This window comes from Camelina sativa, chromosome 9 (genome assembly GCF_030686135.1).
Source record: "Camelina sativa cultivar CO46 ecotype springtype chromosome 9, ASM3068613v1".
Lineage (NCBI taxonomy): Eukaryota > Viridiplantae > Streptophyta > Magnoliopsida > Brassicales > Brassicaceae > Camelina > Camelina sativa.
In genome coordinates, this window is record NC_141888.1 from 8,758,329 (window position 1) to 8,819,276 (window position 60,948).

At 37.7% G+C, this 60,948-nt stretch overlaps 3 protein-coding genes across 3 annotated transcripts; 1 reads left to right on the forward strand and 2 right to left on the reverse strand.

Moving 5' to 3' along the window:
* Positions 1–20,811: 20,811 nt before the first annotated feature.
* Positions 20,812–22,759, reverse strand: LOC104710749 (cytochrome P450 705A12). The gene is made up of 2 exons (XM_010427399.3): positions 21,701–22,759; positions 20,812–21,622 (listed from the first exon to the last, which is right to left on the reverse strand). The coding sequence occupies exons 1-2, from the start codon at positions 22,598–22,600 to the stop codon at positions 20,978–20,980; spliced, it is 1,545 nt and encodes a 514-aa protein (XP_010425701.2). The 5' UTR covers positions 22,601–22,759; the 3' UTR covers positions 20,812–20,977.
* A 10,246-nt stretch (positions 22,760–33,005) lies between these two features.
* Positions 33,006–34,439, forward strand: LOC147937934 (uncharacterized). Its single transcript, XM_087465364.1, has 4 exons — positions 33,006–33,144; positions 33,295–33,455; positions 33,621–33,752; positions 33,924–34,439. Exons 1-4 carry the CDS (start codon positions 33,006–33,008, stop codon positions 34,437–34,439), a joined length of 948 nt encoding a protein of 315 aa, XP_087321490.1.
* An 18,979-nt stretch (positions 34,440–53,418) lies between these two features.
* Positions 53,419–55,953, reverse strand: LOC104710748 (cytochrome P450 708A2-like). The gene is made up of 8 exons (XM_010427398.3): positions 55,629–55,953; positions 55,223–55,547; positions 54,983–55,135; positions 54,477–54,710; positions 54,261–54,353; positions 54,105–54,183; positions 53,915–54,021; positions 53,419–53,823 (listed from the first exon to the last, which is right to left on the reverse strand). Exons 1-8 carry the CDS (start codon positions 55,835–55,837, stop codon positions 53,599–53,601), a joined length of 1,425 nt encoding a protein of 474 aa, XP_010425700.1. The 5' UTR covers positions 55,838–55,953; the 3' UTR covers positions 53,419–53,598.
* Between the last annotated feature and the right edge of the window lie 4,995 nt (positions 55,954–60,948).

Below are 60,948 nucleotides of genomic sequence, written 5' to 3' on the forward strand. Positions count from 1 at the left end.
CTCGAGCATGTACCCGAAGGAGCCATCAAGCTACAAGAACAAGTCCGAACCCCAACACGATCGAAGAGGATCCAAGAGCGCGAAGAGCAACCCAAAGAGCCACCCGAGGATTTACCCGACTCAAGCCTCACGTACCCCATCGAGTAGACCATCAGGCAGGTCTGGGAAGCTAGGTCAAATGGGTTTCCATAAATAAACCCCCTCTTTCCCTAGCTCGCAAACGAGCACTCCGGAGACCCTCAAACCAGAGAGCGAGAGCTTTTGTGAGAGAACTGAGCGACTCAACATATTTTTCTTGTTTTTGTACTTTTATTTTGTAGTTTTTCATAGATCTTTTATCCCTACTCTTTTCTACTCTACTCTATCTCTTTAATAATGTCATTTTCGTTTATTTCTATGGCTTTATCATTCGTTTCTATGTACGAGTAGTGTAGCAAAGTTTCTAGGGATGGAATAGATGATTAGGTGTTCTTGATCGGTTGGGATGCTTTAGTTGATTGTTATAATTGATAAATTTCCTTCTAGGTTGATGTTCTTAATGCGGTCAACAGACCGAAAGGTTGAGATTAGATGTAGGGCATTTATAATGCTACAAGCCGAAAGGAGTAGGTAAATTGCTTGATTAGGTCAATGCTAGAGGTATACTTAACTTTGAGTGACAAAATCAGATAAATCTAAGTATGCTGACAAAAATGAATTGTTCTTAATGCCTGCTTGTTCATATTGCTAGTGCGACAGTGTGGTAGTATGTTCAAGGTTGATTGTTGCTAGTGCGATAGTGTGGTGACAAGGTTTTAGAGGTTCATTGTTCTAGGAAATAATTGCTTGAGGCATGTAAGGCATCCGTATTGGTCTAGAACACTTAGGATTCGATTAGCCCCATCCTTAGGAACTTTCGTATTTCAATTCTTGCATTTTCCTTACTTACTCGACCACTTACCCGATCAGGTACACGATAACCTGCATCGAGTAATACCTCGAGCTGTTCATAGTTCACTTGCATACTCGATCATCCCACTCGATCCTGTACTCGATTGCTTGCATCGAGTGCTTAGGTCGTGTGGTTTATGTGTTTATATTCTTTTACTTTGTTCATATTAGGACTATTAGAACCAAACCCCTCTATTGCCTGGCTTGACTTGCTTGATTCTGATTGCATCCTATCTGCTAGCACAACAACCATTTGGATTGATAACCCTTTATACTACAACTGCATAGGGAATTGATACCCTTGGTGAAAACTAGTCTATCATCGGTCGACACCAATATTTTTTGGTTCGATTAGTTTGATGTAATTATCGATTTGGACCAGTTTGGTTTAGAGAAAACCATTAAACCGAGTTACTTAAGGGATTTGTCGACCAGAAGGGTTTTGGAAGTTTTGTTTTGGTCGCCGTTTCTCTTGTTTTTGAGAGATAAGAGAGAAAACTTTGTTCTGGAGATTTTTGGTGTTTTTGAGGAGATTGTTGGCTGTTCATGGGAGACCTGAGGCTAGGAGGGTGTTAGAAGCTTGTTGGGAGTGTGGGATTCGTCATTGTTGGTCAGAAACTTCCTGCAAAGAGGTGAGTGCTTGACCATGACTTATCTAAGCTAAGATCTCTAGTTTTTCTGTGATTTGGTGCTTATGTGGTTGTTTCTTTGAGTTCTGTATGGTTATTCGTGGCTGCTACGGCTGGGTTTTGGCTTCTAGGGATGCATGGAGCGGATTGGAGAAGATTGGAGGCAAGATTTAGAGTTTCTGATTAAAGGAAATTGATGCTTGGCATCTGTGTCGATCGACACCAGTTGGGGGTGTCGGTCGACACCAACGAGAGGATGGCTCGACAACTTTGGCGAGTGTCGATCGAGACCATGTGGAGGTGTCGGTCGACACAAACTAGGGTTTTGGGGAATGTCGAGCATAGTGTCGGTCGATACCAGATTGTCAGTGTCGATTGACACCATCTGGTATCGGTCGACACCCTTCCTCAGTTACAATGAATGTTGCGATGCTTTGTATATCGCCTGGTTTGATTTATTGATTGATGTTTGTGGCATGTAGAGATCTTATTGCTTGTGTGTATAGCCCAGTAGATGGGAGGATTGTCTCACTGAGTGTTTAGAAAATACTCATGCATCTCAATTTGTATTTGTGGTGCAGCTAAAGGCAAAGTGTGATCGTGGAATCAAGGAAATGAAGAGGAGAATGTTCTAGGGTCTCGATTGGATGTTTTCTGGCATTGCTAGGTTGCTAGAGTTGGGTCATTAGAATATTGCTAGGTTGCTGGTTTTATGTTTCCTGATGATTGGTATTGGATTATTGTTATACTTTGATATTGGATATTTATTATTGGTTATTTGTTGGTTAATTATATTGTTTCTGTTATCCGCTGTTTGTGTTTGTAGTTAGATGGCTACTGGATATGGGATCACTAGTTATAGAGTATTTATTATTATTATTATTCTTATTTATTATTTTTTTTAAAACGGGTCGGGTCGTTTCAGTTTGGTATCAGAGCCCTTACGGTTCTAGGTTTGGGTTCACTAGGCTTTGTGCTGTAGATGTTTGGGATTTGCATGCTTTGATTGATTATGTGAGTTAGTCAATTGTGTGTGGCATGGAGTCCTAGAACATCTTCTTCGAGCCTACTGTGTGATCCCACAGTGAGTTTTATTTCTGTGTTCTATATAATTGCTTGCTTAGTCTTCTGTTAATGGTAGTGCAGATGGCAAGAGGTGATGCTGTTTCTGGTCGTGGACGCGAACGCGGTCGTGGTAGGGGCAGAGGCCCATCAGTGAGTGATATTGTGGACCAGAGTGTGACAATTGAGGGTGTTGGAGAGTCGCAGGGTGTCCAGGAGGATTCCATGAGTGTGGCCGGAGGGGCGCTGTTAGTGCTCGGGCGGCCGGTGATGCTAGGGTCCCGGGTGTGGAAGTTCCAGCGGTCGAGTTCCTGGAGTTGATTTTGCGGCTTTGCTAGCACAGGTGTTGGAGCAGTTACTAGCACCAGCTCAAGCTCAGGTAGTGCCACCAGTGGTGGCAGAGGAGCGGGATCCAGTGGCTGCGGATGTGGGAACACATGGTCATTATTTTTCCATGCTCAAGGAGATGGGTGGCATTGAGACTGCGCGGTTTTCGGGTGGTACAGATCCTACCGCTGCAGATGCGTGGAGGACGAGTGTTGAACATAACACGTGTTGTCACAGTTGCCGGGGGGGGGGGGGGTAGTTTCTGAGGGTCATTAGACGATCTAGGGGAGTGGATATTCAGATCGTAGGAGAGACGTGGCCAGCGAATTTTCTTATCAGTCCAGTAGAGTAGTATGATGTTATCCTTGGGATAGATTGGTTGCATCAGCATATGGTACATGTGGAAGTGTCGGTCGACACAAACTAGGGTTTCGGGGAATGTCAAGCATGGTGTCGGTCGACACCAGATTGTCAGTGTCGATCGACACCATCTGGTGTCGGTCGACACCCTTTCTCAATTATAATGAGTGTTGCGATGCTTTGTATATTGCCTGGTTTGTTTTATTGATTGATGTTTGTGGCATGTAGAGATCTTATTGCTTGTGTGTATAGTCCAGTAGATGGGAGGATTACCTCACTGAGTGTTTATAAAATATTCATGCATCTCAATTTGTGTTTGTAGTGCAGGTAAAGGCAAAATGTGATAGTGGAATCAAGGCAATGAAGAGGAAGATGTTCTAGGGACTCGATTGGATAATGTCTGGCATTGCTAGGTTGCTAGAGTTGGGTCATTAGAACATTGCTAGATTGCTGGTTTTATGTTTCCTGATGATTGGTTATTGGATTATTGTTATACTTTGATATTGGTTATTTATTATTGGTTATTTGTTGGTTAATTATATTGTTTCTGTTATTCGCTGTTATGTATTTGTGGTTAGGTAGCTAGTGGATATGGGACCACTAGTTGTAGAGTATTTATTATTATTATTATTATTATTATTATTATTATTATTATTATTATTATTATTATTATTATTATTATTATTATTATTTATTATTTTTTTTAAAAACGGGTCGGATCATTTTACTACTATACTATACACACAAACAATTAATTTTTACGACAAACAATTAAACAACATGAAACAATCGAACCATGGAAATGATGAACACAATCCACACCCAAAAACCACTGATGTCGATCGACATATACCCTCATGATGTCGACACTACCCCTCTACATCACTAAATATGCAATGGTGTCGACCAGTACTTCCACATGGTGTCAGTTGGCATACATCTTATCTTCACTCGCGACCTATGACTAGTGTCGATCGACACCCATCTGGTGTTGGTCTAAACATATGTTTTCGATCTATACTCCATTTGTTAACAGAAAGACCACTGAAACACTCTCCAACGACAAGCAACCACAGATTGCATGCACACATAAGGTATCCAACAAACAACAACACTAAACACAAGGAAATCAATCACACATCACAAAGCACATATATACACAATCTTAACGCTTAGATAAACCATGGTCATACACTTACCTCTAATACAAGACAAATCTGACAACCCTAATGATTACAAGCAGAAACAACCCTTACTATACTTCTCTACTGCTTGATCTCACAACCACAGTCTCTTTATCTCTTCTCTAAGAACGACGTTATAAGTTAAATATGCCCAAAAAAAACTAGGATGTCAGTGTTTTAAAAGAAATGTTTAGCGTTTTCTTAAAAACCACTAAATTGGGAGCGAATATAACCTAAACTGTAAACTTAAAAAAATTCTTGGTGTCAAGCAACACTCTCTTGGTATCGATCAACACCAAATCCAAAAATTGGCTCTTTGGATCACATGCGTTAAAAGTTTACCGATTTACACATTGGTTTTGGTCTGCTAGCAAAGAATGGAACATGGGCAACAACATTTGTATATAACTTCATTGATTATTTTGTATATACACTTCTAGTATTACACATCTTTCTCCGTGAGATTCGCCATTCAATAACTTTTAAGTATTTGATTGTACGAATTCGATTTTGTGTCCGAACATTACCGTTTTTTACCTCCCAATCCATTCAGAATTCTTGTTGATCATCGTTGATCCGTCCATAGTTTTACCGACTCCTCCATGGAATATCATTATCGATCTATAGTCACTCTCTATTATACGGAGTAACGTAACTTAGTATAGTCAAAATTCGGTGAGAAAATAGAGCCAAATGGATTGAACCAATAGATCAAAGACACTTTCCAAAATGTAGTGTACAAGGACAGTTAGATACCCTACAATTAACTCTCATAGAGATTTTTCTTTTTTCTTTTTTTTTCTCTTTTTCTTCCTGGTGTATAAGTTAAGCAGTAACTAAACAACAAGTCAACCAAATGTTTTTATATGTGTTTAGATTTTATAAAAAGTATTATAAATGACAGCGAGGATAACGCATACCAATTAAATATAGTTAAAACAAAACATGATTCATGACTTATGAGGCAAAATCACCATATACTAACATATTAGGCAAAATCAAGATACCATATCATATACCAAGATCCATTCCAAGTCATTACAAATATTTTTAATTCGGATACTAAAATCGAGATGTTATATCATATACCAGAAATAATATTCATATCTGATTCTTATAATAGTTATACTGTACTAGCTAAACGAAAAAATACTCAAATTTGAAGTATCCAAATTGGCTCTAGAAAAAAAATTATAGATATAAATAGAATTTAATCCGCAGAAATATATATATATATATATATATATATATATATTAATTTTTTTCAACCAATTAGTAAATTAAATTAAAAGAAAACTCTAAAATTAGTTGGCTAAACAGGAGGATAAGAGTTTACAAAAAAAGTTCAGAAACTAAAGATCTCGAAGAACGAACAAAACAATCTGCTCTTTCGTTGGACACACGAAGGATCCTGATAAGAGTGAAAGAGAGGAAGGATGATCTGAGCAAGAAAAAGTCATCCAACAAATTCGAGAACGCGGACCAATCATCAGGCGTCTGTACCATCGCGACTAACTCTGCACAATCCGTCTCAAAAGCTTGACAGTCGACACCAACCGCTAGAAAGAACTTCATATATATATATATATTTATAAGTATAATGTATAAGTTTTATTTTGAAGCATTTAACTGTAGCATTAAATTGATTTTAGTACTTAAGTAATGAATATGAGTTCGATTATTACTTGTTACACAATACGCGATATTATAAAGAGTTTCTTACATAACCAAGATTTTGTATTTTTCTTTTTTTGTGTGTGTCGCATAACATAACCAAAACAAAATTTTTTTTATCTAATATGTAATAGATAGCTATAAAATTTATTGACGATTTCTGAGTTTTTATAGGCACCCATACCCTTTTTGAAGATCTAATATGTTCTACGAAAAAAACAGGATTTGATATTACACGTTCTATTTGTCAACACAATTTAGTTGTAAATCATGTTTAATTTTATATTTGAAGTTTTGTGTTTTCACTTACAAACAATAAACATGATATTTAAACGATAAATATAATATGAAAAACTGTATAAATAACTTAATTGTGATTTTGAGTTTCAACATTATTTGTTTATTGGTTGATAACCATGCCAATTGTTTTGTTTTTAACATACATTTACATATGATAATGGATGAATAAATAGGACACATGTATTCATTCATTTACATGACACATATTGCTCTAAACACACGCAGGACTGTCTAAAGAGTTCCCTCGATTTTTTAATATATAAAGTTTCAAATTTATATACTTTTAAATTTTTGTAAGAGATCCATAAACCAATGAGGTTATCTAAAAGACATGCAACTTCTGCCAACAACCATATGATTTGCCAGTGAGGTTTCTCTTTTATTTGTTGTCTTTTATTATATAGAGGTTTATTATTTTAAATTTGTGAAAACTTTCTTCTTTCTTTGTTACAAAAACGTGTATTTTAATTTTCTGAAAACTTTTTTATATATAATAAACCAAAACATATTTAATGAAAATAAGAAAATTATTTTTTAGAGAAGCATTTCTTTTTATTCATACCTTTATGTTATGACTTTTATTTTTAATTGAGGCCCTTTCTTCTAATTTTTAATTTTTTTACACTATCACGGTGTAATTTAAGATTGGGTGATTTTTTTTTTTTTTTTATTGAGTCATTTTTACTATTTGAGTCAAAAGGCGGGAACTATGAACTTTTCGAGGAAAAAACAGACTTGAGACAACTCTTACAACCTCTTCTTGCCTTGTTCAGTAGCGGAACATAAGTTTGGATCGATCATGAGCAGACTCAAAAGTCTCTATCTTTGAAACATGCATAATTTGAACTTAGTCTTATTATGTGGAACGTAGAAGGGCCGGTGTAAAAATCTCAAAAATTGTTATGGTCCCGGTTCAATTTTTTAAAAATAGATCTTAATTAATTATAATTTTTTTTTGAAATCTTTTTTGGACTTTAAAATATATGTAAATTTAAAATTGTCCTAGTGCAAATGCACTTGTTGCACATGTGTATCACCGGCACTATGTAGAACTTGGATTTAAGCTATCTCTTTTAGGGGCTTGGTAATTATGTCACAGGATTCTACATTCAAGTTTTATTTCATCATTTTTACCACTCTTGCTAGCTCTTAAAGGTTATACCCATCTTTAGTCTAGTACACCATAATGACCTTAACCATTTTAATGCCTCATGCATTCTTGTATTTATATTGTCATATGCATTCATGTGCAAATAAAAACAATGGAGTACATGGATCGTTATAATTTATCTTTTATTAGAACTAGATGAATACCCGTGCTATGCGCGACCTTATGGCTCCATTTTTTAAATAATTGTGCTATTAATTTGTTCTTTTTATGTAGAGTTTATTTTTATTTTTTTAATTGTAGAAATCTTGAAAAATATAATTTTGACGTTGCTTTTTTTTAATAATTCACATAATTTTTTTTTATTTTATAATTGAATTATTATATACATGCATGAAAAAAAATTGTTTTGAGAGATTTAATCATTCTACAATTCTTGTCTAAAACTTCTAAAAAAATATTTCAAATTAAAGCTTGATCTAAGGATGCATATTTTGTAACAAAGAGTATTTTGGTTGAATAAATTTTACATTCATTCAAAAAAAAAGCTTAAGTATTTACTATCTAGATATATTCATACTTAAGCTTCTCAATTATATACTATGAAACACTAACATTTTCTTTTATCAAGAATTGCAGCAATTGTAAATGTTAGTGTTTACAATTCAAACTATTGACAAAATTGTAATGCCTAAACTATATGTCCATACATTCATGGTTTACTACAAGAGGAAGAAGTGGCTCTTTGATTAACTCCTGATGCTCTTTTATCTTTTGGTGATGCATCTACTTTTTTAGAACATGTTTTAAGCCTATCTAAATTTCTTATGTGAATAGTAAAACTGTTTTTGTGATATATATATTAAAAAACAAACAAACATGGAAGTTGTTTCATATTCCTTTTAGTTTGTTTGCTTTTAATAAGAATAGACAGCTCCAGTGCTGATGTGTCACTCAAATAGAGAGAGAATTAGCCAACTTTTATAGTATAGACTAGAATTTATACCCGCGCACGCGCGAGATTTTAGTTTTAAAAAAGAAATTGCTAAGCTCAAATATAATCATTCCAACTTTTGAGTATAAATCTATATAAATACTAAACTTATTTTACTCAGTGATATACAACATATATATTTTTGAAGATAATATTTCTTTGTTATATCTATTTGCAATTTTACGTGGGACTTTAGTTAAAATATTTATCAATAAGAATCATTGAATATGAGTATAATTTGAAGATTGAAAGATAAATCTATAAATGTTGTACTTATTTTACTAATATATTGTCTAGTGTCGCAATAATATTTTCGACAATCTTCCGACCTTTTTATCTTTAAAAGAGTTCATTCCATATTCATATTCCATTAAAACATAATTTTAAAAGTTCTAACGTCAATGTCGATCGTTGACCTAATTATAGAGACCATTTAAACATATCGATATCCTACATTAAATGCAAATATACAAAGTTTCATGAACAGTTTTAGTGCTATATCGCTACAATGAGGTTGTCCAAATGCATCATCTGCCATAATAGAATTTCCGACTAAGTCAAGAATGCTTAAATGATGAAACGATTAAACCCCACAATGAATATCTATTCACTAATCCAAGTTACATATTTTTCTAAAATCTCATATATTATTTACAGATGTTAATTTTGTGATGCAACCCCATCTTTGTCTTCTCAAAAAAAAAACATAGCGTACTTTAAATATGTTGTTTTTGCCAATGTTTTGGGTTAAAAGCATTTGATAATATATATATACATATATATGTTATATATGTTTTATATCATGTTATAAAATTGTAGCTCCAGCTGATAATATAATTTATGAGATATGCTATACAAATCACATGCCACTTTTTGTAATGGCTTAAATATCATTTTTTCTATATTTCCTGACCACTGATTTTATTTTTTTAAATAGATTATTTTTTAAAAATTCTTTTTCATAGTTTTCCCAAAAAAGTGGGCCCTTTACAGTGTCTTTGTTTTAGATCAAAACTTTTAAGTTAAGTTAAGTTAAGTAATTAATCGTTTTTTTATAAGTAAAATTTAATAATCAATCTTTATGGTATATGTTTCTTAGAAATTATACTAATGTTTCACTTTAATTTTATATACATGTTTAGATTTTTATAAATACAATTAAATAACTTGTTTTTTTACTCCACCATGCATTAAAATTTTACTTAGATTCTAAAACTCATTAACTCATTCTAAATTTTGGAATATAATCATCTTTTGGTTATAATTTTAATAATAACATTATTATTAAAAATATATAGTATTATTTTTACTATTTAAAATTTTCATTTATTTTACTTAATTTATTTTGTGATAGTTATTATTTTATTATTTACTAAAAATTATATTATTGTTTATACTGTTGTAAAATTCAATTAAGTTTAGTTAATTCATTTTTTATTTTTTTTTACTATTATTAATGATAACTTTATAAGTAATAAATATGCAATGAATAAATATTAAAAATAGTATTTTTTAATCAAAAAAAATTGATTAGGTGAATGCTGATGTGGAAGAAGGAGAAGTGAGCAAAATTAACTTTATATATATAGATTATATTAGACTAGATGAGGACCCGTCCGATGTGCGGGTTTAAAGTTTTATAAATTAAATTAACTTTAACAAAAATATATTAAAATTTGTTGTATGTTGTTTATAAATTTTATTTTGTTATAATACACTGATTTATATCCATTTACAAATCTTTTATGTATGTTACTATTAAAAATGTACTTTTTATATCTAAATATATTCTATGTTACAAATATATTCTTTATCACCACACAGAAAATGTCTATATAGACACATTGAAATTATTGACTTAAAAAACATTATGAATAAAAAATATATTACATAATATAATAATCAATGATGTATCATGGAACACCCGCGAACCAATTTTTGGTAATTTGGTAAGGGTGTCGATCGACACCTTCTAGTGAGGCATCGATCGACACCATCTGTGGCCGGTTTGGTCGGTTCAATTTTAATTGTCCGGTTTGCGTGGTTGGTTTAGGGAATCCCTAAAATCGAGTTTTTACAGGTAGAAAACAACCTAGGGTCGTGTTATTTTGTATTATTCGCCGTTTTTGAGAGAAAAGCAATAGAAAGAGTGTTCTTGAGCTTTTGGGAAGAGATTGAGAGATTCCTTGCTGTTCTTGGGAGATCTAAGGCTGGGAAGGTGTTAGAAGCTTGCTAGGAGTGAGGGAATTCGTTCTTGTTGGTCAGAATCTTCTTGGAAGAGGTGAGTGCATGACCATGGCTTATCTAAGCTAAGATCTCTAGATTCTATGTGATTTGGTGCTTATGTGGTTGTTTCTTTGAGTTCTCTATGGTGTTTCGTCACTGTCTGGGCTGGGTTTGGCTTCTGGGAGCGCATGGAGCGGATTGGAGAAGATTGGAGGCGAGATTCGGAGTTTCTGATCGAGGGAAATCGCTGCTCGGCATCGGTGTCGGTCGACACCAGTTGGGGTGTCGGTCGACACCAACGCGAGGACGGCTCGGGACTTTGGCGAGTGTCGATCGATGCCATGTGGAGGTGTCGGTCGACACAAACTAGGGTTTTTGGGAGTGTTGGGCAGGGTGTTGGTCGACACCAGTTTGGTGTCGGTCGACACCAGATAGTCGGTGTCGATCGACACCGTCTGGTGTCGGTCGACACCCCTCTTCCAGTTACGATGGATGTTGCATGCTTGTATATTGCCTGGTTTGTTTTATTGATTGTTGTTTGTAGCATGTAGAGATCTTATTGCTTGTGTGTATAGCCCAGTAGATGGGAGGATTGCCTCACTAAGTATTTGTCATAATACTTACGCATCTCAATTGTTGTTTGTGGTGTGCAGGTAAAGGCAAAGTGTGATCGTGGAATCCAGGCAATGAAGAGGAGGATGTTCTAGGGACTCGATTGGATGTTTTCTGGCATTGTTAGGTTGCTAGAGTGGAGTCATTAGAAACATTGCTAGGTTGCTGGTTCCATGTTTCTTGTTGTTTGGTATTGGAATATTGTCTTGCTATAAATTGGTTGTTATTGGATTATTATTGGATATTGATTTATGTTGTTCCGCTGTTGTTTGTGAATGTGCTTAGGAGGCTAGTGGGTATGGGACCACTAGCTGTAGTTAATTTAAATATATATATTTATATATTATTTATTTATTATTTACAAAAAAAAGGGGTTGGTCGTTTCATTTTGGTATCAGAGCCCTTACGGTTCTAGGTTTGGGTTCGCTAGGTTTCTGTTGTAGATGTTTGGGATTTGCATGCTTGATTGATTATGTGAGTTAGTCAATTGTGTGTGGCATGGAGTCCTAGAACATCCTCTTCGAGCCGAGTGTGTGATTCTACGGTGAGTTTATGTTTCTGTGTTATAATAGGAATTGTTTGCTTAGCCTTCTGTTCATGGTAGTGCAGATGGTTAGAGAGGATGCTGTGGCTGGTCGAGGTCGTGGACGCGGACGTGGCGGGCAGACGTGGTCGTGGTAGGGGCAGAGCCCCAGTGGTTAGTGAGACCGAGGACCAGAGTGTGACAGCTGAGGGTGTTGGCGAGTCGCAGGGTGTTCCGTGGGATTCCGTGAGTGTGGCAGGAGGGGGCGGTGTTGATGCTCCAGTGGCCAGTGATGCTAGGGTCCCGGGTGTGGGGGTCCCAGCGGGTGGAGTCCCTGGTGTTGACGTTGCGGCTTTGCTAGCACAAGTGTTGGCGCGGTTACCACCAGTGGTGGCGGAGGAGCGGCAGCCAGTGGCTGCGGATGCGGGGGACCATGCTTCTTATCTCAGCATGTTGACAGAGATGGGTCGGTTGCGTACTGAGCAGTTTTCGGGAGGTGTAGATCCTACTGCTGCGGATGCGTGGAGGACGAGAGTGGAACGTAACTTCCATACTTTGAGATGTCCTGAGGAGTTCTGGGTGGACATAGGGGTCTACTTTTTGAGTGGTGATGCTGAGTTGTGGTGGAGATATGTGGCTGCTAGGAGGGTGCAGCGGGAGATGACTTGGGCTGACTTCGTTTTGGAGTTCAACCGCAAGTATTTTCCTAGAGAGGCATTGGATCGTTTGGAGGTGCAGTTCCTTCAGTTGTCTCAGGGGACACGGTCGGTGCGGGAGCTGGACTTGGAGTTCAGTCGACTTCTTTGTTATGGAGGTCGGGCTATGGAGCCTGAGGAGGCTCAGATCAAGAGGTTCTTGAGGGCTCTACGTGATGACTTGAGAGTTCACTGTAGAGGGAGGAGTTATGCTACGCATGCAGAGCTGGTTGAGACTGCAGCAGAGATTGAGGAGGATATCCGGGCACAGTCAGTGGCGGTAGCTCCAGCAGTTCAGCCTAGTAAGGCTCAGCAGCAGGGTGGTTCTAGCAGGGGCGGTAGGCATGCTCAGGGAACCAAGAGGAAGTGGGAGGCTACGCAGACACAGAGTGGTGCGAGTTGCTTCAAGTGTGGGAGCAAGGATCATAAGATTGCTAGTTGTCCCAAGAGGAGTGCTCCGACGGTAGGGCCTCGAGTATGTTATCATTGCAGGGAGCCAGGGCACATCAGGCCCTTGTGTCCCAAGTTGCAGCCGGCAGCAGTGGCAGCGTTGCAGCAGGTGCAGCCTGGAGGTCAGCAGGTAGCACGGATTGAGCAGGCGCCACAGGTTTACACGATAACAGAGGCTGGTGGAACTAGTGCCGGAGCGATCACAGGTATAATTTCTGGTACTTAATCTTTGTGAATTTTAGTAGGGTCAGATTTTATGTTCCTGTGATAAAGTGTTAGGTTCTCAACACATGAGGTTTGTGTAGGGACCTTGTTGGTGGGCGGGTTTAAGTCCCACGTTATGTTTGATTCTGGAGCTTCGCATAGCTTCATTACTCCATAGTGTGCAGAGTGTGCGGCGATCAGCGGGGATCTTGGAGAACATACAAGAGTTGTTAGAGTTGCGGGAGGCAAGTTCCTGAGAGTTATTGGACGAGCTAGAGGAATTGATATTCAGATCGCAGGAGAGTCATGGCCAGCGGATTTGCTTATCAGTCCAGTGGAGCTGTATGATGTTATTCTCGGGATGGATTGGATGCATCGGCATATGGTGCATTTGGATTGCTATCGGGGTAGAGTGGAGTTTGAGCGTCCAGGAGGGAAGTTGGTTTTTCAGGGTATTAGACCGACTTCAGGGAGTCTCGTGATCTCAGCCATTCAGGCTGGGAAGATGATCGAGAAGGGTCGTGAGGCTTATTTGGTTACTATATCTATGCCAGAGTCAGTGGAGAAGTCTACGGTTAGCGGTATTCCGGTAGTGGAGGAGTTTGAGGATGTGTTTCAGTCTTTGCAGGGATTACCACCATCTCGGTCGGATCCTTTTACCATTGAACTGGAACCAGTGACGACACCGTTATCCAAGGCTCCTTACAGAATGACTCCAGCAGAGATGGCAGAGCTGAAGAAGCAGCTAGAGGATTTGTTGAGTAAGGGATTCATCCGTCCAAGTGTGTCACCGTGGGGAGCGCCGGTGTTGTTTGTCAAGAAAAAGGATGGGATTTTCCGGTTGTGTATTGATTACAGGGGTTTGAACCGGGTCACTGTGAAGAACAAGTACCCTCTCTCGAGGATTGACGAGTTGTTGGATCAGTTGAGGGTTGCTACTTGGTTCTCCAAGGTAGATCTGGCATCGGGTTATCATCAGATACCAATAGATGAGACAGATGTGAGGAAGACTGCTTTTAGGACGAGGTATGGGTATTATGAGTTTGTGGTGATGCCTTTCGGGTTGACTAACGCACCAGCAGCGTTTATGAGATTGATGAACAGTGTGTTTCAGAAGTTTCTGGATGTCTCTGTCATCATTTTCATCGACGATATCCTGGTCTATTCTAAGAGTCTTGAGGAGCATGCAGTGCATTTGAGGGCAGTTATGGAGAAGCTGCGGGAGTAGAAGTTGTTTGCCAAGTTGAGCAAGTGTAGTTTTTGGCAGCGTGAGATGGGCTTTCTGGGTCACATTGTTTCTGCAGAGGGGGTTTCTGTAGATCAAGAGAAGATTCAGGCTATCAGAGATTGGCCTAGACCGCAGAATGCCACAGAGATCAGAAGTTTCCTTGGATTGGCAGGTTACTACAGGAGGTTTGTGCAGGGGTTTGCAAGCAGAGCACGTCCTATGACTACGTTGACAGGGAAGGATGTTCCTTTTGTCTGGTCAGAAGAGTGTGAGGAAGGCTTTGCAAGCCTGAAGGAGATGCTGACTACTGCGCCAGTGTTGGCTTTACCTGAGCAGGGAGAACCCTATGTGGTTTATACAGATGCATCTAGAGTTGGTTTGGGTTGTGTTCTGATGCAGCATGGGAAGGTTATTGCCTATGCTTCGCGGCAGTTGCGGGTGCATGAAGGCAACTATCCTACTCATGATTTGGAGATGGGTGCTGTAGTTTTTGCCCTGAAGATTTGGAGATCTTATCTTTATGGTGCAAATGTACAGGTGTTTACAGATCATAAGAGCCTGAAGTATATATTCACTCAGCCTGAGCTGAATTTGAGACAAAGGCGGTGGATGGAGCTTGTGGCAGATTATGATTTGGAGATAGCCTATCATCCTGGTAAGGCTAACACGGTTGCAGATGCTCTGAGTCGGAAGAGGGTAGCTTCGGCTCAGGAGCAGGAGATGGAGTCTCTGGTAGGGGAGATCAGTGCTTTGAGTTTATGTGCTGTTTCACAGGAACCGTTGGGTTTGGAAGCAGTAGATAGAGCAGATCTTCTGAGTAGAGTGCGGTTGGCTCAGGAGAAGGATTTGGGGCTGGTGAATGCCTCTAAGGATGTGGATTCAGAGTATCAGGTCTCAGATAATGGTACTATCTTGGTGCACGGTCGTGTGTGTGTGCCCAAGGATGAGGAGTTGAGACAGGAGATTCTGAGAGAGGCTCATGCGAGCAAGTTATCCATTCATCCAGGAGCGACTAAGATGTACCGTGACCTCAAGAGGTACTATCATTGGGTCGGGATGAAGAAGGATGTGGCTAGTTGGGTTTCGAGGTGTGATGTGTGTCAGCTAGTGAAGGCTGAGCATCAGGTTCCTGGCGGGTTACTGAAGAGTTTACCCATTCCTGAGTGGAAGTGGGATATGATCACCATGGATTTTGTGGTAGGCTTGCCAGTGTCACGGACCTTTGATGCTATCTGGGTCATTGTTGACCGGTTGACTAAGTCAGCACATTTTCTGGCCATTAAAAAGACTGATGGAGCAGCGGTCTTGGCTAAGAAGTATGTGAGGGAGATAGTCAGGTTGCATGGGGTGCCAGCGAGCATTATGTCTGATAGGATTCTAAGTTCACTTCGGTGTTCTGGAAGGCATTTCAGGCAGAGATGGGCACTAAGGTGCATATGAGTACAGCTTATCATCCCCAGACTGATGGACAGTCAGAGAGGACGATCCAGACGCTGGAGGATTTGCTGAGGATGTGTGTATTGGATTGGGGTGGCCATTGGGCAGATCATCTGAACCTGGTAGAGTTTGCTTACAACAACAGTTATCAGGCGAGTATTAAGATGGCTCCTTATGAGGCTTTGTATGGGAGGCCATGTCGTACACCATTATGCTGGACTCAGGTGGGGGAGAGGAGCATGTTTGGTGCTAGTTTTGTTCAGGAGACCTCAGAGAAGATTCGGGTTCTCAAGCTGAACATGAAGGAGGCTCAGGATAGGCAGAGGAGTTATGCAGATAGGAGGAGGAGAGATCTTGAGTTTCAGGTAGGAGACAGAGTGTACCTCAAGATGGCCATGTTGCGGGGTCCGAACAGGTCATTGTCAGAGACTAAGTTGAGTCCGAGGTATATGGGTCCATTCAGAGTGATTGAGCGGGTTGGACCAGTGGCTTATAGATTGGAGTTACCTGAGGTGATGCGTGCATTCCATAAGGTTTTCCATGTGTCTATGTTGCGGAAGTGTCTCCGTGTGGGAGAGGAGGTGTTGGCTAAGATTCCTGAGGATCTTCAGCCTAACATGACTTTGGCGGCGAGACCAGTGAGGGTTCTCGAGAGGAGGATCAAGGAACTTCGGAAGAAGAAGATTCCTTTGATGAGAGTCCTGTGGGACTGTGATGGTGTTGAGGAGCAGACTTGGGAGCCTGAGGCAAGGATGAAGGCAAGGTTCAAGAAGTGGTATGAGAAGCAAGCCGCGACTTGAGCTTGTTTAGCCTGGTCCCATCTGTAATCCGTGGCTGGAGCGGGAATGGAGTATTCCAGCCCATCTCTCTTGTTACTCGGTCGCTTGGGGTGGTTGGTTGTGCGACTCAGTAACAAGATGAGGTGGTGTTCTGGGTACAAAGTTTCCATGAGGCGGGGTTTTGGAAGAAAGTTTCCTGAATTAGAAGTTTCCAAAAGTGGAAAGTTTCCAAAAATGGAAAGTGCTAAATATGGAAAGTTTTCCAGAAGTTGGAATTTGTCTATTTTAGCGGTGGAGAGCCTTGGAGGGGCTTTTGTGGCCTTAGTGGCGGACTTTTGAGTCAGTGTGCCAGTGTGTGGCGGTATTTCTTTTGTTATTGTGTGGCCTTTGTGGCAGGCTGTTTAGCCAGAGTGCCTGTTAAGGCGGTCCTTCGGGACAGACGGTCTTTCGGGACGGATGGTCCTTCGGGACAGACGTTCTTTCGGGACTGATGGTCCTTCGGGACAGACGGTCTTTTGGGACTGATGGTCCTTCGGGACAGACGGTTTTTCGGGACTGATGGTCCTTCGGGACAGACGGTCTTTCGGGACTGATGGTCCTTCGGGACAGATGGTCCTTCGGGACTGATGGTCCTTCGGGACAGACGGTCTTTCGGGACTGATGGTCCTTCGGGACAGACGGTCCTTCGGAACTGATGGTCCTTCGGGACAGACGGTCCTTCGGGACAGATGGCGTTTGTGGTGTGAATATGATCCTTGTGTGGTCATGGGGTATCCCGGTGAAGGGATATGTGGTTGGTAGGACATTGAGATGTTTTACGCGAGCCACGGAAAGGAAACCTGGATAGGGATAGGACTCAGACGTGTTCAGAATCGTTTGCTCGCGACTCTTGGGGGACTTAGGTTCTCCTAGTACTGCCATATTCAGAGACTTTGTGGCTCGGGAGTATGGTTGGTATATCGACTTCGGATGACGATCCGGGGGCGCGCTGTAGGGTGGCAACCCGAGAGACGAGTTTGGACTTTTCCTTATAGATTTTGGCATGCAGAATTAGGTCTGATGAGGAGCCAATAAAAACTCAAGGTTTAGGCCTAAGAGTAAAGGAAAGTCCAAAAAGTCAAGAGCAAATGACGCATGGAACGTGAGTCTATCGCCTAGAGGTGACCTTCTGTAGCTCGGTCGGAGGAGTGCAGGCCGTGGAGACGGTTGCACGGGAGTCCTTGACTGATGGTTGTTCGAGATTCGAGGACGAATCTAGATTGGTGGGGGAGAATTGTAACACCCGCGAACCAATTTTTGGTAATTTGGTAAGGGTGTCGATCGACACCTTCTAGTGAGGCATCGATCGACACCATCTGTGGCCGGTTTGGTCGGTTCAATTTTAATTGTCCGGTTTGCGTGGTTGGTTTAGGGAATCTCTAAAATCGAGTTTTTAGAGGTAGAAAACGACCTAGGGTCGTGTTATTTTGTATTATTCGCCGTTTTTGAGAGAAAAGCAATAGAAAGAGTGTTCTTGAGCTTTTGGGAAGAGATTGAGAGATTCCTTGCTGTTCTTGGGAGATCTAAGGCTGGGAAGGTGTTAGAAGCTTGCTAGGAGTGAGAGAATTCGTTCTTGTTGGTCAGAATCTTCTTGGAAGAGGTGAGTGCATGACCATGGCTTATCTAAGCTAAGATCTCTAGATTCTATGTGATTTGGTGCTTATGTGGTTGTTTCTTTGAGTTCTCTATGGTGTTTCGTCACTGTCTGGGCTGGGTTTAGCTTCTGGGAGCGCATGGAGCGGATTGGAGAAGATTGGAGGCGAGATTCGGAGTTTCTGATCGAGGGAAATCGCTGCTCGGCATCGGTGTCGGTCGACACTAGTTGGGGTGTCGGTCGACACCAACGCGAGGACGGCTCGGGACTTTGGCGAGTGTCGATCGATGCCATGTGGAGGTGTCGGTCGACACAAACTAGGGTTTTCGGGAGTGTCGGGCAGGGTGTCGGTCGACACCAGATAGTTGGTGTTGATCGACACCGTCTGGTGTCGGTCGACACCCCTCTTCCAGTTACGATGGATGTTGCATGCTTGTATATTGCCTGGTTTGTTTTATTGATTGTTGTTTGTAGCATGTAGAGATCTTATTGCTTGTGTGTATAGCCCAGTAGATGGGAGGATTGCCTCACTAAGTATTTGTCATAATACTTACGCATCTCAATTGTTGTTTGTGGTGTGCAGGTAAAGGCAAAGTGTGATCGTGGAATCCAGGCAATGAAGAGGAGGATGTTCTAGGGACTCGATTGGATGTTGTCTGGCATTGTTAGGTTGCTAGAGTTGAGTCATTAGAAACATTGCTAGGTTGCTGGTTCCATGTTTCTTGTTGTTTGGTATTGGAATATTGTCTTGCTATAAATTGGTTGTTATTGGATTATTATTGGATATTGATTTATGTTGTTCCGCTGTTGTTCGTGAATGTGCTTAGGAGGCTAGTGGGTATGAGACTACTAGCTGTAGTTAATTTAAATACATATATTTATATATTGGTCGTTTCATATCACCACAATAATATATGATCACCATGGAGAAAACATTGGCTCCGCCCTCATCCCTTATAGAGAGAACCTTGTGTCCAACCTCCTCCACCATGGAAAGAACCTTGGTTCTGCCTTCCTCCCTTTGGGAGATAACCTTGCGTCTTACCTCCTCCACCTTCCTCATGTGACAACCCGTTCCGTGGACCCCACTAGCCCACCGCTAGCTGCCCCAACGGACCGTCCATGGACCCCACTAGCCCACCGCTGTGGATATCTCAATCCACCAGTAGGTTATTGGTGCGCCAGGCGTTCCTCGAACCCTGGTCCCTCACCCTTTAACAACTTTCCCACAGGACAAGCTGTCACCAATTGATCTGATTTATGTTTTTCCAATCTATATATCTATGTTTGTTATAAGCTTGTGTTTGATTAGCCTATTTTATTCTTCCATTAGGTTGATGAGCTTCTACTCGTTATCTCCCTTTGGGATTGAATGAATAATGGTAACAATTATGGGTGTAAAATAAAAAAATATTTATGATCAACCAATCAAGGTTGAGAAATTAGAAAAAAATCAATTTGACATAATTAAATAACCAATAGAAAATTATAAGCATAGTAATATATAAATGCCAAATAATTCAAAGATGAACACTATTAATTGTATTTTTATATTATTAATATTTTTAAATTTATTGTAATCAAATTATTCTTATTAAATAATAACTTTTATATATGTCAAAATCTGAAATTGATAACTTGACACATGTCAAAATCTTGTTAATGGCTAACTTTCAAAACCCAAATTTATATAATAAGATATCTGGAATGTATAGAATAGTTAGAAAATGTTTATGAATCTTTTGACTTTTCCTTGGTATTTCCCTTATTTGCAAATAAAAAAATGGGTTTGTATCCCCTATATAATAAAATGGAAGTACACGATTTATTTTTGGTAGACTATATAATTTTTATAAGTTGATTATAAAACAAGTTATATATTAAATATAAGTTGGTTACAAAAAATGTTATAGATTAATTGGTCAATCGTTGGATATATTAAGAATATCCCAAAAAATCATCTTAAAAAGAATATTCTAATGATTATACAATTTCCAAAATAAAAGTTTTAGTATTCCATTTATTGTTACAAATTTATATTGTTAGACATAAAAATATACTGTTAGGCTTAAAAAAGAATAAAATTTTGGCAATTTATCACACTTAATCATGATTTCTAAAATCTTATTGTGCAGTTGAAAATAAAATCTTACCTAAACACGGATCATATTAAAAAACTTTCACCAAACATATTTAAAAATTAAAATAAAAACAAACAACAAACATAACCATTTTTCATACATAAAATTACAAGATTAACAATATAAAACAAAATAAGTATTTTTTTAAGCCATCATTTTAGCATATGATTTTATTGCTTAATGTTTTATCCAAAAAAACTTTTAAAAACAATCATATAAATTATATTTATTCTAAAATTATAATATAAATAAAATGAATTTTAACCCGTGTTCTAGCATGGGTCATAATCTAGTTAGTTTTTATTTTCTCATGCATTTAGTAGAAAAGTCTTTATTCGAACAAAAACAAAGTTATTTTTAGAACAAACTTTCAAATACAACAAACATAATGAAGATAACATATGAAGCTGAACGTCTTTGAAGAAAATGAACACATCACAGGAAAGCTGAAAGGCAAAGTCTGATCTTGTGGATAAACAGGTCATGGACTCGGACTCTTGAGATTGAAAGTTAAAGGGTCGATTCGAACAACAGGAGTGCACTTAAACGGATGAGCCATGGCAAGATTCATTCCTGCAGTAGTTTCTTCCATGTTAACCTTGTCTTCTTTGATATTCCAGTCAAAACACTGCACCATCACACCGACCGCGAGTCCTACAAAGAGATAAGCTAGATTTGATCCAGGACAGCCTCTCCTTCCAGCTCCAAATGGAAGGTACTTCAGGCCTTGCTCTTTCTCCTCGTCTTTTTTTGATTTTGAAGAAGGTAAGAACCTCTCTGGTTTAAACTCATTAGGATCTTCCCAAGAATCAGGATCTCTCATCAAAGCATAAACATTAATAACAAGCATTGTCTTCTCCGGCATGTAAAAACCTTTCACCTCACAACTTTCTTGAAAAGTTCTAACAACGAGGGGAGATGGGGGGTGCATTCTTAGCCCTTCCTTAACAACCACTTGCAAATAAGGAAGCTTTGGTAGATCTGTTTCTTTAATCAATCTCGTTTTCCCTACAACGGAATCGATTTCTTCTCTAATTTTCTCAATAATGCTAGGCTTGTTAATGAGTTCAGCCATTATCCACTGTACTGTTTGCGCCGAGGTGTCAGTGCCTCCAAGGAAAATCTCCTGTGAAATTAACATAAACCTTGACATGTATTCTCAATGAATTGAGCTATAATGTAATGTGAAAGAAGAGTATCTTACCACGAACAAAGACTTGATCTGTTTCCTACTGATCTTATACTCCGCGTGTTCGTCCCGAAAAGCTTCCAACAACAAATCCATCATGTCCTTATTTTCATGCTCCTCAACTCTCTCTTCATGTTCCACAAGAAGCCTCTCCAGCAACTCGTCGAATTGGTTAGAAACTCCCATTATCTCCTTTTTGAACAGTGGGATTCTTGGAAACATGTTTGCAAAAAAGATCTTCTTTGTTAAGGCAGTTGACTTGACAAGCAACTCTCTGACTATCTCTGCCTCACCGTTCTCATCTGAACAACTCCTCCCCATGCTCATCCTGCAGATGATGTTGTTAGTAAACTTCATCGCTTCCTTACTGATCTCAATGCTCTCCTTCTTCATCGCCTTGTGTAACAGGTTCTCATAAAACCCCTGTAGCTCCTCTGCACGGCCGCCTCGTGACTGCTCAATGGCCTGCGGTCGGAGAAGCTTTGTGGCAACCATCTTCTTCATGAACTTCCAGTAGTCTCCATAAGGAGCCGTGATGAAACCAGAAGATCCTAAAAATAGAGAGTCTCCAAGGGAAGTAGCAACGCGAGACGAGACGTTCACGTCTTGCGTCTTGTAGATCTCGTAAGCCACTGACGCAGAAGATACAAGGACTATAGGCAAATTGACGACGCGGAGATAGAGAAAGGGTCCAAACTTAGAGGATATGTTATGAAGAGACTTGTGCGTAAGAGAGGAAAGGAGAAGGTGAAGATGACCGATGATCGGAAGAGAAGGAGGGCTCGGAGGGAGAACACAGCCAGTGCGTGAGCTCTCTTGTTTCTTGAATAAGATAGTGTAACAAAGGAGTGATACGAAACATAAGATGATGAAGATGAAGCAGTTTTCGAAGTCAAAGGTCATCATTGTTGCCATTGTTGCTCAAACTGAAGAGGCAAATGAAACAGAGTATCTTTTTACCATGAATCCATGAATGACCATGATTTGTTTATTACGTTAATATAACTAATATAATATGTTTTCTTTTTATATGAACGTGAAACAATAAGAAGATGGAGTTATTTTATTCTTAATAATCACAATGATCAAACAAATAACTTAATATAAACCTCTGTTGTAGAAATTGCTAGGCGCTAGTCGGGCGGTCGGGATGGCCTAGCGCCTACCAAAAAAATTGGAGATTAAACGGGAATTAACCGGAGACTAGTTTTAGGCTTATTTTATTAAATTAATAAAAAAATAAAAATATATTGTATTAAATATATATGTATATTCTTTTTATGTAAAAAAATATTATATAAAATATAAAACTATAGTATTGTCTTTAAAATTACAGGAAACACATAAAAACGTAATTTTAATAGAAAATAACACATAAAACGTAATTTTAATAGAAAATTTTATGATTTTCATTAAAAGCTTAGACATTAGTTAATGTAAAACATCGTAAACTCTTAATTTAAATGTCTAAATAACAAATATATATATATATATATATATATATTTTATTTGTATTTGGCTCCAAAACTAATCAGTATAAACAAAATTAAGCAGGAAATAATCAGATTAAACGGATTATAATTAAATTAAATATATATAATTGGATAATTGATACTAGGCAGGGATTAATCATTAATCGAGATGGATAAAGTGGGCCTAGTGATTTTACGGGGCATAATCGGAACTAAGCGGGACATTTTAAAACAGAGGAATAAACTAAGCGCGACAACTAAATTATTTAAAATTACGCTTTCCACACAGTTAGGTAAAATAGTACGATGAGTGACATAAATTATCTTTACCGGAGGGCAAATACTGGGAAAAAGTCATATATTTGTTCAGTGGTCGTAACATAGTAATTGGTTAAAATTATCCTTCTCCAATGGTGGAGTTCTTATTGATAAAATAATTATTTTCAAAATCATTTCTTCCTTGCCTCCTTTTCAATCGAATAGTCAGGACAAGTTTCTCCTAAGAAAATCACAACAACACTGGCCAAAAAGAATAAACCTTTCCTTAGTTTCTTAGGATCTCTCATAAGCATCGGCCAGCACTTTAAACATCACATTCATAACTATAATGCTTCCTTAATACTTCTGGAGCCACATAATAAGGGCTCCCAACTACATCAGTGAATGTTTCTCCCGTAACCACAACAAAGAATCATTGATCCATCTCACTCTGCACAATGTATATGAAACCTCTTACAAGTAGCATGGGAAATTAACTATACTTGGTTTAAAGAAAACAGAGAGACCAAAATCAATAGTCTTGAGAGCAGCTTCTTTATCTCAACTTACAAACAAGAAATTCTCAAGTTTAAGATCACGGTGCATCACACCAAGAGAATGACAAGCTTCTATAACACCAACAATGTATACCAATCTCAGAGACCTCCCTCCCACCACGCTTGTTCTGTAGACCAAGGAAACAAATGGTGTTATAAATCAAACCTCAAACGATGGGGCTTATGAAAGAAAACACCATCAACAGCAAGCTCTCGCTCATCCACACTCGAATCCTTGAAATTTTTGATTAACAAAACACCAAACAACTCAATAATCAATAGACTACAATAAACCCAAATCCAGATTCATGAGTGTGATACCCCGGTTTCAGAGATTTGCAGAGAGGTTTAAAAGAATTTATTTCGCCACCTATGTCACCAAAGTGCACTTATCTTTTTGGTCAAGGGTCCTGAGAGAACTCCAGAGTTAAGCGTGCTTAAGCTGGAGTAGTCTCAGGATGGGTGACCTTCCGGAAAGTGACTGTCGGAACTGTGTGAGTGAGGACAAAACATAGGGAAATATCATGTGGTGATTTGTAGGGACGGTAACAAGTCTTAGCCTCCTGGACGTAGCAAACCGACCGTCAGATATGGATGGGCTCACAGGCCTAGTGAGAGGTCGTGAGGCCCATTAAGGAAGATGGTCCCATGGACTAGGATTGGACATAGGGCGCCCACTAAGAGGTGGCGGTCGGAGCATTACAAGTGGTATCAAAGCCGAACCCAAACGAGTGTAGAGTGGAGTGGGCTCACACCGTCGGGGGTGACGGTGTTGGTGCGCAACAAGGACGTTGCGGTCTGTTAGTGGGGTGAATTGTGATACCGCAGTTTCAAAGACTTGTGGAGATGTTTAAAAGAATTGATTCGGCCACCTATATCACCAAAATGCACTTATCTTTTTGGTCTAGGGTCCTGAGAGAACTCCAGAGTTAAGCGTGATTGAGCTAGAGTAGTCTCAGGATGGGTGACCTTCCGAGAAGTGACTGTCGGAACTGTGAGAGTGAGGACAAAACACAGGGAAAGATCATGTGGTGATTTATAGGGACCGTAACAAGTCTTTAAAGCCTACCGGACGTAGAAAATCTACCGTCAGATATGGATGGGCTCACAGACCTAGTGAGAGGTCGTGAGGCCCATTGAGGAAGGTGGGCCCATAGACTTGGATTGGGCATGGGTTCCACTAAGAGGTGGTGGTCGGGGCGTTACAAGTGGTATCAGAGTCAAACCCAGACGAGTGTGGAATCGCGGGCTCACAACGTCGGGGGTGACAGTTTTTGTGACACCCTGGATTCTGAGACATTCGAGGGGTTTAAAAGAATTGATTTGACCACCTATGTCACAAAAGTGCACTTATCTTTTCGGTCAAGGGTCCTGAGAGAACTCCAGAGGTAAGCGTGCTTGAGCTGGAGTAGTCTCAGGATAGGTGACCTTCCGGGAAGTGACTATCAGAACTGTGCGAGTGAGGACAAAACACAGGGAAAGATCATGTGGTGATTTGTAGGGACGGTAACAAGTCTTTAAAACCTCCCGGACGTAGCAAAACGACCGTCGGATATAGATGGGCTCACGGGCCTAGTGAAAGGACGTCATGCAAATTAAGGAAAGTGGGGCCATTGACTGGGATTGGACATAGGGCCCACTAAAAGGTGGCAATCGAGGCGTTACAAGTGGTATCACAGTCAAACCTAGACGAGGGTGGAGTCGAGTGGACTCACACCATCAGGGGTGACGGTCTTGGTGCGCAACGAGGACGTTGTGATCTGTTAGTGGGGGTGAATTGTGACACACTGGTTTCAGAGACTTTCGGAGAGGTTTAAAAGAATTGATTTGGCCACCTATGTCACCAAATTGCACTTATCTTTTCGGTCAAGGGTCCTGAGAGAACTCCAAAGTTAAGCGTGCTTGAACTGAAGTAGTCTCAGGATGGGTGACCTTCTGGGAAGTGACTGTCAGAACTGTGCGAGTGAGGAAAAAACACAAGGAAAGATCATGTGGTGATTTGTAGGGACGGTAAAAAGTTTTTAAAACCTCTCGGACGTAGCAAACTGGCCGTCATATATGGATGGGCTCACAGGCTTAGTGAGAGGACGTGAGGCCCATTAAGGAAAGTGGGTCCATTGACTGGGATTAGACATAGGGCCCACTAAAAGGTGGCGGTTGGGGCGTTACAATGAGATATTAAAAAAGTTTTTTTAAATTCCTCTGTTTCTAATGAGAAAAAAAACAAGTCATTTTGGATGTACATATAGAAACACCAACAAATTTTAAAGCTTGATTTAAGAATTAAGAAAAGAATCGATGGAGATAAACCTGAAAATTATTCTGGATTTAGTTCACTGAAAAGAATTGATGGAGCTGAAATGGAGAGATTCTTGATAAAGAGAGGAGGAAGAGAAAGAAGCAAACAACATTTTACCTTTTTTTGTTCCTTCAATGGGTTCACCCAACCACTACTGAACACATCACGACCTCTTAGAGGTTCTTAAACCTCCTAAATAAGAGGCTCTTATTCTTTTCACTATTTTTGATGTAATTTTAATCACAAAAAAATAAGAACCTTAGCTAAAAACCTCCGATAAAGATACCCTTATGTCAGAAGAACCGATAATGATTTTTGCGGAAATTTTTGACCTGTACAATGTTAAAAGTATCAATCTATACATGTACAAATCTTTGGTGTCAAAAATAATACTTATTTCAATGTCGAACATTAACAAATACTCCCTCTGTTTCATAAAGAGTGTCATTTTGACACAATACACACAAATTAAAAAAATTATAAAAATTTCTATTTTACCCTTTATAAATACACTAAAACAATTTCTCTTTCTAATTAATAAGCAGAAATAGTAGGGATAAAAATAAAATTTAATATTAAAAACTACTTTGAAAATATAAAATGACACTTTTTTTGTAACAAAAAATTGTGTCAAAATAACACTCTTTATGAAACAGAGAGAATATTAGTCAAGAGTTGATTGAGATGACACGTGTTAACCAAGGTAGCACGATGTTTTAGTTTTTTTTTTGAAGGTAGAATCAAACCATGGTGTATTAATGTTTTAACAAAGCTTTAACCAATTGATCCAGCAGACTAATTCAAAATATTGGGGAACTTTGATGTTTATAATTGTGTCTACCCGCGAGAATCTCCATCTTCTTCCTCTTCCTTTCCTTCTTGGCATCGTAAATGACTGCTCCACCGCGGTTCCTTCTCCATCTAGTCCCGCCTCTGTTGGCCTAGTCGTTGATTATTTTTGTTCATCGTGATTTTCCAAGATTTGATTTATTTATTGACTCTTTTGAATTTTGGAGATTCTCTGTCCCTCTTTGATCATCTCTAGGGCACTTGCTTTTTTCAATGGAGATTATGTTTTTTAATATCATATGATGGAGATTTTGTGACATCCCGGTTTTGGAGACTTCCAGAGAGGTTTAAAAGAATTGATTTGGCCACTTATGTCACCAAAGTGCACTTATCTTTTCGGATAAGGGCCCTGAGAGAAATCCAAAGTTAAGTGTGGTTGAGCTGGAGCAGTTTCAGGATGGGTGACCTTCTGAGAAGTGACTGTCAGAACTGTGCGAGTGAGGACAAAACACAGAGAAATATCATGTGGTGATTTGTAGGGATGGTAACAAGTCTTTAAAACCTCCCAGACGTAGCAAAATAGCCGTCGGATATGGATGGGCTCACATGCCTAGTCAGAAGACGTGAGGCCCATTAAGAAAGGTGGCCCATAGACTGGGACTAGACATGGAACCCACTGATAGGTGGAGCTCCGGGTGTTACACATTTAAAATTAAAGATTTGATAATTCAGTTAATATCACATTTGATAATTTCCTCAATATCATTTAAATATATTAATATTTTATTTTTTGAATTAGATAAAATTTTATTATTTTATTTTTTCATCTTTTACTTAAACAAATATCAATTTTATAATATATTATTAGGGTCATAGTTTTTAAGAGGTAGCATTTAGTGTTTAGAATTTAGGGTTTTATTTTGAATATTAAAACTTTAGTTTTATTTTGTGATATTTTAGAAAAATATTATTTTAGTGGTAATTTTTAAAAAATACAACTAAAAGTGGTACTTCTGGAAAAAACTGATTTTAGTGTTGTAACGCCCCGACCGTCAACTCACTTAGCCCGACTCATGGGCACTTCTCTTTTAGTGGGCTCCATATTCACTCTCGGTCTGTGGACCAATTCATATCCGACTGATGGTTTGATAGGTCCCGTAGGTTTTAAAGTTTGTTTACCAATATTACAAATCCTCCTATGATATTTCTATATGGTTTGTTCTCACTCGCATAGTTCTGATAATTATTCTTGAAAGGTCATCCATTCTAAAACTTTCCCAGCTCAAGCATGCTTAATTCTAGAGTTTTCTCTCACGATAGTTGATCGAAAAGATAATTATACTTTGGTAACATAGATAGTCAAATTAATTCGTTTACTTTGAAGCTTCTACGCATCTCACTGAAACTGGAATGTCAGAAGTGATACTTATGAAAATGATTCAATAATAAATTTTAAATTTTAGTTTTAAATATTAATATTAATATATCTAACATTTAAAAATTTTAAATATCACAAAACATTTTACATGGTAAGACGAGTTTTGAGCAACACCAACATAAAATATTTAAATATTATAACGCCACAATATGTGTTTAATTCTATTTTATATCTTATTATATAAAGTTGAGTTTTGAAAGTTAGCCATTAACAAGATTTGACATGTGTAAGTTATCAATCTTATATTTTGACATGTGTAAAAGTTAATATTTGAAAGGAGAAAATTGATTACAACAAAAATAAATATTTTGTTCTAAAAAATATCAGTAATGTAATAATTATCAAAACTACAGAATTTATTAAAAATACAAAGTTTTTTAAATAATTATAAGGAGATTATATATATATTTTATTTAATTATTTTTAATTATAAGTTATTAATTCTATAAAAAATAAAAAAAGAGATTAAGGAAAATATACAGTTAATTATTAATTTTAAATTTTGTTAATACTCACTTAAATATAAACATAAATCGTCTTTTATTTAAATAATTTATTTAAAAAAACTGCTTTCAACTTTGTTTAATTGGGAATTTTTTTTGAATGGGAAGGTAAATTTTTCTTATTTTTTTAAACCAAAATTTTCTCCTACTTTTTACATTTTCATTTGGGAATAGGTAAGATTAATATGTTGACCCAAAAAAAAGTTATTGTAGTATTTTAAATTTATTTTATTTAATTTATATTTTTTTTTGAATTATTTGGGATTCATATATTATCGTGCTTATAATTTTCTATTGTTTCTTTAATTATGTCAAATTAATTTTCTTCTAATTTCTCAACGGTTGATCATAAACCCTTCTTTTTTTTGCAAACATAATTGTTACCATTATTCATTCAATCCCAAAGGGAGATAACGAGTAGAAGCTCATCAAACTAATGGATAGATAAAATAGGCTGATCAAATACAAGCTTACAACAAACATAGATAGATAGATTAGAAAAACATAAATCATTATTGATAGATCCATATGAGCTCAAAGACTGTGACACCCTGATTTGCGGAAAGGTTTAAAAGAATTGATTTGGCCACATATGTCTTCAGAATGCAATTATTTTTCCGGTCAAGGGTCCTGAGAGAACTTCATGATTGGTTACCTTCCTAGAAATGATTGTCGGAACTGTGCGAGTGAGGATAAAACATAGGAAAATATCATTTGTTAATTTTTAGGGTCGGTAAACAATTTTTTAAAACCTCCCAAACGTAACAAACAGGCCATCGAATATTGGTGAGTCCACCGGCTGGGAATAGATGTAGTGCCCACCTTCCTAGGTGGGCCTATAGACTGAGAGTGGACATGGGCTCACTAAGCAAGGTGGCAATGAGGAGTTACAGAGACAGAGGCTACATCATGGTGTGTCAAATATACATCTACAAATACATTAAGAAATTTAACATTAGTTACTATCAAAAGATTTTGTGATGTTAGAAAAAGGTTTTTACTTTCATTGGTTGTTGGAGCAAGCCATTTTGAGATAGCAAAAAGACGTGAACACGTTCTCTCCACATAAGAGGAGGGTAGAGCCGATGTTCTCTCTATGGTGGAGAAGGTTGGACTCAAGGTTATCTTTCAAGGAAGGAAGGTGGAGGAGATTGGACGCAAGGTTATCTTCCCAAGGGAGGAAGGCGGAGCCAAGGTTCTATCCACGGTGGAGGAGATTTGATGCAAGGTTCTCGCCATAAGGGATGAGGGCAGAACTGAGATTTTTTCCATAGTGGTCATACATTATTGTGATTTACATCATTTATTAGTATATTATGTAATATATTTTTTATTCAAAATGTTTTTCGAGCCAACAATTTATTAATTTAATTTATAAAATTTTAAATCCGCACAAGCGAATCCTCGTCTAATTATAAATATAAATATATATATATATATATTAAATAAGTATGGACAATCAAGAAAATCTCGTCTTCTCATGCATGCAGTACCATATATTAAAGGAGTCAGGTACATATATATAATGATAAAATATTCTGTTAATATATTATGGAAATCTCGTCTTCACGTGAATCAATCAGGCACAGTATTATATTAATTTAATTCAGACCATCACGTCATTATCTTTTATATAATAATATATTGATTGTTAAGAAAATCTCGTCTTCACGTGAATCATCATGCACAGTTTGATTATCATATACATTAATTAATTACAAGTATAGACTTTAGACGTTATCTTTTTTTTTTTTTTTTTTTTTTTTTTTTCTGTTTGAATAATTTCATTATAATATACCAAGATGAAATATAAGGGTGGAATGAGTTTTTTAAATCCTAAAGCTGGCGGAAAACAAAGATATCTCCGGAAGCTTAAACCCAATACACGGGAAATACAAGTGGAATACAAAAGCCAAAAGAAGAGCTCTCAAGATCATCGAAGAAGTCGGAAGAGAAACATTAGTCGCGGAACTAAGTTCTAAAGAGTCAATGTCGAAAGGACCTGCAAACGCAAAGGGAAGAGATCCAAAGATAGGGGCACTGCAAAGATTTAACCCAACTAAAAACGAATACCTCGAACACAATAAGCAAGAAGCAAGAATCTACTTCCTACCCACCTAATCTTATACCGAGAATCTATATCTAGGACTTTGCGTCCCCACAAGTGGTCACTTGCCACAAGAGGTTAACCTTACAAGAACAGACAAAGAACATACCACGGGAAAAGATCTATTTATTTTTCTAAACTAATGGCAGTGGAAGGAGACTTGGTTTAAAGATTCAACGATCAAAAAAGAGGTAAACAAAAGCTATCCTAAACCAGACAGAAAACCCGGCCGTAACTTCCTCAAGATCGAAAGCTAGACTATATGACCTAACAACCCAGTAGAATAAACAAGAAACAAACAACTAAGGCCAACATCAAACAAGCTGGGGATATACCAAACTAGCATAATTTGAAGAGATCGGGCTCGATTACCGGACATAAGAATCCACCGCACCACCCAGCTGAAGAGACATCTCTGACGAACACCACCAACTCGATGGGCCAGATCTGTTTCTTCCGGGTAGAGCGAGACATCATCAATCATATCATCAACAGATTTACACCTGAGAACCAGAGTAGCTCCACTTCCGATCTCATCGAGAGAAGCCAAAAACTCGAAAAACTACACAGCCGACAAGAACACTACAACAGAAGGAAGAAAATCATAAAGAACGCACAACGCCGGGGCTAAAAAGCCACTGGACGTTGGCCAAAAAACAGAGGCGGCGGCTTTTGAGTTTTGAGAAGAGAGAGGCGAGAGAGAATTAGGTTTAGAGAGAGGGTATCAAATGTTTCAGGTGACGTTATCTCTTCTAATTTATTGAAAATATTAAATAATTAACTTATAGTAAACTTATTTAAATCATATAGACGTACTGGCAGACCCAGAAAATATTTTTACTGGATCATAATGAAGGGTTGAACCCTGGTTTAGGGATGTCAAAGCCTACATATTTACCATATATGCTAACTATTACACTAAGATTTCATAAATTGGTTACCATATATGCAGTCCTGCATATATGCTAACTATTACACTAACCTTGGGGCTTTCTAACCAACATTCTCACTGCTCTTGAACTCCCTACAATGTTCATAAATTGGTTAGTGACTTGTTTCTCCACTCCTTCCTACTCAGTGGCTTTCAATGGGGAATTAACATGTTATTTCCCGGGTAGGAAAGGCCTAAGACAAGGAGATTCTATCTTGGCTCCCTTATTCACCTTGGTCATGGGTGTTTTATCAAAGCAGCTATGAGAAGTTTTAACGGCGAAAACCTTTCAAGAACTCAACACAAATTAGCTCAACCAACACACAATCTCAGAATCAAAGAAAAGTTAAAACCGAAATAAGAAAGCAAGGACACAAGGAATTGTTTACCCAGTTCGATTCACCGATGTGATGAATCTATGTCTGGAGTTGGATTCAACCCAACAATTCACTATAATGATTCAAGTGTTTCTCTCTAGCTCAAAAACAGAACTTCAGAGAGATTAAAAGATAGAGATGAATTAGAGATACAATAGGAGATAATAAGAAGGTGTATATATATCAACACAAAAGAATAAATCCTAATCCTTCTACAATTTTGATTTCTTCGAAACCAAATCGTTTTTCTTCTTGGACTTCCAAAACCGATGTCAAAGAATAATGAACCATCATTAAACCAGCTAACCAAGTCGACACCAAGCTAACCGGTTGAATTAGATCACACCATAACAAGCTAGATGAATCAGCTTTAAGGCGCAGTATTTAACCTCACCCCAAGTGTCACCACCCACTCATCACTCATCTCAGTTTCGCTGATGACATCCTAGTCTTCTTCGATGGAGGAGCGCAGTCCTTGGTTGAAATTCTTTGAATCCTGGCCCAGTTCAAAGCTTCCTCAGGACTTGGAGTCAACCTTACCAAATCGTGTCTCTACCTTGACGGAAACAATTGAGACATCATAAGTCATATGGTGGCAAGGCACAACCTGACCTATGGCTCACTTCCCATGTGCTACCTAGGTGTTCCCCTTACACCTCACAAGCTCAAGCAAACTGATTATCAATCGTTGATAGACAAGATTCAAATTCACATCTCAGGCTGGACAAGTAGACACCTCTCTTTCGCAGGTCGACTACAATTACTACAATATGTTATCAACAGCACAATAAAGTAATGGGCATCAATTTTTCTCCTACCAAACAAATGTTTGGAAAAGCTGGAGCGTATATGTAGCACATTTATGTGGAATGGTGTAGGATCCTCTGCTCACGGAGCAAAGGTCTCCTGGGAAGTGGTTTGGTCTCCAAAAGCATCTGGAGGTTTGGGTCTTAAGAGATTGGTTGACTGGAATCAGGTTTATGGACTTAAAATGATCTGGCTCCTCTTCTCACAAGCAGACTCCTTATGGGTCTCCTGGGTAAAGCATCATTTAATTCGCGGTAGAAGCTTATGGGAAGCAGACTTTCGATATACAGGGAGCTGGATATGGAAGCGGATGACAAAACTAAGGGCGTTGGCAAGGCCTTTCGTGCACTGCAGTGTTGTTTCTGGTTCCCAAGCTTTATTTTGGCATGACAACTAGAGAGGACTCGGTCCTCTACTGGATATCCCTGGTGAATCTGGTCCTCGAGTTACAGGATTAGGCATCCTTGATCCGGTTAGAGCTGCTTCAAATAACAATGCATGGCTTATCCCGCGGGGACGCCACCCTCTGGTATAACTCCTCAGAACCTGCCTACACAATCAACCGCCTCCTTCGTCAAACTTAGGCGTAGATCACTTTCAGTGGAAGTTAACCCCGGATGAAACTCACAAAACTTTTTCCACGTGTAGAACATGGCGACATTTGCATCCTGCATGACCACCCATTCCATGGTTTTCTCAGATCTGGTTCAAGAATCACATTCCCAAGATGGCTTTCATTGCTTGGCTGACAGTGCAGGATAGACTGACGACTAGAGATTGCTTACAGAGGTGGAATCAACCAGTCCCAAGCACTTTCCTTCTATGCCAAGCTGGTAATGAATCACGGGATCACTTGTTTTTCGATTGCCTATTCACCAAGAATCTCTGGTCAAGTTTCTTTGCTCAATTCCAACCACCTCCGAGCCCCTCTTTCAACAACTTCTTAACCTGGATCAAGAGACCCACATCAAATGTGAAACTCAACTCCGTCTGCAAACTCATTTTCCAAGCCTTGATATACACCATTTCGAAGGAACGCAATGCTCGTTTACATAGCTCAAAAATGCGATCCGAGGTTCAGCTCCTATGGGAAGTCCAGCTCCTTCTCTGCAGGAAATTGCTAGGCCTCGACAGCAAGCAGGATACACAGCATTCCGCCAACTTGCTCCATGACTCATACCTTGCTATTTGGTTCACTTACTTCCAACCATCATAATTTTCCTTTGAAAGTGTAAACAAAGCTGTGATGTATCTCTAATAGCTCCACTCATGTATGTATTGTATCCGATGTTTATTTCAGAAATCTAATAAAACCGATATTTTTTTAAAAAAAAATTCTATACAGAAAATCTTAATTTCAATATTAAAGGGGGGGGGTCAATTGAACCCCTTTCCCCTTAATAGGTCCGCCGTAAATCTTATTCATAACCATATGGTAATATTTATTGAATTCGTCAATATCCCACTTGATCAAACGAATCTATACTTTTTTTTTTTTTTATCAACCATTGGGCCACAACAGACCAGTAATCTATAATATTATTTTGTATCACTTTTTACAAATAAATCCTAATTTTAGAAACAATTACTTATTGCTTTTAATACTATTAGTTACCAAAATTTTAAAATCAGTTATAGGTAAGATTTAAAAGATAAAAAATCTTTCTACTTAATTCAGACATATATAAATATTTGATTCCATTTCATTTTATTTGAATGTATATTTAAATTAATATATAATACATCTAGTTAATAAAATTTGTGGGTTTTTTCTCCATATAATATAATTCAAATTTTCAAAACAGACATATATGGGTAATATATCCCACATCACTAAAAAATTGCACAATGTTCAAAGTCATACCATAAAATAGACCAAACTGATTCAGAATACAAATGAGTAGAAAGCTTGTTTTGTCATACATTCAAATTTAAAATTTTATTTGGTTTATCCTGGTTCTTTATATTAAAGAATGTAAAATTTTAAAAAGTTTCAAAGTATTATAAATATTAAAACAACTAAAAAAGTTAAACTTTATAAAACCTTGAAAATATTAATAATATATTTAAACTTTTACGAAGTTTCAAATATGATAAAAATTTAAACTTTATAAGAATTCTAAGTATTAGACATATCTAAACTTTATTAGATGCGCCAATCTTATAAAATATAAATGGTTGCAATCTTATTAAGTTTCATATTAACTCAATCTAATATTTCTAATACAAAAAATAAATATTTTAAAAAATAAGATAATATAGTGCAAATTAAAATATCTCAGGACAAAGTTATATGGCGGAATATGTTTCATCATATTGATATAAATTTAAAATATCATTAATTCAGTGTTACACAGCTAAACCATCGTTTCATTGTTTTGTTAACAGTATCAATATTAGAGAAATAGACATAACTAATTACGTTGATTAAATTCATATTATGTAAAAAAATAAATTATTTCGCGATATTATGTGGGTTAAACCATAAAATTAATAATATTGTACATTTATAACACTAAACAAAGAAAAAAAAAGTAACAAAAATATTCAACATATATTTTTAATTCTAATCTAGTAAGGAACTTAAGATAAGTGCTGGACATGCTTTGTTGAGGGGCTCTAAACTTAGTGAAGCGTGCACAATACGACAAGTAAAATACTTGGACTGATTTTAAATGCGTTATTGTGGTTGTAGGAGTTTTGGAAATAAACAGTTTCTATAACATTGAAAGGACCGACCTTTTTTTAAAAAAATAATAATAAATAATAAATATAATATAGTAAATAAACTACAATTAGTGGTCCCATATACACTAGCCACCTAACCACAATCACAATCATCAGCAGAATAACCAATCTCAATATCCAATAAATATCCAATAATATAATCAATAAATATAACATCAACAATATCCAATAATCAAATAACCAGAAATATAGAACAAGCAACCTAGCAATGTTCTAATGACCCAACTCTAGCAACCTAGCAATGCCAGGCAACATCAAACCGAGTCCCTAGAACATCCTTCTCTTCATTGCCTTAATTCCACGATCACACTTTGCCTTTACCTGCACCACAAACACATATTGAGATGCATGAGTATTTGATAAACACTCAGTGAGGCAATCCTCCTATCTACTGGGCTATACACACAAACAACAGTGATTCCAAGTTCCAAACAATCAACAAAACAAAGCACACAAACCAGGAAAACGAACATCAACTCACTGGGAGGGAGGTGTCGACTGACACCAGCCAAGTGTCGATCGACACTGGCTCTTGGTGTCGACCGACACTACCCCACAGTGCCGATCGATGCTTGCTTCACTGGTGTCGATCGACACTCCCTCTGCAACCGCGATCCGCCTGAAGCCGAGAGTCGAATCTCGCGCCCTAACTCCACCAAATCGTCCAATACTCGGAACCCAAGCCTTATACATCCAAAGGAACCTGTAGCAACCAATCCCAGCAAGAAAAACACATAAACAAGCAAGAACAAGGAATCAAGGGCTTAGATAAGCCATGATCATGCACTCACCTCTTTGCAGGAAGTTTCTGACCAACAATGGACGAATCCACACTCCCAGCAAGCTTCCCACATGATCCTAGCCTTGAATCCTCACTCCCACAGCAAGATCTCTCCCACAAAGCTTTGAAATCTCACAAACTCTCTCTAGAACCTAAAGAACCAACTCTCTCTTTTGTTTCTCTAAAAGCGGCGAAACAACACAAAAAACACGACCCTAGGTTGTTTTTCCCCTTTTACAACTCGGTTCAATGGTTTCCTTAAACCAAACCGGTCCAAAATCGACGATTAAAACAATTCGATCGAACCAGATAAATAATGGTGTCAGCAGTTTTGGCTAAATGTAGCAATTAAAAACAAATGCGTTTGCGAGAAATTTATGACTGATTGATCACTAGATGCGATAATGGTTAAACAAAAGTTATCAAATAAATATAGTTATAATAATAATAAAAAAGAAATAAAAACAATAAAATGAAATTCATGAAAAAGAATTGAACATAATTACTAAAGAAAAACTGTAGATTATTACTAAATTATTAGTCAAACAAAAAAAATTAATATGTAACACAAATAATTGTTCATATATTGGTAAATTTAAGTTTAGAGAATTAATTAGTAGTGTTTGATAATTAATGTGGATATATATAAAAAAATTAATATATCTTTAATTTGTTGCTTATGTGATTTTTTTCTTTCCTTTTTAAACTTTTGGAATATAGTGATTTCAGGCATTGGGAGATACAAAATAATTTCTTAATTTTTTTCAATTGTTATCAACCGCAACTGATTGCAAATGTTGTATTTGTTAATGATAGCAGGAGAACCAATCAACATTTTAATTATGTTTAAAAAGTTATTCAACCATGAAAGATGTCTATGTTAAATGTTATTGTATTTTATTTATTTAGTTTTATAAAAAAAAAACAAGTTTAATTTGAATCTACGAGGTTTAAACATGTTAAATGTTGTTTGGTGTGACACCCCAAGACCAAATTATTTTTGAAAAATGAATTACATGCCGAAAATTCCATCCAATTTGAACCTATCAAATAAAAAAGAAATTACATTAATCATCAAAATAAATTTCTTGAAAATTTATAACATTTTCTTAGAAATTTATAAGAAATGCAAACCAGTAAAAAATAGAGATTTGAGAAGCATAACATTATTGTATGTTATTGTGTAAAGCGAAAATATTGGCCAAGCGCCAAGGTATGTATGGCACATCATATATACTTGTTGCAAGAAAAAGAATTTGATGGAAGAGATCATACGGCTTAGGTAGTTAGGTTGTCAGAGAATTAAGGCGTCTCTAGTGTTCAGCCATATCGTTCTTGCAAATGTAAAAGAGAAAAAGGTATTTTCTTGTACCTGCATTCCATCTCCGAAAATAGTCAGTCGATCAATTTTCTTTTAATGGCTAACAAAAGGAGTATGTCCTATTTAACGGTTGGACTACTTTGCTGCACATTAACTTGTTCCGAGATCCTCAATCAAAGTGTTCGATTCCTGAATCCGAGTCAAAACCAGAGGCTATCGAACCCACAACACGTCTTTCGGAAAGATTGAGCCTAACAACTCCCTAACTCAAACTTAACACACAACCTCCATTTCCGGCTAACCTCAATCTGTTTCAGTTGAAGGAAATTCGATCGAAAATGGTTGTTTTGGATAACAAAATATGCAACTGAATAGAAGTGGATAACTCAATTGGAAATAAAGAAAATGTATCCGTCTCGGTTCAAAATTACATCTAATTAGCAAAACAAAAACTTGCGAACTCAAACTCGAATGTCTTGTACCATTCGACCACAATTTCTCACGGATTAATCTTGTTCCACGATTTCATCTGAATGGAAAATTTCAGGAGTCTTAATTATTGTAATAGATAAGCATTTTTAAATTTGAATTATGTTGTTATGTTTTTGGACATCGTGGAGAATTTCAGGGGTCTTAACTGTAAGGGTATAGAGAAGCACAACACACTGATTCACACTTGGAACGCGCCAAGCCAACGCTTTTCTATTCAATCTTATTAACAAAATTTATCTTTTACAAGAATACAATTTTGTCTCGGCCCTTACTCAACCTATTCTACCCAATAGGATTGAACCCGACTAAGAATGAATCTGATCCCTCTTCTCTTTTCTATCTAAACACACACCTGTGTAGATTTAAGAGAATAAACTCACCCTCTCTCTTTTTAGCTAAAAGATTAAAACTCACCCTCTCTCTTTTCTATCTAAACTCTCACCAGAGTAGATCTAAGAGAAAGAAAAAAACAATTCTCTGTGCACTTAATCACCACCCTGATTAACGTCACAGAGAACTGGGAACACCCCTTCTAAGCCTTATTTTTGTGGCTTCGAAGTTTACAACTGTATCAATATTCTAGAGTGCTCAAATTGGCTCGTGGCCTACTCCTAGAATATATATACACGACTTGAGAACCCCTAGAAGGCGAATCTCCAAATATCACGGGATAAGGAAACTGTTTGTTTCTCAGCCTTATCCTTTCCTTAACTCTTGCGGAGAATATTCTTCATATCTCCAAGCAAACGGAAACTGCTTGCTGCTCAAGCTTATCCTTTCATTATTTATCGCAGAGAATATTTTTTCATATCTCCAAGTGAAATCTCGTCCATATCTTCAATGCCAAGTCAGCAACCTTCCTCGACACATCATCACATCCACTCATGTCTTGCCACGTCAGCTTACGCATCCATGTCAGCAACTCAAGCGTTTGTGATATGATGCAGCTTCCTGATTGGTACAACACTCTGTTCGGCATAACGACTTGTTCCTCACAGTGAGTTGTTCCAGAATCTGCATTTACAATCTCCCCCATTTTGACTGAGTTTGATACTCAAGCATCTCTCTGGTTCAACCTGAAAAGACACTCCAACAAACACAAGCCAAAAACAGAACAAGCAACAACTAGATAAAACATCAGACATTATCTAGCAAAATTAGTCAACAGCTTGTTCAAACAGAATTATGCATAAGAACCTAACAATCAGAAACCCTAGCGGGCTGCAGCGGAAACCATGTTCTTAATAATTCTCTAATCAGACTTAATCAATTGGCATATTCTCAATCATTAACAACCTAAGATCCATAACCACCACCATCCTAAGATCAACCAATTAAAATTAAGTCTCCCCCATAAACAATGATTCTCCCCCTAAACCAAGTAGCTACAAAGATTCTCCCCCATAAGTACAAAACTCCTTATCATTAGGCGTTGATTAGAATTATATCAAAAACCAATCAAAAACCAGAACCAGAATCATTCTCCCCTAGCTTGAGTGATCAACTAAGTCAAAAACAGACATATGTATCACAACATCATACTGAGCTATGGGAATTACTTACCTGCTAATAGTGCTTCGCATCCTTAAGCACTTTGATGACCTGTCTCGTCGCCTTTTGAAGCAGCTTCTTGTTTGTAGGCATATTGACTATCCTTGCAACCACAATTGGACGTTGGGCAATAGGACACTGATTGCCGAGAATTCGAACAACAGATAGAACTTTGATTGAATCATAGTAAGGAGGTGACCATACACAAGCTCTACAAGAAAAACAGCCTCTTGTGTATTATGTTCTACAATCTCAAAACTATGTTTCACTGTAGATATCCTTCATTCTTGCATTTGAAGCAGTTTCTTCGATTGATTCTACACAAAGCCGTGTTGCCCTTACATACAGATGAGCTAAGCATGTTCTACTTCTCAAATTTGTCATAACTGAGACTTCATGAAATCCATGTTTTTTGAAAAGAGCATTCACTGTCTTGATCAAACCCCTTGGCACTTGACAGATTAGTCCAAGAATCTCATACACCTTCTCCTAAACAAGTCTTCAACGTAGACACATTTCTGAGAAACTCAACAGTTGCATGCAGCATCATTAAGAGCAAACACAATCGTCTGTTCTTTAACACAACCTCGTCCAAACATGCATGTATGATAATGATCAGATCAGCACATCTCTGTTGTTCATGTAGACATCTAACCAAAAATTTCATACATAGTTTTCAGAGGCCCAGCAGCTTCAACCATCCTCCTACATCATCAGTGGAACCAAACACAAACGTTCGTTCTTCAATGGATGTATCACGATCCTAACAACAGAGTATCACACCTCTATTTTTCATTGCAGATAACATGTCTCATCACAATCATATGCACCTGCAGATCATCAAGGGTGAAGTGATCTCCTGTTACTCTTTTGTTGACTCCACGACACTGAAGTATCAACACACTTCTGCAGATTCTCTCTTAACTCAAGAAGATATCTTCTCTGGATTCACTTATAGAAGATAAAACATACCCTTGCTTTGGACGTAGTGACCCATGGTGAAACAGAATTTGGAGCATATATACCGGTGATACAGACGATAATGCACACGTCAAACAGCTGGTAGGACATAGACCCTTGCCTCTGAGCATAATCCATCTTCTGGTAATAGTCCCGTGCATCAAATACTTTGATCAAAGATGGAACTCAAATGAACAACCACCTGTTGTACAGACATGATAGCCACATAACAACTTGTGAGCACAATCTTCTGTCTAGGAACACTCATCGGCCTCTAGAAGAGGTAGCTCCATTCCTTCGTATAATGGAACTGACACTATACTCATTGTATCGATACAAACGAGTATCAGTCTTTCGAATCATCCTCAGACGCATGATGACTCAGCAACAATCCTCTGAAGCTCTTTCACAACTTGAACCAGGTTGCAGTAACAGCTACTTCCAACACTTTAGTACTCATCGGACACTTATTTTCACCCAAATAATTAGATGAATACGCAGCTCTTTGATCTTACTTCCATGATCAATCTATCACTCAAGATGTTAGACCCTTGATCCATTGCTGCTCTCTGGAGTTTACCTCTTAGAGAGTCATGATCATTTCTATGAGCTGAAACAAGTGAGCTTAAACCTGAACCACTTAACACACACATCAGTGCACACTTGTTCAACAATCAGTCATATGAATTTAACTACAAAACATTGATTCTACAACACATTGTTTTCTTTTCAACCTTCTATACACAACCTTAGACATCCAAAAATTGTTAATCACAGGAAGTGAGGAAACAAGAAAAGCAATAGACCTTCCAGAGTACTTTTATATTAATTTTTTTTTACTTCTGAAAGTAAGAGGCTTTCATACCTTGAGATCTGTTCTGTGATGTGTGCCAACCACTTGTTCAGGACTTCACCAGAAACTACCACAACCTTTCGTGAATCTTCAAAGAACAGTTCTATGATCAGTGGCTAGTCTTTCGCTCTGGCATGCCTTTGATTCTCATGGTTCATCATCAACGTGAAGTAGGCAGCTGGAATTTCTTTTGGAGAGTGCATTGACAGGAGTGTATCAAGTCCTGTTTTTTTTTTTTTTTTTTTTTTTGACTTTTCATGATACACTACCTTAGAGCTTAGATCCAACAGGCATGAATGATCTTCACAGTTTGATGATATGAACGATCTTCTGCTGAATCTCCTGATTTCTATCAGCGATATCACTTGACTTTTCAACCGCGGATATTTGTGCATTCCCTTGTTATTATTCTTCAGGGCTCTGTTGCAGACGTACCAGCCACATGACTCTTTTTTTTTTTTTTTTTTAGTTAGAGACAACTGGTACTTCTTTCAGAATGGAATGCATAATAATGCCACTCCTCAGCTCTTTGACCTCCTCCTTCATGACAACGTTTTACAAGATCCCCCATATGAATTGGCATGACAGACAACTGTTTTCCACTAATTCTTCGTTTAGATAGAGTGTTGCTCTTTTATACATTCTAGGAATTCTATGGCCTGATCTGATGCATGTCCCTGTATCTGATCAACACAACTCACAGAACATATTAGATCCCACAAACACCAATGACTTTTCTCAGAATCATGTGTTGATCCAAGTCCAATGGTTTTGTAAACAAATCAGCAATTTGCAAATCAGTACTCTGATGTTCTAATACTATCAGTTTCTCCACAACTAATCTATGAATAAACAATATTCAGGATCCTGTAATTGGAATTTTAGTACATGATCTACAACAATATTAACAAACAAACGATTGTCACACAAAATTGATGCAGGGTCTAAGAATGTACCGTACGCTGTTCTCAACTATTTGATTCTCATCGGGTGATTGAAACAGGTTCCCAAGGCATTAACCTCATATTCAACAATTGAACGAGGTACCTTGACAAGCTTCTGAGCATAGCAGAAGATCAGATTTGTTAACAGAAGGCAGCAGCCACCAGATCCTTCACGATGATTCAGAGACCGAGATCTCTTCAAGTTTCTGCTAGCTCCTCTCATCAACACCAACCCTAGATGTGCCTTTAAAAATACTTGGCACTCCTTTCAGCAGCTCGCATGTGTGATACTTTACGATTATCACTGAAACACTCACAGCTTGCAAGTACATAGCAGATGTCTAATTTGCTGGTACAACACATCTTCAGACGACTGATCAGTCCACCGTACCTGTTACCATTTACACAATCTCTTGAAACATCTTCTAAGATAGAACATTTCCAACTCTCATAGGTGCTGCCTCTAGCAAACTCTGCCTCATGCCTTGTTCTCCACAACTTGTCCACGTTTGTCTATTCTGTTCTTGAAGACCTAAGACAATTGAGTTCGTTCAGCACAATGATTCTATAGAATTAGAAGCCATCTCTGTAGCTTCGCCCATGTTTCAACTTAACTCCATTTGCAGAGCTCTGACATGCAACACCACTAACTGCATCTGAACAACTCTGTGTAATAGCTGCAGAAACAACAACTCTGCCCTTCTGAATCCTTCCAGCAGCTTCTTGATGGAAGTGATTCTCACAGTTTCCTGAGTGCTACAGCTTACACTTGACAACATCTACTTAATACACTCCTTCTCAGATCATGTCTCTAGACATCATAGAACACTGCTGATTGAACTCTTTTGCTTGTGGATTGGACGACTTCGATATACACCAGCTATTATCAGAGCATTGACCTTGAACTCAAATATTGTTGCGCTCATCAACCACCTGACATCTTTCCTTAGTGAAGTTAACATCTAAACCCTCGTCACACAACTGACTGATGCTAATCAGATTGGCTTTTAGATCATCGACAAGGTAGACACCATAGTGGGCTGATCTTTACCCCGAGATGCACTTTTGCTTTTGATTTTACCTTTAGCTTCATCTCCAAAAGTGACCATGTCAGCTAAGCCTTCTTCAAAGTTGTGTAGCCTTCCTTGATTCACAGTCATGTACCTTGAACAACCACAATGCTTCAATACAACAGTCTGTTGATCATCAACAGAGTGTGCAACATAACAGTTCATGTCACATTTCTTGATGTTTACTCGCATGTATCTTCGAACATCTTTGTGACACTCCTTCAGATGCGTGAGTGGTATAGTACAATCCAGACACTTGAAACAGTTAGCTTTGTGGAGGCTCTGACTTGCATAATAACAGTGACATGTTCTTTTGTTCTGATCTCCGACACTCCACATTCTTGTCTCAACTTCTGATCTTGTCTTTTCTTTCATCGACTTGAGATGTAAACCATTGTTAATTGTGATACTTGAAGATCCACTATAACAATACAGATCATTCTTCTTAATGAAGACTTGATTGCCTCTTCTTCCAATCATTGTGGAACTTCTTCTGGCTTAAAAGCTGACTTACACGATTCTTAAATCTGTAGCAATCAATCTTAATATGACCAATCACACCACAATACCAACACCGACGCAGTTTCCGTCTCAGGTTGTTCACAACAATCATCTGTTTAGTCTTCTGCAGGTTGAACTCAGACGCTCGTTTGACAGCACCACCTCTGTTTTGCAGCAATATTGACCCATTCACTGCACTTGTGTCACCACTTGAGTTTCTTCCATGGTTCTTCTTCCCACAGTTTGCAATCATAGTACCCTTGTGAGTGACCAGCCGCTTATCCAGATCTTTTGCTCCTTTACTCAGTCTCTTGTTATTCTTTATCTGATCCTCAAGACGTTGTCTCAACAGAGATATAATAACTTTCTCCTCAGACAACAATTTCTCAAGAGTGAAGACTCTATAAAGCAGCTCTTTCTTCTCAGACACCAGATCATAATTCTCCTTTTTCTGCAGAATCAGATCCTTAAACAGAGCGATGACTTGTTTCTCAACAGATAAGCCAGCCACGTCATCCTTAGGCTTCAAAACAGACTTCTGATTCTCATCATCTTCTTTGGCTGAATCAATATCACTCCATGTCAAACAAGATTTCGTATGAACGCAGCCTTGACGGTTGTAACACTTCAACACACTTCTTCTTTCAAGTCTAGAACATTCTGATTGGAAGTGTCCATAATCTTGATATTCAGAACTCTGAGATCTTTCTCTGCATCAGATCTGGATGATGAAGATTGATGCTGACGTTGTACACTCTTCAGACTTCTGAACTGCAGCTTAATCAGTACTCCCTTGAACAGACGTCTGAGTTTCTACAGTCTTCAGAGTGAATGATTCCTCAGCCTTCTGATCGTTCTTTCTCATCTGCAGTTCATCTGTCTGAACTAATTTTACACACTGATCAACCTTTTGTTCATCAGAATTTAAAGCACCTTTACCATCAGATTTGTGAGAAAAATATCCATGTGATAAGCTTCTGAGAAAGTCCTTGACAAACATTTTATCCTTATATACCTTCTTCAGCATTACAACTTCCTGACAAAGGGAGCTTAGTTGACTGTTGAAACGACAAGATGGTGATACATCAGATTTTTCCTTCTTCACCCTTCTGGTTTCCTCAAAGAAGGCTTCCAAAATATCCCAAGCTTCTTTCACCGACATACACTCTTGCACCATCGCGAACAGATCCATCGGCAAGCAGCTGAAAATTGTAGATAACACTTCAGCGTTCTGTTTTCCCTTTAACTTCTCCTCAGCCGTCCATAGCTTACAGGGTTTTATTAGAGTTTCTCCTCTCATGCTCGTAAGTGTTGGAAGTGACCATCCATCTTCAACAGCGAACCAGGCTTCCATATCACGACTTTGAATCATCTGTCTGATTTGTGCTTTCCAATCATCATAGTGCTCAGCGTCAAGCATAAGCGGATTATTCTTATAAACGAACTGTTGTGGATTCTAAGCAATTCTTTTATCAGGCGTCTGCTCTGATACCAATTGTAAGGGTATAGAGAAGCACAACACACTGATTCACACTTGGAACGCGCCAAGCCAACGCTTTTCTATTCAATCTTATTAACAAAATTTATCTTTTACAAGAATACAATTTTGTCTCGGCCCTTACTCAACTTATTCTACCCAATAGGATTGAACCCGACTAAGAATGAATCTGACCCCTCTTCTCTTTTCTATCTAAACACACACCTGTGTAGATCTAAGAGAATAAACTCACCCTCTCTCTTTATAGCTAAGAGATTAAAACTCACCCTCTCTCTTTTCTATCTAAACTCTCACCAGAGTAGATCTAAGAGAAAAAAAAACAATTCTCTGCGCACTTAATCACCACCCTGATTAATGTCACTGAGAACTGGGAACACCCCCTCTAGGCCTTATTTTTGTGGCTTCGAAGTTTACAACTGTATCAATATTCTAGAGTGCTCAAATTGGCTCGTGGCCTACTCCTAGAATATATATACACGACATGAGAACTCCTAGAAGGCGAATCTCCAAATATCACGGGATAAGGAAAATGTTTGTTTCTCAGCCTTATACTTTCCTTAACTCTTGCGGAGAATATTCTTCATATCTCCAAGCAAACGGAAACTGCTTGCTGCTCAAGCTTATCCTTTCCTTATTTATCGCAGAGAATATTTTTTCATATCTCCAAGTGAAATCTCGTCCATATCTTCAATGCCAAGTCAGCAACCTTCCTCGACACATCATCACATCCACTCATGTCTCGCCACGTCAGCTTACGCATCCATGTCAGCAACTCAAGCGTTTGTGATATGATGCAGCTTCCTGATTGGCACAACACTCTGTTCGGCATAACGACTTGTTCCTCATAATGAGTTGTTCTAGAATCTGCATTTACATTAACTATGGTAATAAATAAGCATTTTAAAATTTAAATTATGTGGTCATGTTTTTAGTGTAGAGTAGCTAACTTTCGTTTCCTTATAAAAACGAAGTAATTTATTAAACGTTCAAACGTTCAAACGCGTCAATAAAATACAAAATTCAACCACTCAACCTATTTTAAATGGCGATGGCTTGGACGTTAGTGATCGCAAATCTTGTCATACGTATGCGCTGATCCTCCAACTCACATATTTTAATTATTGATGCCTTGTTGACTAATAGATACTGTATCTCTACTACTTAATGTGAGATGATTAAGATATTATATCTCATTCACTCTGAGATGGCTAACAGATATTGTATTTCTATTACTTTGATAGTATCTCCATTCCTCATTTTTAGGTTTCTTTTTTTTTTTCATCTGAAATTTTATTGTTAAACTTGGTTTCACAAACCAAAGTAGATTATAACAGGTAGAATACAAGTCCCAAACAAGGGAACACTATGCCGGCGGACTACAAGAATGTCCCCAGAGTCATTAGCCCACAAGAGGGAAGCACAGCCCCAAAGTAAGGGGAAACCAAGATTACAAACGATGATAATATATGGAGAAGAAAGGAACTCAGTTCTATAATTAAACACAGGCATGAGAGATTCCCACCAAGCTTCCCTATGAACCTTGTAAATGTCGAAAGTATTGGAAGACCGGACTACCACACACCGTAAACAACCAGAGAGCAAATCGACAGAGAGGAAGGCAGGAACGACCAAAGACACAAATACAACTTCCAGCATACCTCACCAACTGATTAGAGAGAACTAAAAACACTAGGGAGAAGGCCAAAACCTTAAAACCGACAGGAGACAAGCCACGCAAGATCAGCTATTCTTACACGCGGACACTCGTCGAACCAGCTTCAGCCACCTATAGACTTAAAACTGACGACGTTCTCGCAAGAGAAGAAATAGAGAACGAATCCACTGCTTTGACTAAAACCTAACTCTGAGACTTCCAAAAGGAACCTCTAAGGAAGGCTAGTAGGTGACTCAGCAACAAATTACCATCCAAATGGCTCACACCAAGAACGAACCTAGGGCAAAAACTAAACTCAAACCAACAAGAGGACTCTAAGAAGAGGTAGATTAAAATTCCCGATACAAACCCCCAAGTATATCAACAACCGAAAGTAATAGACTTAAAAGCTGACTCAACAAGGATAACCCTAAAGCCACCATCAAAACAAACTGGGGATATACCAAACAAGCTTGACTTGATGAGAATGTAGCCAAAGGTAACCTAGACAGTTTCTAAACAAAGAGACCCAAGGCAGCACTACTGAGGACGGGAGAATACAAAGGTCAGATGTTACCGTAGAGAAGGCAAAACACATCTCGGCCGCAGTAGAAGCCGAAAAACCCGTCTATCACCATCAACGACCATGGCCAAAGAAAATCAGATCTTAAAATTCACTCAACAAAGTCATCGACGAGACTGGGCAATCGCGGCTAACCATCACGGACCAAAAGGAGACAAACCTCAGGGGGGATCTCACCGAAAACGGAAAAAAACACCCTTGACTCTGTTCCGAAACCCTCGAAACCAGATCCGCTGGAGAAGGGCTGAGAAAGGCTCAACAACAACTAGACATGAAAGAAGCAAACAGAGGACGACCCTCTCACGACTCCGGCGAGAGGCGCCGGTGGCCGGAGAGGTCAGAAACGAGGTGGAAACCTTGGCGGCGGTTAGGGCGAACGAGTTTTCACGAGAGAGAAAAAAGAAACGAGTCTTCGTTTAAAATATTATTTTCAAAAAGAAAGAAACCTCACGGCTCTGAGTCCAACCCCTCATTTTTAGGTTTCTTAAAAAATATATTTAATTATTAATTTTAATGTTATTTTATAATGATATTTAGAATAAAAATAACATATCTTTAGTGCATCTTTAACCTTAATTTACTTTAAAGTTAGAGTAATATTTATTCCAACCCTACTTTATATATTCCTCTATATAGAGTATAAGAGTAACTCTATTTATTACAATAACTCTATTCTAAACTCTATTAACAAAAGAGTGTTACTTTTTTAAAAATGCTATATTTTATAGTTATTCTAATTTTGAGTAAAAAATAGAAATATAAATTGAAGCTAGTCTTAGACTACTTAAAAAACATATTTACATCCTCTAACGACACTCATCATAAAATAACATAAAATTAATAATTACAAATCTTAAGACAATCACAATAAAATAATTATTCTACCAAAATAAATTAAAAATAATAAATAATAGAGATGATCTAAACGGAATACACAAGGTTTAGGATATCACCTATTTAATATTTCGGAAGTACACAACTTCTTTTAGATAGATAATAAAATAGTTATAGATTATTAAGTTATAATTAGTATTTGATTCATTAATTGGTTACAAAATAGGTTATATGGGTTGGCTTCGTTAGTCATACCGAGTTTTAGGGGTTAAAAAAATTACTTTACCAATATTATTATTAATTACTAGCAAATAATACACTTAAAGAGGATATTTAAAAAAAATAATATAACTTAAAAGAAAAAAATATATAGACAAATGAAACAATAAAAAAAATCTTTAACAAAATCTTTTTTTCTTAGACACGCCTGATATAATATATTTACACAACCATATATACTACTAGGCGATTAAAGAAATAGAAAAAAAACTACAGAATAATATAAAAATATATTATTAAAATTGGATTTGGGTCATTATTTAGTTTGTGACACCCCGGTTTCAGAGACTTACGGAGAGGTTTAAAAAAATTGATTTGACCACTTATATCATCAAAGTGCAATTATTTTTTTGGTCAAGGATCCTGAGAGAGCTCTAGAGTTAAGCGTGCTTAAGCTGGAGTAGTATCAGGATGGGTGACCTTTCGGGAAGTGATTGTCGAAACTGTGCGAATGAGGACAAAACAGAGGAAAAGATCATGTGGTGATTTGTAGAGACGGTAAACAAGTCTTTAAAACCTCTCGGACGTAGCAAACCGACCGTCGGATATGGATGGGCTCACAGACCTAGTGAGAGGACGTGAGGCCCATTAAAGAAGGAGGGCCCATGGACATGGGACCACTAAGAGGTGACAGTCGGGGTGTTACAAGTGGTATCAGAGCCGAACCCAGATGAGTGTGGAGTCAAGTGGGCTCACACCGTCGGGGGTGACGTTCTTGGTGCGCAACAAGGACCTTGCGATCTGTTAGTGGTGGTGAATTGTGACACCACGATTTCAGAGACTTGCGGAGAGGTTTAAAAGAATTGATTTAGCCACCTATGTCACCAAAGTGCACTTATATTTTCGATCAAGGGTCCTAAGAGAACTCTAGAGTTAAGTGTGCATGAGCTGGAGTAGTCTTAGGATGGGTGACCTTCTGGAAAGTGACTAAAACACAGGAAAAGATCATGTGGTGATTTGTAGGGACGGTAACAAGTCTTTAAAGCCTCCTAGACGTAGCAAACCGGCCGCCAGATATTGATGGGCTCACGGGTGTAGTGAGAGGATGTGAGGCCCATTAACAAAGGTGGGTCCTTGGACTGGGATTAGACATAGGGCCCACTGAGAGGTGGCGGTCGGGGCGTTACATAGTTATAAAATATAATACTCAAAAAATATATCAAAAAACTTTTTTTTGATAGACTATATAATAAATATATGAGTCATTAGTTGGTTATAAAATTAAGACATTAATAATTTAAATGGGTTTAAGTTATGTTGTAACGCTCCGACCGCCACCTTTCAATGAGTCCCATGTCTACTTCCAGTCCATGAGCCTACATTCCTTAATGGACCTCACATCCTCTTACTAGGCCCGGGAGCCCATCCATATCCGACAGTCGGTTTGCTACATCCGAGAGGCTTTAAAAACTTGTTACCGTCCCTACAAATCATCACATGATATTTCCTTGTGTTTTGTATTCATTCGAACAGTTTCGACCCGCAAAGTCACTCATTCTCAGACTACTTCAACATAAACAAGCTTAATTGAGGATATTTGACTAAAAACATAAGTGCATTTTGATAATTTAGATGGCCAAATCAGTTCTCGTTAAACCTCTCTGCATCTGCATGTCTTTGAAATTGGAGTGTCATAGTTTAATTCTTAAAACTCGTACTCAGCTGTTCGGCGTTATTTTTCTCAAGTTGAGGTTCGCTCATTGCGTTCTTTTTATCCCAACTCCAACCCATCTCCATTTCTATCTGCATAATAGAGTTTGGAGTCAATTTTGCTCCAACCCATCTTCATTTTCATCTCCAAAATAGAGATCTCTATTTTTTTCTCTATATTTGGAGATCTCTTTTTTTTTTCTTTATATTACAATTTGGAGATCTCTATTTTTTACTCCAAAATAGAGTAGGGTTGGAGTAAAACCCAACTCCATAATAGAGTTACTCTATTTTGAAGAAAAAAATAGAGATATGGGTTAGAGATGCCCTTAGTCTCATTATTCATGATTAAACTTGGAGAAGGCAGCCTCACTTTATATTCTTTTACAAATGATTAAGACCTCAAGTTTTTTTGTTTGTTTTAAAGTATTATTATTTGAAAGCCATAGGAAACATTAAAATACACGCTTAACTTCAACTTGTATACGTAGCAGCACTAGTGATTAGGCCTACTAGTGATCATTCTAGGAACTAGGAAGTGATCTAAATAATTAAAAAATCAAAATGATTTAATTTTCTTTCCTTTTAATATTTTTTTTTTGGTCAACTTGAATTTTATTAAGACTTGAAACTTGGTTCAACAACCAAGATAAGATTACAGACTCCCAAACGAGGGAAACTTATGCCGGCGGACAACTAGAAGTCCCCAGAGACAAACGCCAGAGGAAAAAAGGAATTCCCTGGAAACTAAGCCCTAACAAAGGGAGACAAAGTAAACTAGACAGAAAATACAAACAGATAATATTGAAACCAAATCGAAGGAGGACAACTCCTTATCCTAAAAGCAGAAGAAACTAGGCTAACACCTTAACAGTGATAGAACCAAAAAAACAGAAATTCCTTTTCTTCTGAAACATCTGCGCATGTGATTTATCACGGATGCCCTCGGCCAACCGTAAATAACAACTACCTTCTCCTATCACAATGAGAGCCAATCTCTCGAGAACCAAGGATATCATAACCCGGCAAGCAAAGAGCACTCCTAGACGGTCATAGAGACTCACACAAACTCCCAGATGTGACGACGACGACTGATGCGTCTCCTTACGTCTAACTAGAATCCTTCCAAAAAGCAATCATATCTAAACAGATCATGAACGCTGGGACAAGGAGCAAGGCAAAACTTCACTAAGTTAACACACACCATGAACACCAAGGGTAAGAAATCTCTGAAAGTTTTGAAGACTACCAACCAAACAATAAACACGAGACTTCTGCTAAGAAAGGAGCCGAGCCTAAAGGGAACCACGGGATAAAACAAGGAGACAAGGATTGTGAGAAAAGGCAATGGCTTGAGCTGACAAACCATTCCATAACTGCGGCTTAGAAATGAAAATAGGCACAGGACCAGCAACAACATCTGAGACAGGAACAAGCAAACCCCAATGGCAATTATTCTTCAAAACCAACCGTTGATCAAGATCCGGCATCATTGACTTTACTTGTAATCAGAAACCCTCACAGAGAAGACTGCTCTAAACGCTTCCTCAAACAAACACATATCATACCATGAATCCTCCAACAAGGGTCCCCAAACGACGGTTCAACAAGACTGCAAACAACACTAAACACACTAGCTAAACCGGTACATAAGAGAGGCGGAACATAAGCGAGAAACATCACCTACGAGACCAAGACAACACCGGATCTGACTAAGGCAAGAGAGGCTTCTCCTGAAACCGGCAGGGGAGGACGAACAAAGCTCAAACTATCTGACGAGCAAGCCTCACCGTAAAGACCCTCTCCTTCTCTGATCTCACTGACCACACCCTCGATCCACCAGATCTAGACGAGACGACACAAACGGAAGCCAAAACAAGAGAAACATCGAACTACAGAGCAGCGGGGGCCCTCTCACAGCTACGACGAAGAGCGCCGGTCACCGGAGAGGACAAACGGAGATTCGAACTTTTGGGCGGCTGCTAGGGCGAACTCACGGGGTGAGAGAAAGTCTTGTCTATCGTATATGGAATCCCTTTTTCTTTCCATTTAATATATGTCTTGGGATTTCTGGTCATGTAGGTAGGGTTCCAATCAAGCACCATCTAAATTCATAGACTTTTTTTTTCTTTTTTTTTTAGATAATTTTTTTTGCTTCCCCTATTGAACATGCCATTAACAAGCACAACAGTTAGAGAAGTTACGTTTAATTTTGATGTAGATACATTTAACACAATTATTGATCCGAAAACCATTTGACATCATTAAATATTTAAATTGACTATTTTTTCATGCTACAGTTTGAGAGTTAGTTTGGGTCCCCATATAAGGACTAGAAAATCTATACAAACCTTTTGTTGTAAACTTGTAATCAGTAATAAATCTTTACGCTAAGAGTTTTGCAGTGCTCACTCATGGAGTTAGTGGAATACTTCACCGAAATCTGAATACACGTTTCTATTATTCTATATATAAGTAAGTAAAAATATCTTCTTATTCCAAGTGTTCAAATAATCAAATTTATTTAACTTTAAACAAAGTTTGATAATATTTGGATAGAGATTAAACTATCCTCCATGTGAATACGAAGCTTACAATATCGTGTGTACGTAGATTTAGGCTTATTTCATTTAGATTAGACTTAAGATCTTCCAAGTCAATCGGTGGGAGAACGAGAGATGTTCAAATGGATGCCATTGGGGAAAGAAACTAGTGGTGTACGAGTGACCTCGGTGTCTTGTGCCATCGAGAAATCGTAGTTGATGACAAGATGGTGAAGGAGGATTGCAATCTGAAGTCTTGCAAATTCTGCACCAGGACACAATCTCAATCCACCTCCAAATACCATGAACGTCCTAGAACCATGAACCAGTTCTTTGCCCTGTTCCACGTTTTCATCAATTTATATTCTTTGGAAGATATCTTTGATTAGATATCGAAAATGCGTTAGAAAGACTAGAATCAGTATATACCTCCCATCTCCATGGATTAAACTCGTAAGGGTTCTCATATATCGCAGGATCATAATGAATCAGTGAACTTGCAACTACCACCATCCAACCCTTTGGAATCGTATATCCTGTGACAAATGTTTGCACCACAAAACGTTTAATTTAGAGAATACGTTTGAAGAAGTGGCCGCCTTTTTATAGTAATACTTGCCTTTAATTTCAACATCTCTTAAAGCTTTTCTAAACAATACTGGAGTCACATTTGCCAGTCTAAGAGTCTCATTAATCACCTGCATTGCAACATATGCTTCGTTTTTAATCTTTCTCATATTATTATTGAAATTACTAAAAGATATCTACAAGTTACCATATTGGTGAATGTCATGTTGTTTTTGTACTCTTCCCAGCTTACTCCAGATTTCTTATCAACTCTGTTTTGAAGGATAGCATCATGCTCTCTCTGCCATATTATAAGCATATAATGTCATTTCGATGCTTCTTTTGTCTTCTTTAGATAAGTGAAAACTTGTTAGTTTATATATATATATATATATATATATATATATATATATATATATATTACCTTCAACTCTAAGAAAACTTTATGGTTATTGGTAACATATTTTACTGCCATGGAACCAACTGTAGATGTAGTATCTTTAGCGGCGACAGGAATAGCAAAGATGTTGTCCACAACGGCTTGGTCATCGAAGATGACATCTTTTCGCATCGTGTTGAGGATGTCTTCGTGCTTCTCTTCCAATTCTTTCCTTGATAAGAGAACATTCGCTATTACCTTCATCGCAGATTTGCGTGCCTAGATGCAATTGATAGAAACAATTTTTAGACTTTTAGTCCAACAGAATAAAATTGATTTTATTAAAAGTTTTAGAAACAAACTTATAGATACATTATTATGTCAAAACATTTGACACTCCATACTATATACTGTCCATGTGCATAAAGTACAATGAATTAATTTAGATATTGGATAACAAAAATTAATAAATATCAGAATTCTAATGTTATTAATTTTTAAAAGTTTTACTGTATAAAAGATATTCTTAAAAACAGAGACAAAGTACTTACCACAATAGCTTTGTAAAACGACTTCCAGGTAGAAAGACTAAAAGATGACTTATACCAATCAAGATTGAAGGCCATGAAGATGTCCATCAGATTATCTTCAGCCTCTGATTTGAGGTCACTTATCAACTTGGGGGTCAAGTGCTTTATTATCAACTACAAAAGTAACGTACAAAATTATTGTTAACAAATTTTAATTCATCAACAAAAAAAGAGAAAAAGAAAAAAACCTGATGTACATACGTTTGCAACTGTCTCCTTAATATCGAAACTCCCCAAGCTAGCCTTTGATTTAAGATCTTCGCAGGTCGCTCGGTCCATGTCTCCAATCAACTTCCACTTCAAACCCTCGGTGCCAAGAAAGTTCAGAGTGATTTGTTTGACATGCTTGTGGGTCTTCCCATGATCGACTAATGATTTGTCTTTTCCAAAGACTTTGAAAAACCCATCCGGAAGGCTAAACATGAAAGACTTGTTTTCTTGCCGTAAAATCTCGTACATCACATCATGGTCTGTCACTACCACGGTGTTGGATCCAAAAATGTTGGTCCGAAATAGTGTCCCGTACCTAAAACGTTCACACAGTTACAAACATATATGCAAATACACAAGGGTTCTTCTCGCTAAATGATTAGTTTGATTATCTAACCTGGACATCCTCTTTTTGAGAAAGGGAGAGGTCTCGTAGAATCCATGAGATTTAAAGAAGGCTATTGTCTCTCCGATGATTGGAAAACCCATTGATCCCGGAGGTAACTGGCCATCGCACTTGGGGTTTGACCATCGGTACCACCATCTGCTGATCACTACAACAACTAAAGCTGTAACACATATCGAAATGTTCCAAATGATGTTCATTTTACTGTGTCTTTCAAGTTTGAAGAGTCGCAAGTTCGGATCCTTAGCTGTCTCCTATATATATATATATATAATATTATATATAGAGAAGAAGAAAAATAACTACAAGTTCAGCAGATTTACATATATATATATTTTTTTATATTATCAAACATAACGTTTTATTGATTTATTTAATTGTTAGATGTTGTTTCGCGTGTAACACCTAAAATTACTTTTATATTATACAGTGTAATTATTGTAAACGTTAAATTACTGACGTTATTATATAATTTGTCTAATAACAATTATTATCAAACTACATCTAATAATTTAACTAATCGTTCTAGTTCGGTGGAAGAGTTGCTCGTCGGTCCAAGTCAGGGATTATTTTTTTTCAAGCGCAAAACTGTTCAGTTTAATCCTCTAATCATATGGTATGCGCTTATTGTTTACAGCCAATTCGCACATATGGGGAATCCTACTTCTGGGATACTCTTTCTTTAGAGATTAGTCTCAGACCCTTATATAGATTTTTTTTTTTTACCCCTACATAGGTTTGGAGATTTATTCTAAAGATTTACAATCACAAAATTGAATTTAACTTTTCTGCCAATTACTCAGAGACAATTTCACAGTTAGTGTATTTGAGTTCGAACAATTATAAGATGGGTGACCTTTTGAAAAATGATTGCCAGAATTCTACAAATAAGGACAAAACACCAAAAAAGATCACATGGTGATTTGTATAGACGGTAAACAAGTCTTTAAAGTCTCCTAGACATAGCGTACTGACCATAGGATAAAGGTGGGTTTACTGGCCTAAAGAGAAATCAGAAAAAAACCCAGACTAATGTGGAGTCAAGAGGACTCACACTAGTAGGAGGTTACGATGTTGGTGAGCAACAAGGACGTTACAATCTATTAGTATAGGTGAATCGTAACACCCGAATTTCAGGAAATACTGTGGCGAATGCATAGAAGGCTTAAAATTTAATTTTGCCACCTATGTAACAAACATGCACTTATCTTTTCGGTCAACCGACCTAAGAAAACTCCACAATTAAATGTGCTTGAGCTCGAGCGATTTCAAGTGTGACCTTTTGGAAAATGATTGTCGGAACTGTGTGAGTAAGAACAAAACATTGGGAAAGTTCGTCATCTTCTTCCTTTCCTCGATTCATCATCATCATCATCTTCATCTTCTTCCTTTTCTCGATTCATCATCATCATCATCTTCTTCTTACTCCTTGTCCTTATTCTTCGACTTCCATACTGCAAGCTTCGGCTTCGAGATCTTGCCGCCGTTGCCTCCACAGCTCCACTCGTGGTCGTGGGGTTCTCCTCCGAAGACAAATCTCATAATTTTTTTTTATAGTGTTAATGGGTCGTTATTTTGCAAGCCCAACAATCAAAAATATCTTTAGCCCAACAATCAAAAACATCTTTAGCCCTAAATTAGTAAACCGAAATAACCGAATGACAAAAACCAAAAGAACCGTTTCCAAACTGAACCGAACCGAAATTTTAGTCGGTTCGATTTGGAACAGCTTTCAATTTTGAAAATAAACGAAAACCCGAATAAACCGAACCGAAATACCCGAATTAACCGAAGTCGCAGGCCTAATTTTTTTCTTGCTATAAATTTTTATGGTCTTATCTAGATGAGTGTTTACCACCAACCACTATTAGATTTTTATATGTTAAATGTCTTTATTGGGTGGCTACATACCTCTCAACCAGTAGCATCATTTTTTTTTTTGTCAAAACATAACAAAGGTTCATACAAGCCATATGTGTATAGGTAAGGAAGCTTTACACAAAGTACAGCAACACAAAAGGAAATACAAACACTACACAAAGGTAGCTCAAACAGTTCGACAAAGATTCATGGGAGCTTGGATACCAAATCTAAGAAGAAAAATGATGCAAGTGATCACACGGTCCATCGAGGGGTCATCCACAGACAAGACGTTGGACAAATTAATGGTCAATATCATCAGATTGAGTGAGGTTGAAGAAGTTTCAGGCCAAGCTTCTCGCCGGCACAAGAATATATGGACTGGTATGCTGACCAAACTGAAACGACCGCACCCAAATTTTCAATCCTCACACAGGATCCACAGAAAACGAACACATCAGAACCCCATAATTCCGACGAGACAACCGGTACAGAAATGCTCCTTACAAAAACTCCCACAAATACACTAAACCCCACCTCATGGGCAAAAAATTTGTCAATGAAGCATACATCTCCTATGAGGATGAGGATGACGATGAGAGTAACGATTGGTGGTTTTGGCCAGATCATGAGGCAAAGGAGGAGAACAAGCAGAAAGCAGCCAATTCGGTTGGAGATGTCGTATCCCAGGAAAAAAGCTCTCCATAAGTCATGACTTGATAGGATAATTCTTGTATATAGGCAAGATCTCCGATTGATGAAGCACTGATTCTATAAGTGCTAATTTCTGCAAGATGTGGCACAAGGTAGGTGAAAGATGGGAAATGTCGGACACCATATGTCCTCTTTATTGTTACTAGATGAGTACCCGCGCACTGCGCATATTATCTTTTGGCGATATGAACAATTTTATTTTTACTGTCAATATGAGATTGTGTATTGAGTAGTCAAAAACTAAAGCACAAACCATGGTGAACAATATATGTGACTGAAAATTTGGAGTAGCCACCACAAATGATTGAATCTTCTTTTTCTCTGGCACTGTTTTAAAAAAAAACTGTAGTAAATTTGGTCAATTCTCAAGTCTCATAATCTGTTCTACCTCTTAAGAATCAAACCCAAAATGACCAGTTTCTTCTTATTCAATAGTAAGATTACATTTAACAACACACATACCAGTCCTAGATACATAAAATAAAAATTTAGAAACAACACCACTCAAAGACAAAATCTTTAAGGTTCACCATAGTGGGAATGAACTTGTAATCTTGTGTATAGTTGAGCAGTTAGAGTCATGGAAGAAGGTTTGCAGAGAAGGAAAACAACACAACAATGTAAAATTAAGAGATAATTTTGATTTTTCTCGTTTGGTATCAAATGAGAATGAATATAATCACTTACAAACTATAATTAGAAGAACTAATTAAACATCTTTCTCTATATATTCACGACTCCTGCCATATAAGGATTTGTTATTTTCGAACCTGCTACACTGTACCAAAGCAAGAAATATAAGAATAATTAAAGAAAATAGTAAGCAAAACATAGCATGCAATTCCCATAATGAAGAACTAACTTGTAATCTATTTTGAGCAAAAGAAATAAATCATTACTGATGCATTAACATAGTATAGGTAAGCTACAAAAATAACCAGTTACAACCAATATAAATCCGTTCATGTGTGGATATAGACTCTTGAGAAGCCTAAACAGCCACAAGCCGTACCCATCAGCTATTTAGAACAATAAGCATACTAATAAGTTTCAATTAGACAATTTATAGATGATGTTAAGATTGTCTTAACATCAGTATAAGACAATTTTGTTTCTTTAGGAAGTTCAATCCTTTGTTATCTTCAGCATTCGAATCCATATTCTAAAGCAAAGTCTTGTTGGTGATTTCTTCAAAAAAGTACTCTATGAATATGCTTGATCTTCAAGTTCTCTTTTCTCTAAAGAAAAAAGTCATCTTCCACACATCTTCGTTCACTACAAAAAAAAAACAGTAAGATGTGAGAGATATTATAAAGGAGCAGTTACTACGAAAATCAAAGCAAGGAAAGGCAAAAAGGGTTGAAGTAACAGTTACTAAAAAAATCAAGCGAGGGAAGACGAAGAGGATCAGTCAAGCAACATAAAGAATTCAAAATGATTGGTTGATTTTAATCATGGACATATGGCACTCTCTCCATTGCTGATGTGGCAGAAGGATGGAGAGAGTTGACTAACTTTCATAGTATAGATTTGAAGATTTATCCAAGGATTAAGGCTTTGAAAGGGTTAAGAAATATTTAAAAAGGAGGGGGAGGGAGGAGAGGGGAAACAAGAAAGCAAAGAGAAAAATATTAAAGACTAGAGAAAGGAGAAGCAGATTGAGGAGGCGTAACCGGAATCTCCCAATGCCGGTGAGCAGAAATTTCACCGGCGTCGAAACATTTGGCTGAGAAAGGAGTCTTGATATTAATGTTTGGAAGAGAAAATGCCACTTGTCTCTCTTTACTTAATTTCTTTTGTGCAGTTAAAAACAAACATTAGAATCAATTTCAAGAAATAAAAATATGTGTAGGGGGAAGTTTTCAAAAGGTTCTCACTAATATAAAATAATTTAAAAAAAACAAAGATAAATATGGATCGATTGTCAAATAAGATCTTTTAAAACTCTTTCAGAGACTTATACACATGTTAATACACATGCCAGTTTATGCTATGAGTTGTTTCAAGTTGCCAGTGGGAATAACTACAGAAATAGAATCTCTTCTTATGCAATTTTAGTGGGAAAAGAGCTCAAATCAACGAAGTATTCCATGGATTGCCTGGAAAAAATTACAAAATCCAAAGAAGGAAGGAGGCTTAGGGTTCAAGGATTTAGCAAAGTTTAATGATGCCCTCTTAGCCAAACAAGCATGGCGTTTAATCAAATACCCTAACTCCCTCTTTGCACGAATCATGAAGCACATATACTATAGAGATGAATCTATTCTAGATGCAACAACAAGAAAAAACCAGTCATATGGATGGTCTTCAATCTTAATTGGACTAGAGCTTCTTAAAAAAGGATCACGGTACATTGTTGGCGATGGTAAATCAATACGTTTAGGGGTTGATAATTTCCTTAACACCCATCCTCCGAGAACAATCCAAAGTATACCACCACAATCAAACATGTTACTAGAAAATGTAATTTCCAGTGATAACGGGTTTAGATCATGGGACACACATCGATTATCATCATTTGTCGATCAAGCAGAGGTAGACAGAATCAAAAACATTTACCTTTCACAAGAAGAACAACCTGATAAATTTATTTGGAACTATTCGCGTTCGGGAGAATATACAGTCATGACTGGTTACTGGTTTACCACACACTATCCCTTTGATCCAGGCGTCGTACCTAACATTCCACATGGATCTGTTGAGCTTAAAAACAAAATTTGGAAACTCAAACTTCTCC

What these genes read in the sequence shown, in the direction of transcription:
- LOC147937934 (XM_087465364.1), top strand. Translation starts at nt 33,006, where the DNA reads ATGGTGGCAAGGCACAACCTGACCTATGGCTCACTTCCCATGTGCTAC. An exon ending in TCACATCTCAGGCTGGACAA is followed by an intron (nt 33,145 to 33,294) that starts GTAGACACCTCT and finishes GGAATGGTGTAG; the next exon opens with GATCCTCTGCTCACGGAGCA. An exon ending in CGCGGGGACGCCACCCTCTG is followed by an intron (nt 33,753 to 33,923) that starts GTATAACTCCTC and finishes TGGTTTTCTCAG; the next exon opens with ATCTGGTTCAAGAATCACAT.
- LOC104710748 (XM_010427398.3), bottom strand. Translation starts at nt 55,837, where the DNA reads ATGAACATCATTTGGAACATTTCGATATGTGTTACAGCTTTAGTTGTT. An exon ending in ACATGACATTCACCAATATG is followed by an intron (nt 54,184 to 54,260) that starts GTAACTTGTAGA and finishes GTTGCAATGCAG; the next exon opens with GTGATTAATGAGACTCTTAG. An exon ending in AAGAGATGTTGAAATTAAAG is followed by an intron (nt 54,022 to 54,104) that starts GCAAGTATTACT and finishes CATTTGTCACAG; the next exon opens with GATATACGATTCCAAAGGGT.
- LOC104710749 (XM_010427399.3), bottom strand. Translation starts at nt 22,600, where the DNA reads ATGGCAACAATGATGACCTTTGACTTCGAAAACTGCTTCATCTTCATC. An exon ending in AGATCAAGTCTTTGTTCGTG is followed by an intron (nt 21,623 to 21,700) that starts GTAAGATACTCT and finishes TTAATTTCACAG; the next exon opens with GAGATTTTCCTTGGAGGCAC.